Raw genomic sequence first — 58,773 nt, forward strand, 5'->3', positions numbered from 1 at the left:
AGGGGGGTCATACTGGAAGGCCGAAGAAAGAAAATGCTCATCAAGATAAAATCATCTGCAAACAACATTATGAAACAAACGTCAACTTTGAAATAGATGTTGCAACATCCCGCTATTACTTCCTCAAGTTTCAGAAGAAATTATCTTTCGCAATGAAGTGCTTAGCCTGAAGGGGAGTCTTGGAGCAACGTAAAAGTTGCCTCCTTGTGACCTATTAGGTCACGGTTTCGAGCCCTGGAATCAGTCAGTGATGCTTAGGTAGGCTGCCTAAATCACACCTTCTTGCCTTCTCGGCTCTTGGGGTGCGGCCTTCCCGGACCTTGCGAGTACATGGGATGCTTCGCACCAACCCTTTTTTCTTATAAATAAAATGCTTAGCCTGAGCTTGACTAACTTGAGTCAAACTTTCTAGTTGGCATATTTTTTTATTAAGTAATAATATTATTTGATTAGGGACAATTACAATATACAAGCAATATAATAAAAAGTAGAGAACCTACTTGTAGTTTATAATCAACTTAATCTTGGGGCAACTAATTTGAGCTTGACCTATATCATGATTGCTCAGTACCTTTTCAATACAATTTCTAAAATTATTGTACATCAGATTAAGATATCAAGCACATCCATTACAATTCTGGAAAATGTCAATGCACGTTAACAAAGACCAAAGACATTCAAAGATTAAGAATTTATGTAGCAACTCTACATGCTAAAATATTACTGTATTTTTTTTCTTCTTTTTTTAAGCTGGTGAAGAAGTTAGCATAGTTAGGGCTACGAGAAGAGAAATCAGTTGTCTCTGTCTGCTTTAGACAACAAAGCAGCACAACCACCTTACTCCCTAGACTTTGTGAAGACAAAATTTTCATTTCGCACAGCATATGTATGTCGAATTGAACCTGTTTAACACAAATTTTGTACTTTCTAGCCAACTTGAACAAGTAACAAGCAAAAGATAATAGTGATCAAGTCGAGCCTGAGTGCTGTTATAGTGTTATCATGAGTTGGTTAAGCTATGCTACATCCAAGTCAAGCTCGAGCAAGTAGGTTTATGAAACAACTCAAGTACACGCACACCTGAGGTATCTGTCTGATAAAGACCAGTACATTTAATATGACCATGACAGTAAGGTTAAGATCCATCAGAGAAAAACTTACCGCTAATTTTGAAGTGGCTTTGAGCTGATTAATCATTAATGGAAGGGTTATACATCGAATAAGAATAGTTGTAGCGATTATTGATGCCCACCTGAAATATATTTCCAAAATGAAGTCGTCAGTCATTTCGTGACAATATAAAGCACAAGTTGATTTTAACTTGTGAATGTTGCATTACAACAGCACAACCAAAAGAGAGAAACAAACTATGAACGTTAAGGTTTCCTAAGTATTTCAGATGAAACATTTCCTATATCTGTCAAAATTCCGAAATTAAAAATACATCAAAAGTTACAAAAAGAAAAGAAAAAACTTCAATATACGCAAGGGTCCTCAAGTGTTTAGAATTAAACAGTTCTACAGTAAGAGTTCCAGCAAACATCTGTCCATCTCCCGATTAATAAATGTCCAAAAACTAAATCAATCTACGTGACATACTATAAATTCAAAATATTGTCTCAAATTAAACCTCAACGTTTTATTACCCTGTCAAGTTCTGGAAACACACATGCACACATTTTTACATATGAAATACAAGTAAATAGATTCATAAACCATATTATCCCTCTCTTTCTCACCTAAAAATTCAGAGACATATCAAGGATTTGAACATTATGGTTTCGAGTTTGGGATTCAATACCAGAACTTATTTGATTTGCTGGGTTTGAAATCAATTATTTCTACTTCTTTAATAAATTTATACAAGATCGAGCCAAAGCTACCCATAACTTACACTCTACATCCGCCTCTGCCAAAATTTTATCAAAAGAGGAATAACTATACCACACTCTTTCCTTTTTACTACTACATCAATTGAAACAACAAGCTATCTACCATGCTATTCTTACCAATCAATAACAACAACAACTACTACTACTACGACGCCTTAAGCTCAAACAAGTTGTGGTCGGCTATATAAATGCTCACTGACCACGTTACTCCATTCAAACTCATCTCATGCCAATATTATGCAAAATAGAAATAAAAAATTAATCTTACCAATCAAATCCAGTAAAAAAATGAACATAATCAATCAAGTACTGCAACACCTGCACGGGCAAATATGACTCAGCAGCAGCAACTGCCACCTCATTCACTGCTGGAACTTGAGAAGTTACAACCTCGACAGCCTTATCTGCCAGCTCAGCAACTTCACTTATGTACTCTATCTTTTCTGCTCCACCACCACTAACACTACTAGACATATTCCTAGTGAACACTGAACCAAAATTCATACAAATCATGTGTTGGGAAGGGCGAAATGTTCGATCTTGAAATGAGCTTTGGGGCCCATTGAAACTGTTAATTCCACTTTTCACATAATGGGGTTGGAAAAAAGTGGAAAATCTTGGATTTTTACACGTGGGTTCTTGACTTATTTTATCATCATCATGTGGATAATGAAATGCTGGTGTAATAACTCTTTGTTGTTGATAAAGAAACTTAGCTCTTGTTGTTAAGTTCCTCCTATAAGCCATTTGAATTTGCTTCCTTCAAAAAAGAGAAATTTTTAGCTGCACAAATTAGTACATCAAACACCAAAGATTAAACCTTTATAATTCTTCATAAATGGGTGTTAAGAGTTACTCGATATATGTGCTGGCTCGGACACCACAGTCACAAAAAATAAGAAAGAAAAACTGAATCTTTATAATCATTCAACTATAAAGGGTAGCATGATACACTAAGCTCCCGCTATGTACGAGGTCGGGAAGGGCCGGACCACAAGGGTCTATTGTATGCAGTCTTACCCTGCATTTTTGCAAGAGCCTCTTTGCAAGGCTCGAACCCGTGACCTCCTGGTCACATGGCATCAACTTTAACCGTTACGGCAACGCTCCCCTTCAATCATTCAGCAACTATGATGCATAGAAAATATCTAATAAAGACATAGGCGGATCCAACATATATGTATATCTATATATTGTCTTCAAAAAGAAGAAGAAAAATCAGCTGAACAAGTTGGTAAATCAAACACCAAAAAAGATCAAAACTTTATTATCATTCAGTAACTATGATACAGAGAAAATACCTAAAATCGAAGAATAAGAAATCAATATTCAAAACTATAATTTCAGATCCCAATTATTTGTATTGACAATTCAAAACATAGAGAATAACAGCTTACAGTTAATTACACCGAACTGCTAAAATGGGCAGGGTTTTTCGGTTTTTTGGGGTTTTAGGAGCAAGATGGTGTCAGCCAGTAGAAGTGATAATACAAAAATAGCCCTGGCGCAAATTATCTCTTTATAAAAATTACACTAAACACCCCTGTAATATAACTCAATTATACTCACACCCCCTGCATTACAAAATCAAACACTTTAAATTATTTAGTGTAATTAACCTTATCTTCTCTAAATCAAAGTTAAGCTGTAACCAGTTACAATTTGAATATGTAAACAAAAATTGGCCAATTTGAATGTGTAACCTATTTTGTTACATATAACTGATTATTCGCCTATTAGTATTTGTTACATATAACCGGTTATAATTTGTTGCTTATAATTTTTAAAACGATTTGTCCAATTGAAGAAAAAAAAGAACTTCATTATTCGTTACATATTAATTTTTTCTCAAAATTTTAGCTCTTCATTTATAATTCTTGAATAGAGAATGACTTTTAACAGAAATTTTTCTCATACATAGTATTGAGTTATTCCTCAATATAGCATAACACATATTTATTAAAGGTGTAGAAAAATTGAATTGATAAAACATATTAAGCACACTTGAAGTTTTATATTTATCAAATAGCAACAATAATTTTTTACATTTATCTAGAAAATTGAGCAATTATTAGTTATATAAGGAGTTACAATCAAAAGAGATACTTTTCGTTAAGTTATTTTCGATCGGAGAATTATATGTAGCTAGTAAAGAGAAACACTAAATTTGTACATTTATTAAAGAAATTGATAATCATTGATTATATAAGGAGTTACCATCTCGAGGAAAACTTTTTTTAAAATTATTCTCTATCGAAGAACTTATATGTAGCTAATACGAAAGTCCAAAACGGTGGAAAGAAAATGTAGAAAACAAGTAAATCGCAGTTGGGACTTATAAATCGCGATTAAGGATATGTATGATAGAGCAAAATCCCGGGTTTAGGTCTTTGGGAGGTGACTCGGGATACTTTCCGGTCGTGATGGGGTTGCACCATCATTCAATTCTTACCCGTTCTTGTTCGTTTCAGCGATGGATGTATTGACGCGGCACATCCAGGAGGAGGTGCCATGGTGCATGTTATGTGCTAATAAGATAGTGCTGATTGACGAGAGGGAGGTGAAGTTAATACTAGGTTGGAGGTTTGGAGAGAAACCCTCAAGGGCGTATACACCTTGTCCTATGCGGTGTTACGGGACACCGCTTCGTCGATTTTTTTTACTAGTTATATATAAGAGAAATAAAAATTGAGTGTAAATATAGAAAATGACACATCTTACAACTATAATAAGTTATTTATTTGTTCATCTCTTCAAATTTTGACACCGTTTATGAAAAATTCTGCGTACACCACTGCAAACCCTAGAAGCTAAAGATTTCAGGTTGAGCATGACTAAAACTGAATACATGGAGTGCAAGTTCAATGGCATTACTCATGAGGATGTAGTGTAAGTAAGTCTTGATTCACAAGTTATCCCCTAGATGGGTAGATTCAAGTATCTTGGTCAGTAACCAAGGTAACCAGAAAATTGACGCACACCATATTGGAGCAGTTTGGATGAAATATAGGCTTGTTTCTGATGTCTTGTGTGATAAGAAGGTGCCACCAAGACTTAAAGGCAAGTTCTACAGAGTGGTGGTTAGACCGACCTTGTTAGATGGGGTGAAGAGGGTTAGTTAAGAACGCACATGTCCAAATGATGAAAGTAGTGGAAATGAGAATGCTGAGATGGATGTATGGGCATACTATGAGAGATAGGATCAGCAATGAAGATATTCAGGACAAGGTGGGGGTGGCCCCCCATGGAAGAGAAGATGCGGTAAGTGCGCTGAGATGGTACGAGCATGTGAAGAGGAGAAGCTCGGATGCCATAGTAAGGATGGGTAAGAGATTGGACATGTTGGGTTTCAAGAGGGGTAGAGGAAGGCTTAAGAAATATTAGGGAGAGGTGATTAGGCATGACATGACGCATCTTCAGCTTACTGAGGACATGATCCTAGATAGGAGATTGTGGAGGTCGATGATAGCTTAATTGTAGGAATTCTCTTAAGAACTCGAGGATCAACCAGCTGACTCAAGAACTTAAGCAGAAGTTCGAGAATTTCAACAATGGCGACGAGAAGAACTGTGGATTTGAGAGAATTATGAGAGAAGAGATTATTTAGGAAAATTGTAATTGAATTCTTATTCATTTCTGTGTCTTACACTGTACTTGTATGAAATGGAAAGAATACAACTTGTCTAACAGAATTTGTTCTCCTAACAACTCGCAACACTAACTCCAACTAACTTCTCCTGATCCTTGTGGTAAGTGTTAACCATGCCTATTTCACCAGTCCTTGTCCTACAGCTTTGTTTTCTTTCTTTACCATCCTTCTTTGTAATTGTTGCGGTCAAACGCACACGCAAGTATACGCGGTCGTCAAGTAATAAAGTGACTAAAAGTCGGATGTCGATCCCACGAGGACTTGTGATTAACTATTAACTAAATTAGACTATCCTGATTATCTAAACAAGAATTAAACCTAGAAATATTTGATTCTAAACTAATTAAAATAAATAAGAACAAATAATGAACTTTGAACAGAGAAAGAGCAGTTTTTTATGATATCAATGTAATGAAAACGATCTAGGGTTATGGGCTATTTAACATTCCTATTGTATTCTTCAATTGAATTGAATAACTAATTTATCTAGTTTATTGGTTGACAGGGTTAATATTGCTCATAAGAATCTGTCGAGTTCTTACTCGCCTATTCAAGCTAACCTAACGCCTATATGTCTATGGAGTTAGAATCAACAAGAACGCATTTATAATTCCTGTAAATCAACGAAGCAAGGCAATTAGGTATATGTCTATCCTAACCGCGAATCGGTTCTCCGATGCCCAGGTTCAAGAACTTGCTCTACTCAATCCTATATGCAATCTAGAATTCCTACTTTCGAGTTCAACTCTAGATTCGTAGATAGTATTCAATTGGTGATCAAGCAATCAAATAATTAAGTGCAGGATTGAATAAATAAACCAATATGATAAACTAAGAAATCAAAATCAATATCCGAATAACAATAGTCATGAAAGAACCACAACCCTAGAACGTGAAGTTTAACTCCACATAGACATGGTAGCAAAACAACAAATTATACAAAGAAACATAATAAGACTAAGTTGGTGGAAGAAAAGATGAAACCCGGCCTCCACGGCGGCTCTGTGCTTGTGTTTTCCTCTCAAAAACGTCCTCCTATGTATATATACCAAGTAGGGTTGGGCCCAAACAATTATACCTTCTCCAATGTGAAAAGGACACTTTTTCCGGGTGACTAGCGCGAGCTCGCGCATCCGTCGCGCATGACTTCTGACATTCTGCCTCCAGCTCCTTAACTCGCGCGACTTCGCGCTAGAGCTCGTTTTTCACCCTGTTCCGTTCCGAATTTGGAAAAACATAAGACATGAAAGTTGTAGCACTTTGAGTTAGTTTTCCAACCATATATTGTGGAGCCAAAATGCAGTTCTGAGCAAAAAAGTTATATCTATTTTACTAGACAGTGCACAATATGCCTACTGGAGTCTTCGTTCGCTCTAACTATCATCCGTTGACCCCCAAACACGATCCCGACTTAATTCCTTGAACTTTTACTCAAACTTTAAAGCCCCAAATCACTTGAATTCATTCCATAATATCTACATAGCTCGGAATCACTCCTACAAGGCATAAAACACACCATTAGTGCAAAACACTAGCGATTAAAGCTCAAACTCAATTTAAGTGCAGTAAATTAGAGTGTAATAAACGACTAAAATACGTAATTATAGCTTATCATCAGTAATATAGTCTCTAGGTTTGGACAATGTGGGCTGGCAATGTCAGTGGTGGGAGGGTATGCAATTTGAGTGAGTTGCTGGTGGCATTTCTTTAATAGTGATACATGAATAATTGGGTGTATTCTAACAGATAGTGGAAACAGTATGGTATATGCAATTGGTCATACTTTTTTGGAAATTTGAAAGGGTCCATAATACTTTGCAGCTAACTTATGTAATGGTTGTGCTCACACGTAGCTTGTTTATATGGTTAAATCTTTAAATAAACCCAAACTCCAACTGCAAATTATCAGTCACCTATGAGCATTAGCTTGTTGTTTCAAATGTTGTTTGAGCAGTTGCAACTTCAGCTCCATTGATCAGTGTATTGTCAACTTCAATTGAGGTTGATTCACCTGGCAAGTAAGGAAGGTGCAAGGGGGAGGTATGCCATATAGAACTAGGAGTGGTTTTAATAGTTGAATTGTGGGATGTATTGCACCAGTATTCAGTCATACGTCACCAAGAATACTATTTGGAGCAGTCCTTATTGCACAAACATCTGAGATATGTTTCCAAGAATTTGTTTAGAACTTCAGTTTTCCTATCAGACTGAGGATGATAGGATGAGGAAGTGTTCAATTGCACCCATTGTATTGAGAACAGCTCTTGCCAGAATGGACTCAAAAACACTACATCTCTCTCACCAACAATCGAGTTTGGAAGACCATGCAATTTAACTATGTTATCCAATAATACTTTGGCTACTGATTTGGCAGTGTAAGGATGCCTCAAGGGAATGAAATGACCATACTTACTTAGTCTGTCCACAACCACAAAAATGACTCCATAACCATGGGACTTGGGTAAACAATCTATAAAGTCCATACTAATTTATGACCACACCGCATCTGGAATAGGTAGTGGTTGTAGAAGGCCAGGGTAGGCTGCTAGATCAGATTTGCTTCTTTGATATGTGTCACATCCATACACAAATAACCGGACATTCTTCTTGATTTCGTTCCAGTAAAATAGTGTCATGAGCCTTTTTAATGTTGCTTCAATGCCTGAATGACCTCCTTGTGGTGTAGAATGCCATAGCCCAATGATGTGTGCTCTCAACTGCTGAATGTTTTGCCCACTACCAGTTTCTCTTTCCTACTCAACTGGTTGTGTTGCCAGGTGTACTGTGGGTGAGTTGAAGGATTAGCCATTAGTTGCTCAATCAATGCTTTGAGCTCAGAGTATGTCTCCCGGCTATCAGTTATAGCTTGCATCAGATCAGAACTGGTAGTAGATAGTACAAGGGAGAATAATTCAGTTCCAAGCATTCTGAAAAGGGCAGCTGCCACCTTATTTGTGACTCCACTTTTATACTCAATGACATAGTCAAAAGGCATAAGCTTGGTCAACCACATAAGCTGAGAGTTGGTAAGAAGCTTTTGTTCCATTAAGAACTTCAAAGCTCTTTGGTCAGTTCTAATGATAACCTTTGGCCAAGCAAATACTGAGACTATTTAGTGACTGCATGAACTGTGGCCAATAACTCCTTGTCATACACTAAGAGTTCCATTTGCCTGGTAGATAATGACTTACTAATAAAGGATATGGGATGTTATTGTTGCAAGAGGAAAACACATATCCCGTATCCACTGGCATCAGTTTGAACAACAAAAGTTTTGCTGATTCAGTCGATGCTAATACAGGGGGCTTTTGTCAAAGTTTCCTTCAATTCTTCAAAAGCAACATTAGCTTTGGGTGACCATTTGAAGTTATCTTTCTTTAAGAGCTATGTTAATGGTTTGCAAATGATCCAAAAAATTTGTATGAATCTTCTATAGTAGCAAGTTAAGCCAAGAAATCCTCTCAGTTGTTTAATATTGGTTGGTATGGGCTAATTTTTTACAGCTTATATTTTCTGATGATATGTTGATACTTCTTCTTCAATAATGAAATGGCCTAGATACTCAATCCTTTTAACTCCAAAGAAACACTTACTCTCCTTAGCAAACATATGGAGTTTCTGCATTTCAAGGAATACAGATCCGAGATGCCACAAGTGATCCTTCATGCTCCTACTATAGATGAGTATATCATCAAAGAAAACTAGTACATGCTTTCTTAGAAAAGCCTGAAAGACAGAGTTCATCAAACCTTGAAATGTTGCCGGTGTATTTAACAGACCAAATGGCATCACCAGGTTCTCATAATGCCCTAAATGAGTCCTAAATGCAGTCTTAAACACATCCTCATTTACCATTCTCAATTGGTGATATCCAGATCTTAGATCTAATTTTGAGAAGATCTTAGACCCTCCCTATTCATCTAACATATCTTCCACCATAAGTATTGGAAACTCATTCTTTATAGTATGTTTGTTTATGTCCCTATAGTCAACACACAATCTCGAGGACCTATCCTTTTTCCCGACTAAGACAACAGGTGCAACAAAAGGATTGTTGCTAGGTTGTATAATCCCCTGATCTAACATTTATTGTACTGGTGATTCTATCACACCATTTTTCACTAAGGGATCCTTGTAAGCTCTCTTGATTATTGGTTCAGTTCCTAATTGCAATACAATTATGTGGTCAAACACTCTCCTAGAGGGTGGTAATTGTGTACGTTCCATAAATAATTCCTTGAACTCTGTCAGTAAAAGTAGGTATTACTTGAATCATACAAAGCTCATAATGATTACCTGTAGCTCTAGTTAATCTCCCAACTCCAGTATTTATGATATGTTTCTCTGCTCCTCTCATAACATACTTTCTTCTTTGGTAGTAGAACTCCATAGTAAGAGTTCTGCAATTCATCTTGATATCCCCTAGAGTTAACAGCCACTGAACACCCAATACCATACCACATAACCCTAGAGGCAATAGCAAGATTTCAACAGAGAACTCATCCCCTTGAAACAACCAAGAAATTCTGCACATCTTATCAACCGTCAACATGTTATCATTAGCTGGAGCTACTAACTGGGGTGTGGTTGGTATGACAGGACACCCAAGTTTGGCCACTACTTCAGGATCAGTGAGATTATGGTAGCTTCTTGTATCCACCGTATTAGTTTATATGAGTCCACCACACTATAGAGTACCTAGTCCTCTATGAGTTTCCACTGAAAATACTAATGAACCAAGTTGTATAGAGATCTGGTCCTTTATCAGTTCCCTCAGTGCTAACTACTGAACCAGTATGTAAATGAGACACATGATTTTTACGTGGAAAACTCCCAACTCACGGGATTAAAAACCACGACCTACCCTTGTAGGATTTCAACTTCACTACTGAGAAATCTTTAGATTACAACCTATTGTAACCTAGGAATTAGCCTCTTAATCCCTCACTAACTTGTAACTACACTATTACAAGCTACTTTGTAATAACTCTATTACAAAGACTTCAATCACTGTAACTTGTAATACACTCATCACAAGCCACTTTGTCACTCACTAGTTACAAAGACTTCAATCACTCACTAACTTGTTACAACACTATTACAAGCCACTTTGTAATAACTCTATTACAAAGACTTCACCATTCAACTAACTCTAGCCAAGACACAAACACAAGGGTTTATGATTTACAAAGGATTTCCTACACAATGCTTCTAACTAAGCTAAGTAGGAGTTATAAATTAAGAACAAATAACAAAGACTCAACAAACCTAAGGACTTAAGATATCTTCAATCTTTGGATCTGGTCCTTGAGGTTGCAACAACTTTGTTCTTGAGAGAGGTGTTTCTAGCACTTGAAAGAATATCACTAAAAATGCTCAAGAGTTGTCTTGTGCCTTGCACCAGGTTGTTATACTACAAAAGACATCACCATGGTGATGTCAATTCACAATGGTGATGTCAATTCTTGGTTAGTACATGCCTCTTCCCAATGGGAAGTGACTGCTGCACTGTCACGTGTATAGTTGCAGGCAGTCACTTTTTGCAGTTGCTTTCCAGCTGTATAGTTGACTTATACTTCTGTCAGGGGAACACCAAGGGATCAGGTCCCTGATCTGGTTCTTGTGAATCTAAAGGCACACTGCCCAGATTATCTTGAGTTGATTAACTTGAATGATTGTACCAGGCATGCTTCAGGTCCTTTATCTGGTTCTATATAGAAAGTTTGTTAGATCATCAAAACATAGATTAAAAGACCTTAAGCCCATCATACCGATATTTGTAGGGGTTTCTTATAATGATAACCAGTCACTCTCAAGGTTCTAAACCCCCTGGAACCATTCAAAGCATGAATTATTTTCAGTTGGTCCAAAGATTGAGCCAACTCTAAACCTTGTTCCTCCACCTCTCCTCCTGTATCCTTTTCAAATAGCTGACCTTATTCTTGTTCTTCTAGTTCCAACAGATACAACTGCTTAAGGTTTTGGCACTTGTGACCCTATACATACTTCTCATTGCAGAAGTAGCATAAACCTTTAGCCCTCTTCTTATTCATCTCTTTTACACTCAAGGTTCTTCTATTGTACCCCTTATGAGCTGTCTAGTTACTTGAATTAGGGGTTGGTAGAAGAGGTCTATTGTGATTCGTTGGATTCCCGTACCTCTTAGCATTTGACTATTGGCCACCTTGATCAGTAGAAGGATACATGATAGTAGAAAGATTGGCTTCTTGTAGCCTAGCAATCTTGTAATCTTGAGACAAAGTAGTGGAATTTGTTAGCTTTACTACTATGTTTAACTCATGTTTCAGCCCACCTACAAAGTAGCTAATCGCATTTTCTTGTGACGGATTGATGAATATAAATTATTCATGTAATTTCATATGTAAAAAATAAGTTTTTAAAATAAAATATAAATAATAATATCCTATCCTTGAATATTTCCTAACAAATCTTGTAGGAAAAAGAAATTATGAAAAAGAAGGAAATAAGCTAAAAGACAAGAGAATGAAGCAAAGTCACAGCTGCACACATCATGTTCATATTCGCAAATGTGGAATATACATATGGGCTTATGGAAAGAGACAATTAGAGATGAAAAGGAGCATATTTGTATATGTGGAATCAATATACGCAAAGTCACATTCGCATACATGGAACCTGCATTTGCAAATCTAGCCCATAAAGTCATGAATGGAAGCAAAAGAGTTATAGATGCATATGTGGAATCTATATACACAAAGGTCACATTTGCATATATGGAACCTACATTTGCAAATCTAACCCATGAAGTCAAGAATGGAAACAAAAGAGTCATATATGCATGTGTGGAATCAATATTTGCAAAGGTCACATTCGCATACATGGAACCTACATTTGCAAGACTGACTCATGAAGTCAAGAGTGAAGCACAAGTGCTATAGTTGCATATATGGAATCTACATACACAAAGGTCACTTCACATGCATGGATTTCACATTCACAAAAATGGAACATGACAAAAGCTACTCATCTTTTCCTATAAATAGCAAGCTATCTTTGTATAAGCATATCCAATCTTTGTAAGACAAGAATTAGTCTTGGTCTTTTTTCTTTGTAGTAAAAATATTTTCTTAGTCTTTTAAATATTTCTAATCTTCTAAATATCTTTATTAGCTTTCCTTACTCCATAATGGAGTAATCTCTTTTCGTTGGGATAGTTGATGAAGCTTGATATATTTTATAATACTATCTCAGTTTTTATATTCTTGGCTTGAAACTTTTTATTTACATTTCATATTGTGCTGAAATGATGGTTTCTAATTACTCTATTATCACGTCTAGATATTTTATCTCTAAGTTATTCATATATTAATTTTGTAATTCTCGTGGAGAAAAATTAATATATAATAACTGATGAATAAAATAGTAGAGTGAAAGTAATTTTTCAGTAAACTATTATTTCAAGTTAGTAATCTTGCTTGCCTCGGTTTTAATTCTCACGAAGGAATTGTTGTAGGAAAGATTATTGATCCTTAGTAAAAATATTCTCACGAAGTTTTTACTTTCTTTTAGCACAATTCAAGCAAGAAAAATATTTCGGTTTAAGCGTCACTAGTCTTAAGTTGATTAATTAACATAATTCTCACGGAGTGTTATTAATTGGTTATTTCTTAGTGAGCAAAATATAATTGTATTAGAAATAAACAATTATTCTTGAGAGAAATAAATGTAGAAATTGAGATTTTATTACAGCAATATTATCAAGTGAATTCAATGATTCTCAACTCTTTTTTAAATTATAAATCTTCCAAAAATATTTGTTTTGTTTAAGTAATTAACAAGTTTTAAACCTCACTCTCTTTTCATCAATTTGATTCTCTCAAATAGTAGTTAAAATATTATAAGTCTGTAGCATAGATTATCAAGTCTCTGCGGGACGATATCTTAAATTATATTAGAATTTGACAGAGTACGAGCAGGAAATTCTAATACACATTGGCCTCGTCACGGATTCACTCTAGTGAGATCCTTTCAAATATGGCTTGATAATCCTTTACACTTTTAGTTAGCTTGATCTTTTTTATTTCTTCTAACGGATCATCAAAATCGGTTCCAAATCTTTCCACCATTGCCATAACATATTCATTCCATGTAGCAGGATGGTGATATTGTTTATACCTCATGAATGACAAGTGCCATTGGATGGCCTCACATTCTAACTGCATTGCCGCCACTTCCACCTTCTCTTCAGCAGCTACTTTCTCCATGGAAAAGAACTGTTCGATCTTGTATAGCCAAGATCACAAATCTTCCCCAGCAAATCTCAGATACTCCATCCTAGACCATCGTGAAAAATTGAAATTGTGACCATTATGATGACCAAAATTCCTTTCTCTATGAGGACTTTCATCAGATGACTACTCTTCATGTTTTACTGGAGTTTTATCCCTTCGTTGGCCAGTAGCAGCTGTGACTTACTCTTTCAATTCAAGTACAATTTGATATAACCTTTTGAGATTAGAAACCTCCCCTGCTAAAGTCCCGATCTCTGAAATAATCTTTTGCATCAATTCACGCAATTCACCTACTTCTGATAGTGAATTTTCAGTTACTCTTGTTATTCCTTTCGTCATTATTGCCAAGGAAAGGATCGCTCTGATACCACTGATAGCTTAATTGCAGGAATTCTCTGAAGAACTCGAGGATCAAGCAGTTGAATCAGGAACTTAACATCGAAGTTTCAGCAATGGCGACGAGAAGAGCTGTGGATTTGAGAGAATTATGAGAGAAGAGAGTATTTAGAAAAATTGTAATAGACTTCTTATTCATTTCTGTATCTTACAATGTACTTGTATGAAATAAAATGAATACAACTTGTCTAACAGAATTTGTACTCCTAACAACTCGCATAACTAACTCCAACTAATTTCCGCTGACGTGGCATCTAACTGAATAACTGATTTTTGGAACTTTGCCTCCTAACTATTATTTGCTAACTCCACTAACTTTGAGCTGGATGAGCTGAATTTGGATTAGGGTAGAAGGTTAGTAGGTAATATAGTGTCCGGCCTTTCCATACTGATAATTTTGGTATTACTCTTGTTCTAGCTATCCTACGATCCCTATTATTACATTTTGTTGCTTCTGTTCTAGTATGTTACTATCTTGTTGTTGCCTCCGTCTTTTTTTCATAATGTTTTCCTCATTTGTTATTCATTTATTTACTAATTGTGTTTATCTGAGCCGAGGGTCTATTGGAAACAGCCTTTACTTGCAGAAGGTCGGAATAAGGTTTCTGTACACCGTACTTTCTCAAACTCTACTTGTGGAAATTCACACGGTATGTTGTTGTTGACTTATAAATTGCATGCACTTATAAATGGAACTTGGTGAATAAAGCAGTTTGATAATGCGAATTGCGATAAATTGCATTCAACAATTGCAACTTATAAATTGCTTATCCAATTGCGATTTGCATATCCGTACAGAAATTCCGGCTTATAAATTGTTTTCACCAATTGCGACTATAAATCGCATGAGTCTATTACGTCGTGTGAGCGTAGCGACTTATACTTTTCTCAATTTCCGCTGCTAGAAAGTCTAATTTCAACAGCTTTTGTCTTTATACCTTTCGCTTATACCCTGGAAGGGATAGAAGAGACGAATCGAAGAAGAGAGCAAAATGAGCGGAGCGCAAGCAATGAAGAGAATCCCACGCATCAAATTTCCACAGAGGCACTCTAAGCCTTCTGGTATTTCATCATCCATATATCCTCTATTTCTACTCGTTCGCCCGTGTATTTTTTTCTCTGTATTTATGAATATTTTGATGGATTCTTCACCTCCGGTATATAGTTTTGGCTTGCGTATTAGAGCAGTATCGTATAGATTTTTCGTATCAGATCTCAACTAGTTTGGGATTGAAGCAAAGTTGATTAATTGATTTCTTTTGTTTACTCATGGTTGTATTGTGTTTCAATTAAATGATATAACTGTGAATGAAATTGTTGGCTAGGAAGGAGAGGGATTCGGGATGTTGGTTTAGGATCCCTAATTTAGTTTGCTTCGAAACTAGAATTTGTCTATAATTCTAGAAAAATACTAAAAATTGTATTTTTGTTATTCAAAAACTAGAACCTTGAGGTCTCAGGTTGAAATCAAAACGAGAACACACAATACTACGTTATTCTTTCCCCCTCCGCCTAAGCCTTGATGGACAAAGATGCTCAGTGACTGTGCTTGCAAGCTGGCATGAACACCATCGTTGTCCAAAATGAAAAAAATAAACTGGAAATTAAGACAAATTGCGAGTAGTTTTAAAAATAAGAAGCATCTTTCTTTCTCTTTCATTCACTTTCTTACGAGCACATGTGGAAGAAGATGAATTCGTTGCTCAAGTTATAACTTTCTATTATTGGGGTGAGCTTGCTAAATCACTCGGATCTTATTGCCTAGAAATTATGTGAGTTTTTTTTTTTACAAAAATCTGGACATAAACTCTAATTGCTCTACTGTTAGAGGAAGAAGAATTGACTACTTTACCTAAGCCATCAATAAGCTATGCCGTGTCTCACAACCAGCAGATGATAGTCAAACTTTGGCTTTCATTAACAAACCCGACTTGGATGAAATGGAACATAGGCTATGCTCATTTGGAGCAAATTGGGGTTACGAGACATCTGGAGACAAGGTATGCGTAAAAGGAAAGAATTTATGTACATGGGAATACCTTCCCTCAGTTTAAGAAGTAGCAGGCTGATTCCAAATACTAACATCTCAAAATCATACTTGGACAGAGTGGCTCTGTTATATGCCATCTGTTCAAGGATGCATCTAGATGTTTGTAACGTTATCAATGCTTATATCAGGATGTGTAGGTTTGAACCTAATGTGGGGAGTTTGTGGTTTCTGTCAACCATAAAATTCGGTTGGCCAGGGAAGTTGGGTGAATCCAAATCCAAAATCTATGACCCATTATAGCAAGATAATTAACAAACATTTCTGTTGCAAAACCTCATGGCCCAAAAATAAGAGAAGGAGAGGAGGACCTACGTTTGAGAAACAGGAGACAACAACCACCTGCTTATTCTGGAGGAATGAGACAACTTATGGAACTTTTGGCAGGAAAGTTTGATGCCACTAAAACAAAATTTAAAAACTGAAGGACGATGTGGTTGCCAAAATCTAGGGACTAGAGGAGAGGTTGATGAAGAAGCTAGATAGAATTGAAAATATTCAAATGCAATAAATGATCTACAACTTCACTTTGGTTTGGGGCCACATAAATTTCACTCAAAGAATGGTTTTGTCATCGAATTACACTGAGCAATCAGAAATGCCTAAAAATGTTTTCTTGAACTTGAGAGAAAAACTGTTTTCTTGAAAGCTGTGCAAAGGTACACTTTTTAGTGCTATGTTGTCGAGTACAAAGGCTGTCGTGTTGGAAACAATTAATAAGATTCATTATAGTGATGCTTTTATTATGTAAAGTCTCATTGATCTAGTCTTTGCTCATCAGTGTTCTGTATCACTTAGTTCTTTTGACTTCGTATTCATAGTTTCGTCTTAGCTGTAGGTATGGCCCTTGAATGCTGATGGAGATTAATGGCTGTTAGTAAGTTGGGGGAAACTTGTAGGGGTACTAGCTTACGCTGGCCTTTAACTCTCAGCATATCCTGCTACAAACCTGCCCTGTTGTGCTATATCTACCAGTGCCTTGGAGGCTCTTAATCAACTGCAGCTCTGGTGGTGCTTTACTTGCCACACCTTAGATAACATCATTCCCCAATTTAGGCAGGATTGTCAAAATCTACCAATTTGCGTGTAGTCCAAGAAGTTGTAGTAAACAATTTCACGTCCTATGGTGAATTTACAGGTTGCTGGTAGTTTTAGTTTGTGCACTTGCACCACAAATAATCACCATTGTTTCTTGTCCAGAATGGTGATCATTGGTCTAAGTCTAATAGCCTCCTTTGCACATTGAAGATCAAGTTTGCTATTTGCTCTCACCAAACTTTTACATGTATTATGTAATGGTATGTGTGGCTGAAGCTCAATATCCTCCTTTGGACATTGAGCTCCTCATGCACTAAACAAAGGATCAGGGTTGTATTTTGCCTCATCAAATATGCATTTGTGCTACAATTTGAAAATACAACTCCTAATATGTACCAAAAAAATGCTAGGTAATTTATTCCTATTTGTTTAAGCCTTAGCTGACAGAGTTACATGGTACCTGTGCTGGTGCCTTGTGAATTACTTGAGGTGTGCGCAAGATGTCTCGAACACCAACACTACCCCCAAAAAAAATTTCTGATATGTATTAGTTTTTTTCCTTTGAAAACCAAGAAATTCAGGAGTAGAGCATGGTTCGAAACTTGGTGGATAATGGGTCTGCCCCTCTACCCTTCTCCACATAAATGCAGTCTTTTGTCTGCGGTTGGGTTCGAACCCATGACATGCGCCTAATCCACGCGTCACAGGTTGCGTGCCTACCACTGTAGCAACGCTTTGGGGCCTCTGATATGTATTATTCTTTCTGTATGGGTTATCTTTCTCATGTATATCTTTCGCATTCTCTAGTGGCCCTCAATGATCCTGGTTTCAAAATCTAGATTGTTGCTGCTATTTTTGCCCTATCACTGCTGGTTGTGCATTATCTTGCTAAGAAGAACTGGGGTGAGGTGATTAGGCAGGACATGGCTCTGCTCCAACTTACCGAGGACATGACCCAAGATAGAAAGGTGTGAAGGTCGAAATTAGGGTGGTGGGTTGAGAGACAGTCTAGAGTTTGCCTTGTCTTACTAGTAGTAGTTGTACTAGTCTAAGTTGCTTGGACTCGGGTGCGGGTATCTGATACGGGGACGGATCTGAGTATCGGATTCGGCAAAATCTAAATTTTAAGATTCGGGGGTGCGGATCCGGATATAGATACGAATGCGGGGATTCGGCTATTAAAAAATAGAGCTATAAAAATATTGTTAATTTTGAGAGATATTCTGTAAAAAACTTACATGAATATTGTAGAATTCAATCTTTCATTCTCCAAGATGGACATTATTCTTTCATTCTCCTAAATCTGTTTTATTTTTTATTTTGAGAAATTAAAATCTCAATTTTTCTCCCAAATTTGTCAATGGACTCCGGTCAAAGTGTCCGAAGTCAGTTGAACGTAGCCGGGATGTATCCCGCTCCCGTCCCCGTCTCGTATCGGGACGGGAACGGCACCAAAATCGAAGAGTCCGCGCAACTTAGGTACTAGTTGGATACCTTCCTATTCCTAGTCCCTTGTTTATATACGATTTGTCAGTATTAGCAGTGAGAGTGGCACTATTCTTGTTGTTTCATTTCCTTGGATCTCTGTCATTATTCGTTGTATTATTTGCTTACATTGTCTTATTACATTGTTGTTGCTATTGTTTCTATATTGCTCCATTTGTTTTACGTTCTTGAGCCGAGGGTCTTTCGGAAACAACCTCTCTACCTTCATAGTTAGGGGTAAGGTCTGCGTACACACTACCCTCCCCAGACCCACTTGTGGGATTTCACTGGATTGTTATTGTTGTTGTGTTGTATTGTTGCTGCTATTTTTGCCCCATCACTGCTGGTTGTGCATTATCTATAATAGGCCGATAAGTATATTTCAAGGTCATACCAAGACAAAAATAGAGAATGAAAAAAGAAAGTGAAACGTTAAATGTAATCCTTGAAGTTACTAAGTCAATAACTAACCAATTATTATGCTGAAACCAACAAGTAGAACTCGTATATGTAAGGGCATCTGTTTGAAGGTAACGTTTGATGCTAACACAAATATTTTTACCATAGTGACAATTGGACTGGTGATGTCTGCACAATCCCATCTGGCTAAGGTCCATTGTGGGTTTAAAATTGATAGTATTTACCTAATCCTCCAGCATCTCATGAATATGTAGCCTGAAAAGTAGGTTGGTTGTGTCCCCACATGGGTTGGTAAGAGTGTTGATCAATCCGTGAATGTCTCTATTATTTTCTAAAGCAAATTAAATTGTTAGTCCAAGGCAGGAAAATGTTTGTCGTATAGGCTTGCAAGTTCAGAGAACTGCAATCTTTCGTTTTCTTCTGAAACAACAACTGAAGCTTATTGTAATTTATTTGATCCAAGAACATAGTCCAGCCCGTTCAATACAAATCAGACTCTGCTTTATCCTGTTGTAGCAAAATTCCAAATGCACCACTGCTAGCTGCCTGTCTAGAAGTCTAATGGTGTAACTGACTGCTACAACCCATTGTGGTAGTGTTCAATCATATCCCTTTGTTCCTCTTTCTGTTCGATTGTTTTAATCCTGGGGTAGCAACTGTTTTTATTCTTTTTCATGCTGCCTAAGTCCTTTGCTCTTCATTGCTCGTGCTTGCTTGTAACTAATATCTTATTTTAGCTTTTTCAATTAAATGATGCATAGTGAACTTGTTTTTTTTTTCCTCTTGGAATTATTTTCTGTCATCACAGGAACAGGAAAAGTAGGTGCCAGTTGTGGATCTTGTTTGTTAACTATAGAGAATGGGTTATATAATGCTTTTAGCTTTTATCTGGATAATATGCTTGATTGCTTGTACACTTTCTTTATCTAAACGTGAAGGTTCTTTTTGTTCTGCAGGTTCCACATCCCAGAATTCCCAACATCAGAAAACATCAGCTGCTGAAGAAGCTCCTCAAACATTTTTCTCAAGGTCCCCATCTAGCATGTCTGTTGCAGGGAAGGCTTCTGACCAACCCAAAAGAACACCCGTGTCTCAGGAGGAAATTGATTCCATTTTGGTACATATCAACTGTTAATAAATAGTTTTGAACTTTCTGACATTCATATATTGGCAATTTACGTTTAATACAAAGCTCTTTATTGAGTAATTTTAGGTGTTGAACAAAAAATAGTTGTATGTAAAAATCCCAAATTAAGAGTGAGAAACAAAATGCACTTTCAAACATGATCGGAAAAACAAGCATGATCGGAAGAACAAAATCACCTTTGTCTGAATTGTAGTATTTGCCATTTTTCTTTTGCCTTTCAATTCAGTAAATTCAACTGTCTAATTAATTTTCTTTGCAGTTGGGTGGCTGCATCTGATTTCAGGCAAATTACCTTCTATGAGACGACACAGTTCACTACTTCTGGCTTATGTTGAGTGACTTGGTGACTACCTTTTCGCATTTATGTTTTAACTGTTGTACTTCTTGGAACCAGTGACCCTTTTCAGCAACAAATGTTTTTGATTAATGATTGTTAATAATTTGTTATGAATGGAATGGGAAAACTTGGCTGCTCAACTACCTCGTTGCATCGATAGGTTTTTATTTTTCTGGTATAGAATCGTTGACATTGCATGATAAGATTTCTCTACCATCTGGTTAGAGAGTTTTCAGATAAGGTGGTCATATGATTCTACCGGGCACTTGCACTCGAGCAGGCTGTCTCGGCTTCAAATTTCACTTCCATATACGCTAATATTTGCATGTGCCTGGACGAAGAAGAGGAATCAAGCCCGCACATGAAGAAAACTTGAAACAAAAAAATAATCTATGATCGCAGAATTGAGAGCCGAGGGTCTATCGGAAACAACCTCTCTACCTTCACAAGGTAGGGGTAAGGTCTGCGTACACATTATCCTCCCCAAACTCCACTTGTGGGATTACACTGAGTTTGTTGCTGTTGTATGATCGCAAAATTAAACATATTAAACACCAGCATTTCTTTCTCGAATGTATCTTCTGGGAAAATCCCTCAGCAGCCATAGATGAATATGATTCATTTGAGACTGACTTCTGACATTCTTGTTGGAGGCCTTGTTCTCCATTACAGAGTCTTCTGCCTCTTAGTATCTCATATAGATTTGAATTTTGCAGTCGGGGTAGTTGAAGTTGAAGATGGAAATGTTGATGGTTTTGTTTGTAGATTAAAGTTTCAGCTTGCAAGTTGACGATCGTTTACGAAATTGAAATGAAATATTGAACTTGAATAAACTTTTCCATAACTTCAAATCTTTTCAAAACTTCAACTTCAAATATTAAGAAGAGGTGGTGGAATTGAAGGCTTGGGAGCTGAAAGGAAGAGGAAAGCAACCATAATTTCTCAAGAGATGCTTTAGAGCTTGCCCCGGAGGGGAAGTGCAGTAACGGAAGGAAGTGATTCTGTCCTTATGCTAACCACAAATCTAGTGTTTGATATTTTTGAACACCCGAGGTTCGGCATTTGATTAATCTGGATTCACATAAGGAAATCAGACTTTGGGGATAAATGCTTCCTAACGATTCTATTTTCAGGGCTTAATCACGAGACCTCGTACCACCCTCATCACGTGGTAGTTTACTATGTTGAGTATTTATCTATGAGCAATTTTGTTTACCGTGAAAATGGTAATAACAATTAAATTTGTTGATGGGACTCTAAAAATACGTGATCTATTTTTATGTTAGTTGTTAAGCAGATGATGCTATGTGTATGAAGTTTAGAGACGAAACAGGAGCTAAAGATAAGGCGATAATCAAACCGAGAGGCTGACAATCGGAGCCTCGAGCTTGTCGATACGGAGACCTCGAGGTCGGTTCTGTGGCCCGATAATGAGCTATCGGGGGTGATCGGGGTGTAGCTAACAGTTATATCGAAATTAATAAAGGCTCTCTATGGCCAATGATAAGCAATAAATGATAAACAAGTATGAAGATAATAAATGAAAGCAATTATAACAAGAAAGTATGTTAGAAAGCAGAGAGAATGTTCTTCGTATATTCATGTGGAGTAACTGAATCAACAGACCTTACAAAATGACAAAGACTCCCTTTATGTAGGAGGGAAATCCCCGCATAGTATAAAATACATTAATTACATAGATTTGGGGATGGGACGGCTGACTGACGCCCTGATTTGGGTTCTGAGTAGCCCGCTAGGTTGTGTCAGTCCTAGCTGCGTGTCTTGGGGACTCCCCGTATCTCTCATTACCGTGACCATTACTACCCTGGGGTCGAGCATTGTCAACCCTCGAGGAGAGATACTCGACCGCGGCCTCGAGCCTTCGAGGTGATCTTCCGAGTGCCTTAGTGACAAGAAATTGGACTCTCTGATTTCACCATATACAAATTTGAACTAGATGTCCTTATTTTCATTTTTTTGAGTTAAAGAAAAAACTTTTACTCACAACGCATCAACTAGATAAATATATGATGTGTATCAAATTTTTTTAATTTATAAACTTCTTCACTTAATCATAATAAATGTACATTTTGCGCATAACTATTGATGATTGACTAATATCTTATTCTAAACGATTCTTTTTCGCTGAGAAATTATTTTTATGTTCTAGAATTATTACACTAATGTATACTTCTACTATTAGATAGAAGTAACAACAAAGGAGTCTAGAAGACTACAACCAACATAAAGTATAATTCAACTTGAAGAATCAAAGTAATGCGGAAAAAAAAAACTTTTTACCTCTAGGCATGTGCTATACCAGCTTGGCCAAACGTCCTAAGCTAACGGATGTCTGGTCAAGTTTAACTGGGTGTAGCGCATGCCTACCATGCGTTGAGTGATTTTATCTTATGTCTTACACTAGTTGTGTGAGGCCTCTTTTTATCTCACATATTTGTGGACCCATATCTTACACATTTGGGTCCACAAAATTCTGGGACTCACACAGTTGTGAGACAAAAAAGAGGCTTCACACAACTAGTGTCAGTTGTGTGAGACACAAAATAAAAATTTTCCCATGCGTTGGACTCATTGCCTAGGGTGAGTCCTCAACTTACAATAATCTCCACAGTAACAAATATAGCATTTTATGGAATGCATTGAATTGAATTGAATTTTGTGACGCATGCGACATAACAAATCTAAAATATAAAGTTAAAGAAGAGGGAAAATGGAGAGAAGTTGAAGATGATAGGCATTGGATCCATTGGGGTGTTGTAAGGAAAAAATTTATTTTGTGTCTCACGCAACTGACACTGGTTGTATGAGTATCTTTTTTGTCTCACAACTATGTGGTCCCAGAATTTTATGGACCCAAATGTGTAAGATATGGATCTACAAATATGTGAGATAAAAAGAGGCCTGAGATACAAAATAAAATCACTCGTAAGTAAGGATGGACAAGTATGTGCTATATCCCGTCAAACTTGACTAGACGCCCGTTAGCCTGAGATGTTTAGCCAAGTCAGGCATGCGCTAGAGGTAAAAAGGTTCATTTTTCTTTCCGCGTAAAGCCCCCGTTTGTCATAGCTTTTGCCAAGTTTTTTTCCAAAATTATTTTGGCAAAACATGTTTGTTTGTAGATTTTATCCATGTTTGACGAATTTTAAAAACAAAATTTTTAAATCCCAAAACTAGCTCTAGACCTGTTTTTGGCCCAAAATATTACTGTTGAATTTTTTAACAATTTCAAAAAGGAATTTTTATATTCCTATGCCATATAGGAAACTATATTACCCTCAATGTTTAAGGTTTGATATAATTACATTTAATATACCTAATTACCAATTATATACCATTAGTGGTTTTAAAGGATATTAATTACACTCTTAATTTAATGGTACCGTATATTCCTTCTAATACCACTCCCCCCACGTTTCTCTCTCTAATTCCCACACCTTCACCCATGTTTTCCTCCCACACCCACGATTTCTGTATCAAAATCCCATTATTTCTTTCATAGCCAAGGCTTTGAATTCGAATTTGGGTTTTCAAAAGACGTTGTTTGTTTGGATTGGATGTTGTTGCAAGGAATTGTGAATTCTCTCTACGTCTCTCTATCTCGCAATCCCAAATTTCAGTAATATAAGAGGAAAGGAAAAGAGAGCAGCAATTCCACCATTGACAGCCATTAAAAAGCTTTGAAGCTTTGAATTCTAATTTGGGTTTTCAAAAATCATTATTTGTTTGGATAGGGTGTTGTTGTAAATAATTGGGAATATGGTTTGAAGATTTGTAGAAGTTTAGTCGTTTTTGATTTGTGAAAACAGAAAACAAAGCATCTACAATCAGAATACAAATAATCTACAATTCATCTACAAAATATCTACAAACTGGGTACATTAAATTTTAATATCCCAATTCCCATTCAATTGTAGCATAATTGGGATTTTTGCCATAATTGCATTTTTTCAGAAGATTTGTAGAAGTTTTAGTCGTTTTTTATTTGTGAAAACAGAAAATAAAGCATTTACAATCAGAATACAAATAATCTACAATTTATCTACAAAATATCTACAAACTGGGTACATATTTGGACTCGACATGCTTCCCCTGAAATGTATGTTTCACATTTTTGATACATATTTTTGTGCAAAACAGTACTAAATCATCCACTTAAATATAATTTTTATACAATGTTGTTCAACTTTCATACAATAGGTAAATGAATAAAAGAAAAATAAATAAACAACAATCTACAATTTTTCTACAATTTTTCTATAATTTCTGCAATATAATGTATGTCATGTCTTCTTCTTCTTCTTCTTCGAGTTTCAATATGAAATTCAGTCAAAACCAAGTCTAATATTCACCAAAACCCCTCAAAATTGAGATATAAACTCCAAACCATATTCCCGATTATTTTCAACAACACCCAATCCAAACAAGTAATGATTTTTGAAAATTTAAATTTGAATTCAAAGCTTCAAAGCTTTTTAATGGCTGTCAATGGTGGAATTGCTGCTCTCTTCTGCAAAAAACGCAATTATGAATGTGCTTGATTATGTCGAAATGCGCAAATCTTCTGCGAATTCGCATAAAACAGATTGTATACAAATCTTCTGCGTTATTCGACAAATTCGCATAAAACAGAGTGTATCACGCAGATTCGCATACAGAGTGTATCGTAAAAACTGAGTATGGAAAATTTGAAACGAAGCCGATGATAATTATGAATGTGCGTGATTTGCGTTGTGGAAGATCTGGAAGAATATTTAATTCCCCAATTTTAGCGCGCCTAAATAAGGAATCCTAAAGCTAAAATGATTCCTTATTTAATGCATTGGCTATATTTTGTAAAAATACTATTAGCATGAAGGGTATATGCAAACTATGAACATATTTGGTAATATAGTTTCCTATATAGTATAGGAACGAAAATTTCCCTTTCAAAAATTCTCTCAAACTTTTTTTTTTTTTTAACAATAAAGCCCACCATCTATTATGACCCAACTAACCCACCAACTAATTATTACTATTATTTTCTTTTGGACTGATGGATCTTGTAATATTATTGCAATTTGATGCATTATAGTGGGTAATAATTGTGTTATTAGCAATTAATATTAAAATAACCGGTTATGATTTTAGGATAGTGTATTCTGTAGTTCATTATACAAATAATAATTTTGTGCCAAACTTATCTATGTTCAGGACTATGATTTGTGATAATGATAACGAATGACATCGACGAAGGTTATGCATATACAAGATTAGCAAGTTTGTTTGTTTTGATATTGTTGAGTATTTTTGATAGTTTTTAAAGCTTATGGTATAAGTCACATTTCATGTTTTTTTTTGAAAAAATGAAATATATTTTAAAAAATTATGTCCAAACAGCATCTTCAAAATCAAATTTCACCCAAATCAGATTTTTTCAAAAAAATTTGTGAATCTATGGCGTTATTTTGGTTTGGAACCTTAAAAAAGCAGTAATTCCAATTTGTTGACTAAATAGAGAAAGCAAAACTATAAAGAAATTACCAACAATTCCTGCAAAACAAAATCAAATACAGATTCTGCTGTAGATATAAACAGGTCATCATCACGTGTCAATAGAAGTAGATATAAACTTCCTTTCGGGTATTTCCGTCATTACACACTCCAATGAAAATCACATTTTACTTCCCCAGCAAACAAACCGTCGCCTCCAATCTCTCTCGCTCACATTTTCTCTGCATAAACTTTCTCTACTGTATACGTATCCTATACGGTTTTCTATACGTCGTATACGGTTATCGGACGATTTGAGTGAAGGTCAAATTTCTGCAAGTTCGTCGGATTTCCGGCGAGTCAACCGGCACCGTCGGTGTTTGTTGAATTGGTATTGGTTCTCTATTAACGGCTCGTGATTCTAGTGGAATCGATATAAGTGTGTGTTGGCGGTACTTTTAGGATTTTGGTTAAAAAAAAGCTTAATTTTTGGAATTTTACAGTTGCGGCTGGAAATTTATACGTATGCGATAAAGAGGTCAAAAGTTTCTCCAAATTGGTGAAATTTCCGGCGATTTAACTGTCACCGGCAGCGGTAGTCTGCTGCGAATTGGATGTCTAACGGCGGCGCGTTATAATGAATTTTATGTGTGTAGTGGTGCTGTAATACCTCTTCGGTTTTGAAGAAAAGAAGAAGGCTTAAGGAATTTGACACCTACGCTTCGAATATGAGTATTGTAGTGGTGCTGTAATACTTTTAGGGTTTTGAATTAAGCAAAAGGCTATATTTGGGGAATTTTAGAGTTATGCCTCAAAGTTCGAAGCAGAAATCGCACAAGCAGAGTAAACACAGTGCTAAGGAGAGTAGAGACTGTTCGGATTCTGACGAGGATATGAAGATGAAGGAGAGGAGTAGTAAGGAGGAGAGTTCAGCAACTTCCGTTGAGAAGCGTAAAACTTCTGGTAAAGATCTGATTAGCTGTGGAAATGGTGAAAGCAAAGAAATGAAGGGAGAAAGTTTGAAAATTGATGCTGAGAAGGGATTAAAAGAAAAAGAAATGAAGAATCTGGCTGATTCTAAGAGTAAAAGTAGTAAAAGGCAGGAGAGTAGTAGAGAGAAGAATGTTTTTGCCTCATTTGTGGAGAAACAGGACAGTAAGAGTGGAAGGGTAGCAAAGAGGAAATCTGAGAAGGATTCGGCCCGGAAAGATGGTAAGGATTCGAGGGAAGTAAAGGAAAAGGAGGTAGGATTATCAGAAAAAGAGAAGAAGAGTCAAAACAGTTTGAAGAGGCAATCAGGGGATTCTGTGGATGAGAAGCAGGGCAAAAGAGGTAAAGAAAATGCTGGTAAGGTGACTTATCTGTGTGTTTTTTGTGATTGGTATTTTTGTTTAGGTAGCATTATGTGGTGCTTGGCAAGGTTTTGGTACCCCAAAGCCCCCTTTGCCTTTTGAGTAAAAGTTCTCCTAGGTTTCAGTTAGCAGTAATATTTTGGTAGTATGAACAACAATTCGATTGAAATCCTATGATACTTAAGTGGTAAGCATTGCATTTCTTGTTGAATTCTGCATACCTAATTATGAAAGGTTGAAACTTTAATGCTTTTCCTAGACTAGAGGATGGCTTGTTTTAGTCATATTTTTTTTTGATGACCGAGAAATCCGTCTGGGGCTGATCCTTTGGACCAACCGCAGCCTTCGAAACTCGGTGGATAATGGGCCCGCCCCTCTACCCTTCTCCACTTAAATACTAGGCTTTGCTTTGCATGGTGTGGGGGCTTGAACCTGTGAACTAAGACACGAATCCACCACCCTTTGCCACTTGACTAGGCCCTGGGGGCAAGCTTGTTTTAGTCATATTTGAATTAGAAGGAGCTAGTATGTAGTTACCAGCAGTGGTGGGAAAACCGAACCTAGAAACCTCCTGGCTTTGAGCATATAGTCACTGGTGCTTAGGAAATACTATGTGGAAAATGCCAGAATTATTGTTTTTTTTTGATGGATTGCTACGTTTATTATTATACTTTGTAGAAAGTTCACAAAGGAAAATAATGAAAGATAACAAACACAAGAGTTTCATATAGATGAAAAATCAACTTTTAGATCCTATGTAACAAAAGAGAACAAAAGATACATGCAAAGAAACAAAGATAAATAAATAATGATCTGAACTTTACGAACATGACCACGAATGCATAATTTCCAATGATCTGGTATGAAGCTAAAGGCCACCGACTTTAGCTTCTGTTACAACTGCATGTAGCAGTTTTGATGTTACTTTGACTTGGACTCAATAATAACTCTATCAGTATATGTGCATTATGTAATGCATGTTTTCGATATCATCTTGCATGTATGTAAAGTGTCTACTGTGCATTGTTATTCTACATCATTGGTCAAATTGTTATGTGTTGGTTAGTCTTTTTTTTTTTTTCCTTTAATGAGAAATTACTGAGTGTTACCTTTAAAATCTTTTCAGTTTTGTTGGATTTTGTAGAGTGGTCTACACAAAATGAGTTATATAATCCTGAGTTGGAGAAGGAAAGTGAGAGAAGGTCACGGAAGAGAACAGAAGGCTCTGGTGATCGAGACAAATATGTAGATGTTTTAAACGAAAGTGATAGTAGACGGTTGTCATCCAGGTGGGACCATAGTAAAGATGAAAGACAGAGAGATGGAAAACATAAAGATGGATATGGAGATAAGCATCAGCATGGTGGTAAAGATGACAAGGATAGGGATGCTATGTATTTAGAGGATGTGGACAAGTATAGAAGACAGCATGATGAAAAAAGTCGGGAATATAGTGATAGAGATGGTCGACATAGAGAGGGTAAGTACCAGGAGGATGGTGAAATAGATAACAGGCACGTGCATGAGAAGTATCTCAATGATGGTGACAGAGATAGTAGGCGCAAGAATGATAAGCATCACGAAGATGGTGAAAGAGAGAGGAGAGATAGGGATGACAAGTATCGTGAAGATAGCGATAAAGATGATAGGCATAGGGATGATAAGTATCGAGAAGATGGAGATAAAGATGGCTGTCACAATGAAGATATATATCATGAAGATGTTGAAAGAGATGATAGGCAGAGGAATAGCAAGTACAGAGAAGCCAGTGAAAGGGATAGTAGACGCAGGGATGAAAAGCAAGCAGATGAAAATGACAAAGACAAGAGACTCAGGTATGCCAAGTACAAGGATGAACGTGCTCCAAGAGACCGTTTAGGTGACAGGTCTGGTGCTAAGCATCCGAGGGATGAGAGTTATGCTGCTGATTTGCAGCCTAGAAAGTCAAGTAAGCATGAAGGCAGCCCTGGTTATGATGATCTAACAAGGTTTAAAGATGACAGAGGAAGAAGAAGAACCGGTGCTAAAGAGGACATTGGTGATATTAGATCTCCAAGTATTAAAGAACTACGATCTGATGCAGAGAAGAGATCCAAGAGCAGTGCTACGGTAGACTTGGTCACTGAGAACGGAAGATCTATCTCCAGGAATGCTAAAATAGAACTTGTTCCGAGCAACAACAGACGCTGGACTTCACCTAGTTCTGGGTCTCATGCTACAAGGGATTATTACAGGCAAGTTTACCAGTTTCCTCACATGATACTGTGAAAATGAAAAGAATGATAGGTGTGCATGGGCATAGTTGTGTTCTTTATTAGAGCGGATACTGAAATCCTTGGTTGTGGTACATGGAATGATCATTCTAGATATTTTTGGACCCTTCTATTATTTTTCTCTGTTTTTTAGGGGAAACTTGTATTCTGTACCACATTAATCAAACTTCTCTCATTTTTTTTTGGTAACAAAATGGCTATTTCGAACGATAGCGACAGTCCCTGGAGTAAACGGAATATGTAGTGGCACTAAAGTTGGTATTTCCTGGAATTTCTGCCTGATCAGTGGGATAATTGAGATGTTGGATGGACCTCTTTGCGATGTAGGAATGCCAGAAAAGTCATTAGCCCTTTATATAGCAAGAAATTTGTTCTGGGAGGTTTTTGGCTGATCAGTGGGATAATTGAGACATTGCCTTTATAGTTTCTCTCATTAGTTTTGGCTGCAAGTCATAATTAGCTTCTTGGTCTTTTTCCCCGAAAAGGTAAATAACTTATTGGCAGTTTTATGCCACGTTTAGTTAGAAGTTCCGGGCAGGTGATTCTTTGTGCTTATGGTTCCCTAGCTCGAATGACCGTCTGATTGGCACACTGCTGTGTATTATATCGGAGAATCAAACTTCCTTTGATAATCTCTTTTGATCATAAGCCAGTCACTTAAGTATTGTCTAATGAGCATTTTCTGCTTTTCTGCCAAATTGCTTATTCTCTGGTCATTAATTTCTTGTGTATAACTATGTGTTTCCTTGCTTTATCATTTTTGTGCAAAAATTCTGACATTTTCGGCCGTTCTTTCAACTACCAGGTTCTCAAAGCAAGATGGATCTAAGCACAAGGATTATCCTTATGAAGAAAGGGTTCGACATGGCGTCACTAGAGATTATGCTGGTTCTGCTGGAGCAGTGGAGAAAAATTTTTCTTCTCGGAAAACGGAGAAACTGATGCAAAGGGAAGACAATATTCTCGGAGAGTCTTCAGCTGAAAGGCGTTTCAAATCAGATCTTAGCAGTTCTCCTTTACAGCAGGTGGATAAATCCCCTTCATCGGCAAGCTATGATAGGAGACACTCAAGTAGATCAGAAGTATGGAGGACCCTTGAAGCTGAGGAATCAACACAGAGGAGTGGTGGCTCCCGGGATGTAAAGGAAGGCAGAGGAAGCCGTGACTTGGCTGGGAAAGCACTCGCAGGTGATGACTTGTCCTTTATAGACGGAGATAATGTGTCTGTTTCTTCACCTTATACTAGAAGGAGTCACTTCTCTGTCAATTCAAAGTCTGTGTTGCCTGTTCCTCCCCCCTTTAGGTCAGGGGGTGACAGCCCTTTGATTTTTGGCTTTTCAGAGGATGATGGTAGAGGGAAGTCAAACAACCACCACAGAAGAATTAATGATCCTAATATTGGAAGAATGCAAGGTCATGGTTGGAAGAGGGTTCCAAACTGGCCGTTGCCTGTTGCAAATGGGTTCATGCCTTTCCAACATGGTCCCCCTCCTGTTGGTTTTCATCCAATGATACCGCAGTTCCCTACACCACCAGTATTTGGTGTGGGACCTTCAATGGACTTGAGTCACCCTGGAATTACTTACCATATACCAGATGCTGACCATTTTCCTGGCCATGTTCGACCGATGGGTTGGCGAACTCCAGTTGATGGTTCATGCGGTCCTCCAATGCATGGGTGGAATGCTAACAATGCTGTTTCTGGTGAAGAAGCTCACCTTAATGGCAGACCAGACTGGGACCAGCCTAGGCCACTGTCAAATAGTGGTATGAGTTGGGAGACAAGTGATGCGTGGAAGAAGGGGCCACTAACAGGAAGCAGTGTGGAGCTGCCATCTGGTTCACAGAAGGAGGACTATTCAGTTCAGGAAGAGGAGTCAGCTCAACCAGTTCAGAGTGAGCAAAAGCAGACTGATGCAGATGATCAAAGCAATGACATCTGTCAGTCCAGGGGTGCTCTTGGAGAGAGTACATCTGAAAATTTGAAGACTACTCCTGAAGAGCAATCAATTGAGGTGAAGCCATCGGAGAAAGATGATTCTCTTCTTTGTCATGTTTACCTCTCGAAGCTTGATATATCTGCAGAGCTTACAGAGCCTGAGTTGTTTGATCAATGCATAAGTTTAATCGATGTCGATAAGAAAATGACATCTTATGTTGATGATTCCAGAATTTTGTTCTTGGAGGTAAGGAGAGGCAAAATTATTTCTCTGCTTATTCATTGTTCTCATTTTTGAAATCATAATAAGCTTTCTTTTTCCTGTGGCAGGGGCATGTAGCAGCCTCCACAACGATACCAAGTAAATTTTCAAGTGGTCCACCTTTTGCTGTTATGACTGATTCTGTTTTTCAGGTACTTTTTCCTATGGTACATATGCACATGTCCTTTGAAAAAGAAGTATTTCGATCAACTATATCTTTCACATACTATCTCAGTCATGTCTTCTTAGTTGTGTATTGGCAAAGTTGTCCGGCTCTTCTTAGCTGTGAAACGGAATAAATAAATTTATTTCTCTTTTTTTGCTGAGGTAAATATGAATCAAATTTCTCTTATAAGCATAAAGTTGCACCATTAAATTTGTCTATTGCATGATGTCCAATTGCAGAAAGCCCTGTCCCTTTACCAGGAGAGAAGAGAAGTTAAAGTCATGAATTGCAAGAAGTGGTCATTTCCTGGTCAGGACGGAGAGGCTTATCCAGGACATAAGTTCGAGAATTTCAGTTCGGAATGCAGTGAAACTACGGAGCCTGCCATGGCTGGGAACATGCTAGAAGAAGATGGTGATCTGGGGGTTGTAGGTTCTTCAAAATCAAGCTGTCCTGAGACATCAGAGCCAATGACCGTTGACGGAGAGGAGAAATCTGAATTTCCTCTTTCCACGGCGGAAAGAGTTGGGATGGAAGGGGAAACAGTTCTGGGTGTAGCCGAGGAGGGAAATCCCCTGTCTGCTGAAGAGGTGGAAGGATCTTCTGAGTCTCCAACTGAGATGTCTAAAGATTTGATTAGGAGCAATGATTCCGTAGGGAATTTTTCTGATGATTTTAAGAAGGAAAAGGAGATAGTTGATGTTAAATGTGATCCTTTGCTATTGCCCTATGTGTCTTCTGAGGCGTTTGAGGCAGTGATGCCAGAGTCAATTGAGTTTGGGTCAGTAAATTTAAGTCGGATACATCATTCTCCTGAAAGTACACATTGAGACAATTTATTTTGCCATAAGTTTTTGGAATGCCGCTCTTTTTATTATTTGTCTGCCTGCTGCAATTAGCTAATAAATGAAATTTTTCTTGAAAATGCTTTTTCCCCATTTATTGAGCCTGTTTCATCCAAGGAACTATGGTTCCTAAGGCCTTTCTCCGGCAGAAAGGTTTCTTTAACTTGGAATGGTAGTTGATGCACTCACGCTCTTTGGAAAATCAGGTACACATGCAAATAGCTTTTACTTGTCTGTTCATCACATCATGTTTCATGTGAAATAATATTGCATTGTTTGAGGCAGTTGATGTGAGTTTTGATTGGTCTTTTTTCTTGGAGGATTAGGTTCCTCTTATCCATGCTGGCGTGTGCTGCATTTTGGGGTGTGTTATTTTCCAGCTTATATGATACCTAAACACCAAGTTTGTGCTATTGTACTGTGATTTACTTGTGATCATTTTCTGGTTATTTGGTTTTGTTCTGTCATTTGTCCTTTCCTGCTTTTGGTTCATTTGTCCTTTTACTTTAGGTTCAATGTTTATCAGAAGTCCTTTCATCCTTCTGCTTAGAAAGTAGTATGTTCGCGTAAGGGTAAGTGTGAGATTAGAACCTATAATTTGTCTAGAGAACCTATAATTTGTCTTAGAACACTATTATTCAGTACTGGAATGACAAAACCTAAACGGCACATATAAGCGATTCATATAGTCGACTTTAACTAATTGGCGCAGAGGCATCATTGATAGACTGATTTATTTTGGTTTGCTGTTCCCTCCTATTTCATGTTATGTTTGATTTGGGATTTTTTAGCTGAACTCAGAGGCTTTATATGACTTTTTTGTTTGGTTTGCGTTTGTTCTTGTTCTCTAGTTGGCTGCCTATACTCTGTTTACGCACTGCATTCTTTAATAATGGTTATGGTGCTAATAACGTCGACTTAAGTTATACTTATTCCGTTCTTTTCATACCCTCTTAACATAGAGAGGAATAAATTGAATCGACTTCTTGCAGTTAGGGAAAAAGGAAAAAACTCAGTTTGATTTCTGGTATCAATTCTGCATTATCAATTCATAGTTTATGCGAAATTTTAAATATTATTTAATATGGGATACTATGTAGAATAAAAATATGATACCAACTGGGACTTTATAGAATATCAAGTGGTAAAGGTATAGTGAATAAAGAATCCGGTCGGACACAATCAACGAATAAGAATGATTAGTCGTTACTCTTTGATTACTTTATATATATATATATTTCAATCACATTTTAACCAACATTCAGGTACATTGTTTTTCAAGAGAATTGCAGCTATGGGATTAACTCAATCTAGATAAATATTTCACACCTCCTCTTTTTTGAAAAAAAAAAACCATAATTTGACTGATTTTAATAAGTTATTTTCTTCCTTTTTCAGATTACCAACTCGTATTTTATGTAGACACTTGTTTGCGTGTAACTTCCAAGTAATTTTAATATGTATTACATCGTTAGAGAGTAAAATTTACTGTACTCTAGTAGTGAAAATGTGATTTACCTTCTCCTCCAAATGTATCAAATCAAGATTAATAAAGGCCAAATCAAGATCATCTCTAGACCAGACAAATCCAGATTTTAAGAACTGGATTGTTATTTTAAAAATTTTCCTATCACAACTCGAATTATCCATTACTCGTGTTGGTTGAAAATAAACAAATATTCAGAAAAATAATCGAGATATTCAAAAGTTGATTAAAAACAATGGTTTTTAAGGATCCTTTTTAAACATGATATATACTTACCCTTAGAGGTGGAACCATGATATGAAGTTTATGGGTTCTAAATTTGTCACAAAACCTACAGCTCGTCTTACTTAGTGAATTCGCAATTAAATATTTACATATATTTAATGAATTTTCTAATATAAATATAATATTTAAGCAAAAGTGATTAGATTCGACCGAACCCGCACCTAATAAAGCTAGCTCCGCCACTGCACTTGACGTGTACACCAAACGATATCAACTTATCGTGGTTAAGTAATTTAATGAAAGTAAGAATATAGATTAATTAACCAATAAAACAAATGCACGTGTTTCAGATCTAATGAGAAAGCAACAAAGATACGAAGTCGTAACTACAAAACAACGAATCTGATTCATTCAATCAAAGCCCAACAAACTTCGGTTAAGATTTGACCCAATCAAAGCCCAAACTCTCTCCTCCCACGCTCCCCTTTAGCGCGTGGACCACGTGTGCATTAACGATACCAAATCAGTTACCTCAAAATAAAAGCTCACTCAGTCACTGATCACTACTCCATTCTTTCCTTCTCTTCCTTCTCTACATTTCACTCTTCACAAAAGAGTGCATTAGATTTGTTTTTATTTTAGCGTTTAGATTTGAATTTTGTTTGAAGATGAATTCTCAGATTTGCAGATCTGCTTCACGAGCTACTAAATCTCTGTTCTCTGCTTATTCTAAGCAGAGTTCTCGTGCCTTTTCTGGTAAATTTTTGCTCCATTTCTATTTAATTTCAATTTATTCACTCATGAAAGAGGTCGTTTTTGTAAATGTATATAAAAATTTGGATGTATCTAATATGCACTGTCCATGTAATTTTTTTTTTGCACTATGAGTCTGTGAGGGAAACCTTGTAGCAACGGTAAAGTTATTTTCGTATGAGTTATAGGTCACGGGTTTGAGTCGAGTAATCAGCCAGTTATGCTTGCATCATGAGTGAATTATCTTTTAAAATGTCAGTGCACGGAACTTAAGCTTTAAAAATTTGTCAATGTGTGTGTGGTGCACATATCGATATCAAATCCTCGTGGATATTCGAGCTCTATCCGTATACACGTGTGCGTATATGTGTGTGTGTGTGAAGTTGTGTATTGATTTGAAATCCTAGATGTTCCTATGGCTACCTTTAGCATCATGATGAGTTTGATCTGCGGGCGGGGAAGCATTGAGCTTTCCAATCATGATATTTAAGTTTTTGAGCTTTTACGTTAATACTCATCTTTATATCTGTCTTTTATTTCATTTATTTCCAATTTGGCATGTCTATCTCGCCGGTGTTCCACTTCCTTCAGTGGATTGGTGTTTATGTTTGAAAGGAAACGAGGATTAGTGGATATTTGAGAATTTTAAGTCATATGGAACAATGAAGGAGATAGATCTGACAGATTCTGATTACTAGTGGTCTTTACCTTTATATTTGTTGAGCCATAAGTTACCTATCAAAGCAGAAAAACAAGTAATTGTGTGGTGAGGCGGAGCCAGAATTTGAACCTTATGATCGGAATTGTAATCCTTCTAAGTTACCGGGTTCTAAATTAATAAGTTGTACATTTCAATGGATTTCTTAAGACAAATACATGGTTTGAAAAAAGGTTCTGGATTCGGCCGGACCCGCACTCTAGCTCCGCCCCTGATTGTGTGAATATGACTTGTCCTATTTTCAGGGGGACGAACAGCGGCTGCAGCAGCCACAGTTTCTTTGAGAGGAGTTGTGCCTTCTCTAGCTTCATATGGCAGGACTGACTCTGGAAATTCATCTAGAGCTTGGATTTCGGGAATCCTCGCCCTTCCTGCTGCAGGTTCATATCTTATTACGTATCTATGTTAAATTAATGTTGCTGTTCAAGTTTGTGTCATTTTGAAAATGCAACTTCGGTAAAGTTTGAATTTTCTGTATGCAATAGCTTACCAGAGAAATAGGAACCTCTAGTCTAATTTCATTTGTTTTGTTTCTCTCTTTATTATATAGCTTACATGATCCAGGAGCAAGAAGCACATGCTGCTGAGGTACACTATCTTAACTATCCCTTTGATTGAGATGTTACATCTTGCATTTGTCGTCATTTTCATTTTTTTTCACTACTAACATGATGCAATATTTTTCGTACAAGATGGAGCGTACCTTCATAGCCATCAAGCCAGATGGAGTACAAAGGGGCTTGGTATGTTAAGTAGTGTTAAAATGCTACTTCCTTTTTTCTTATAAATTCCTGTATTATGTGTTTTCCTTCATTCTCGATTAAGTGGTTGGAACAGTATTTTGCACTTTTCATGTTCTATATGGAGTCGAATTGGATTAGTAAGTTCTTGGAATCCTATACTGATGTGAGGTCTATTTCCAATCGTCTTAGAAAGTTTTGTTCTGTTGCAGATTTCAGAAATCATATCGCGCTTTGAGCGCAAAGGTTTCAAGCTTGTTGCGATCAAAATTGTGGTTCCATCTAAGGATTTTGCCGGAAAGCACTATCATGACCTTAAGGAGAGACCATTCTTTAACGGCCTATGTGATTTTCTCAGCTCTGGCCCTGTTGTTGCAATGGTTAGAGACATTTAGCTAAGTCTAAATTTACTTGTTGGACAAAATGATTCACTTTAAGTAATTCCATAATGAATCTCTAGGTGTGGGAAGGTGAGGGAGTAATTAGATATGGACGAAAGCTTATTGGAGCGACAGATCCACAGAAATCAGAACCTGGAACAATCAGAGGTGACTTAGCTGTAGTAGTCGGAAGGTACAAAAACTTCTTGCCTTAATTCTATAGTTAGTCTTCTTGACCCTTGGAGCAACGGTAAAGTTGTCTCCGTGTGACCTATTGGTCACGGGTTCGAGCCGTGGAATCAGCCATTGATGTTTGCATCAGGGTAGACTACCTACAGCACACCTCCTTGTAGTGCGGCCCTTCCCCGGACCCTTCATAAACGCGGGATGTTTCGTGCATCAGGCTGCCCTTTTTTTGGTCTTCTTGTGCTGTTGCATATTGCCGTTAACACGAGTTGTTGTACAGGAATATCATCCATGGAAGCGACGGCCCCGAGACTGCCAAGGATGAGATCAAACTATGGTTCAAACTAGAAGAGTTGGTTAAATATACAAGCAATGATGAGAAGTGGATATATGGTGTAAACTGAGCAAATGTTTTTTCTCTTAATTTAATCTGCGATTAACTTCACATAAGACTCAGAAACTACTGATTATCTGAATAAATCTGATGCCAATTGTCTTAGGCTAGTAGTAACATAACCTTTAGCATATTGTTATTTTAATTGTTCAATAATCAGATGTACTGAAATGCTGCTGAGGCTTTGTCGATTGCATTTTTCTTTGTTGTGCTCCGAGCATAGTGTTTTCTGTAAGGGAAGATTAGGTGCAACGCTTCAACCCCCCCCCCCCCCCCCCCTCTTTCTTAAACAGTGAACACTTAAAATAATCACACTCGGCGTTTACACCAAACTAATAAATGGAATAGATTTATCTTTCTAACCAAGGTCAAGCGATGTGTATTCTTAAAGTAATTTTTAAATGGTAAGGTTAAAAATTACTTCGTTTGGTGTAAATACGGGTAAGTATTTATCAATTTCTATGGTATGAGTGAACGGCTTTTGACTTGCCTCTACGCTCACTGCTTTAGAAGTGTTAAGGGCTAAAATGGACATCTCAAATTGGTCTATATTAGCTGCAATTCTCGACTTTAATGATCTGAAGCAGGTTTTTGATTGAACTCAAGAAATTACAAAAATAATTGTAGTTATGTTGTACAAGTTTGTTAGAAATTGGTATTTGTAAAAATTTTACAAAAAGAAACAATATATTAGAAATTAGTTTGTCGAGGAATATTTATATATTTTTGGTGGAGTCAAGATTTGAACGTTATGAGTTCATGATTATATTCAACCGAACCTTAAAAAAAAATTGAATTTTACATATTAACCTTTCAGCCAATATTGGATATAAATTCTCTCAAGAAGTCAATATGGCCAGTAAACTTCACCAAGGTCCTTGGTTCATCAATGGCCACTACTTGTCTGTTAAGAAATGGGTCCCAAGTTTCGTGGCTTCTAAGGAGAAATTACAAATCTCAGCTGTTTGGTTAAGACTACCTCAGCTCCCTACGGAGTTCTATGATAGCACCATTCTCGCAAGGATTGGCAACAAAATTGGCAAGCTCTTAAAAATAGATGCTTGTACATCCGCTACTTTAAGGGGTAGATACGCTAGGTTATGCTTTGAGCTCCCTCTAGATTACCCAGTTCCTCCATTCATCCTTATAGGTTCTCACAAACAACCCATACTTTATGAAGGAGAAAATTTTCTTTGCAGGGGTTGTGGTAGATTAGGCCATACTAAGTCTAAGTGTAACTATGTCCGCATGACTCCCTCCTCTACCAACAATATCTCTCCCAAATCCACTGATCCACTCCCAATCATTATCGAGGAGGACCAATAGAAGGTAGTTTCCTTCTCCAAACAAAGATATCATCCCAGTAAAGGCAACCCTCATCCCAAAGGCCCCACTAAGAAATCTGATTATAAGGAAAGCGTGATTATCAAGGCAAAAACCTTCAATGCTAATACTTGAAAGTTTACTAACACTCAAAACTTCATATACAAAGAAAAACCTTCTACTACTACAAACCTTTTTTCATCCTCTAAAAATCCGAAATTAAACACTGTTAATAAATTCGACCTTTTAGACACGTTGGATGACAACCAACTGACACAATCCCTTTCCAAGAACGAAATTGAAATAAGCCAAAAGAGACAAAACAGCTCTTCGACATTCTCTATGCAAAATCCGGTTTGCATGGAAGACAGCTCGAGCCACGTGGCAACAAATAATATAGAAAATTGCCCTCCCAGCCACTTGGCTTCCCCTAATGCCTCCAAATCATCTACCACCCATGGTTTTAAGGACAAACCTCTGGTGAGAAATACCATGCAATCCAAACTCTCCACTCCTCAACAAATGGCAATCGACCTTCCTTCTCTCCAAAACGATAAAAACCTTACGCAAACCCAATCAGACTCCATGCAAGTGGATACCATATCTTCCATATCTATCTCCCACGATTCTATTACTCAAGTGCCCCACAAATCTTCAGATCTCCAACACTCCTCTCATCCTTATAATGCCTCGACTACCACTCCTCCTTCAACGCAGGACGAACCTCTTCAGAATACCACACACAAATCACCCTCAAATGGACAATATTCCTCCACTCCCACCCCACAACATTCCTCTCATCTACTCTACAATACCCGCTCCCAATGAATCATCAACCCTAATCTTGGTTGGAAAGGGGGATTCTGGGCCATGCAGCATCTTTCAGTCTGGACATAGAGGGACAAAAGGTTGTCATAATCCTCCAAAACTCCAACTTCTTAGCCCAGCTTATCATGGAGGGAATGCAACTAGCGATGAACAACTATGTCAACCAAACTTGGTTAACCAACATCCTGATTCCATTAACTCCAAATGCCCCTCCAGCATTAATCCAAGCCATGCAGGCCCACTGGGTCTTCCAATTCACTTCAACCCAGCATATGGGATCCAACCTCTTCAAAATCTACCATTCTTCCCTCCACAAAATCAGATGAACCCAATCTTCCTAGCTTGGCAAGCAGCGGACCAGGCTCAACAGGGGATAAACCCTGTGATACCACAGAACCAAGACAATCATGCTCCAATGGATGTCCAACCACCTCTCAACGCACAAAACCTGGGCAATTCACTGCTAGAGCAAGGGGAGGCAGCAGCAAGACCTTTAAGGGAATCTCGAATAGAGTTCAAAAGCCTAAGAGAAATAGCAATATTACTCTACAAGGAGAGGCAAGACAATAAGTTTATCATCAGCTGCTCGGCAGCATTGTTCAAATGCTCGATGGACATCAGGCCCCCACTAAACCCTGCAGCAGGAAAATACGCAGTGGTGCTCAATCCCTCTCTGAGGGAAGGCCCACCTTTACGTTTGGAGGAGAATCAGGGGAGCCACAACAGACAAACTCTCCAAATGACACGCCCAATTAACTTCATAGTCTGGAACGTGAGAGGGGCCAACAATGCTAATTTTCGTAGGAATTTCAGAGATATCATCGATACTCATAGACCTTGCCTAGTAGCTCTCTTAGAAACTCGCATGCAGGATCATGTTTCTATCCAGCATGACTTCAACTTTTCTGAGATGGTGGAAATTCCATCAGATGGTCGATCAGGTGGGATTGCCATCAAATGGATGCACAATATGATAACAGTAGAAGAAGTGGTTAGGGATGATCAGGAGCTGCATGCAATGATCAAGATACTTCCTAACCAAAACCCTTGGCTTTTGAGTACTGTTTACGCTAGTACAGATAGTTATAAATGTAAGAAAATATGGCATAACCTTACCACTATTTATAATAATTATAAAGTCCCTTGGCTAGTAACAGGCGACTTTAATGATATTTTTTCTTCTGAGGAAAAATAGGGAGGTCGTCCTATTAATTTTAAGAAAACTACCAAGCTTTGGAATCTGGTTAATTGTTGTGAACTTTTTGACCTTGGCTTTAAGGGTCCAAAATATGCTTGGACGAACTATAGGAAAAAGAATAAAGGGCTCATTATGGAGCGACTCGATAGATGCTTTGTAAATGAGGGTTGGTTTAACCAATACCCTAATGCTATAGTAGATCACTTGCCAAGGACATACAGTGACCATAATTCGCTCTTAATAAAGTTTAACCCTAATTTCAGTTATCCAGAATCTAGGACTTTCCGACTAGAAAGTATGTGGTGCTATCATCCCTAATTTCCTCAACTTGTTAAAGACTGTTGGAGCGATAGGTCTTTTGAGGAGGCTCTCCCTTTTTTTAAGCATGAAGCCATTAAGTGGAATAAGGAGACTTTTGATAATATTTTTAAAAGGAAGAGAACTCTGCTGGCTAGAACTAAAGGTATTCAAAATTCCACTAATTACCCTAATAGCTCTTTTCTCCTCAACCTGGAAAATCAGCTTGTAAACGAGTATAATGATGTTCTTAGGTTAGAAGAGGATTTTTGGAAACTTAGATCCAGAATTAACTCGCTTAATAATGGTGAGGCTAACACGAAATTTTTTCACATCTCCACCCTTATCCGTAGGAAAACCAATAAAATTTCTCACTTCAAAAATGATGAGGGTAACTGGATTGATGACCCCTCCGATATTAAAAATCACACGTTAGAGTATTTTAGCAACATCTTCACCACTTCTCTCTCCACCTCAGATAGGACTGATATTATCAATTCCCCTAAATGCTTTGATAATTTGAGCCTAGATTTTCTAGATACTCCTGTCACTAACCAAGAGATATCAAATGCCATTTTCTCGTTTAAACCAATGAAAGCTCCTGGTCCGGATGGTATACACCCTTTTTTTTTATCAAAAATTTTGGTCAGTGGTTGGTGATTCTGTTATTACTTATGTTAAGAATATTTTTCACACGCAAAAAATTCCGGAGAACCTTAACTATACCTACCTTTGCCTAATTCCCAAAGTGCCTAATGCTAACCTTCTCCAAAATTTTCGACCAATAGGCCTTTGCAATACTATTTACAAAGTAGTCACTAAGATTGTTGCTAATAGAATAAAATCCCTCCTTCCCAAAATCATTAGCCCTTTTCAATCTAGTTTTATTAAAAACAGAAGGGCTTGTGATAATAGTATCATCATCCAAGAAGTCATCAACAAGTTCAACAAAATTAAGGGTTCTAAGCCTAACATGATTATCAAGTTAGACTTAGAAAAAGCCTTCGATTACTTTAAATGGTCTTTAATTTATAGAACTCTTGTTTACTTCAAATTTTCTCCAAATATGACTAATCTCATAATGAATTGTATTACCACTAGTAGCATTGCCATACTCGTCAATGGCACTCGAACTAATTACTTTAAGCCTACTAGGGGTATATGCCAAGGTGACCCCCTTTCACCCTATATCTTTGTTCTTTGTATTGAGATGCTTTCACGTTTTATAAATCACCAAGTTGATTGTGCAATTTGGGACCCCATCAAGCTAACTCCTAAAGGGCCAGACCTATCTCATGTCTTTTTCGCGGACGACCTTACGTTAATGGCCAAAGCCAATAATAAATCTTGTGAAGCCATTGCTAATACCCTCTCCTTTTTTGTAAACTTTCAGGACAAAAAATCAATTACAAAAAGTCAAAAATCATCTTTTCCACTAATTGCCCGCAATCCCTTCAGGAAAATATTTTCAAATCTCTTAATATTTCTATAAGCAAACATTTTGGTAGGTACCTAGGTTTCCCTATTATTACTAATTCTCCTAAGCACACTGATTTCCTATACATCTTGGACAACATGAGATCCAAACTTGCTAACTGGAAATTAAATTGCCTAAATCTAGCTGGAAGAGCAACACTGATTCAATCTACTCTTAGTAACATCCCTAATCACGCGATGCAATACTTCCTGCTTCCTAAAAAAACCCTTAAACTTATTGATCGTCTGCAACGCAACTTCCTTTGGTGCTCTACATTAGAGAAAAAACGTCTCCACTTAATTAGTTGGGATATAGTTATTACTCCTAAGGATCTAGGGGGTATTGGACTAGTCAAAGCTAATGTTAAAAACCATGCCATTCTTGCAAATCTCACTTGGCGCCTTTATATAATACTACTGCCCCTTGGGCTAAGACTCTCACTAATCAATATTTGAATAAGTCTTCACCAAAATACACCTCTTTCATATGGAAAAATATATTGAATGGTTGGAACCTTTGTAACAAAGGCTTGGCATGGAACATAGGTAATGGCATTAGAGTCAAGTTGTGGGACAATAGTTGGATTCCAAATTTCCTACCTCTCAGTACCCTAATCCAAGGCCCCCTTACTTTGAGCGAGGAAAACATGTTAGTTAGGAACATCCTAATTGATCGAAAATGGAACTTTGACAACCTTTCTTTGTCTATCCCTGACGATATTAAAAATGCCATCAAACGTATCCATATAGATTACTCAACCACCCCCAAAGACAAGTCTTACTGGAAACCCACCACTAATGGCATCTTTAGTATTAAATAGGCCATAAGATTGCTAGATTCTCCTAAGGACCCCCCCAATACCTCTTGGATTTGGAGATTAAAAGTACCTAGGAAACTATATTTTTTCCTTTGGCTATGCTACCATAGGAAGCTTCCAACTAGAACATATCTCCTTCACATTGGGCTTAATATAGATGATATTTGTCCTGCTTGTAGAAGATATTTACCACATCTTCCTAACATGCCCTATAGTGCTCAAATTCTGGTCTAATTTGGGCATCTCCCCTCCATCCTCTACCAAATTACACTGGTTAGACTCGATTAGGCTCATGCAACCCTCCATATCTTTTCAAGCCCTAGAATGGGAGAAGTCTACCCCTTCTGCCTTTGGAATATATGGCTCAACCGCAATAATAACAATATAAACAATGTGTCGAATGAAGTGCCAATCAAAAATCCCCTTACTAAAGCTGCTGAATTCAAATACCTCACCAACATCCAACTAGCCTCACAAAATACCAAGTTTATCTCTTTCAGATGGCAAAAGCCCTCTAGGGGGAGTTTTAAACTCAACTGTGATAGTGCTTTCATCAACAACACAAACATGGGTGGATTGGGAGGAGTCATTCGAAACAGCAACGGCAGTTGGATAATAGGATTCCAAAAATTAACTAATGTTATCAGCAACACTCATGCAGAACTACTAGCTTTGGAAACAGGCCTTAAAGTTGCACTCCAATTTCAGCTCCAGCCTCTCGAGATAGAGACGGACTCAACAGAGGTAATCTCACTTTTGGACAAAGAACACCAAATTTATAATCATCTTATCTCCTCATGCAGGTGGTTAATGGCACAGCTGGGGATTCCGTTGCTCAGACATAACTTCAGAGAAGCAAACTCAGTAGCTCATCTTTTGGCTAGGGATAGTATCAAGTTACAACTTATGAATAAAATAATCATCCATCACGCATATACTCAGTTGGTGGAGGCAGCCTTGAAGGATGATGCCGATAGAAGATTGTATGGTAGACTAATATCGGAGCAAGCTTGTAATAAAATTAGCTAGTATGGGGAATGTTAATGCAGTTCATAGCGCTAGTACTTTTGTAAATCCTCTCAGTTTCGATCCCAATGGGATGGCTGAGAAACTTCCTTGTAATGTTACTTAGTTTTTAATAATATATTATCTCTTACAACCAAAAAAAAAAACTCTAGCGAAGAGCACGTGATTGGCTCGTGCCCGATCCAATAATTAACGGTGCACCTGCACCGTCTCTACATATATATATATTTGTCAATATCCTTACTTCATACTCAGTTCACCATAAATTTTTCGCCGTCTCGAACTTTCTCTTTTTCTCAAGCTCGAAACCCTAACTTCAATATCAGCGATATTAACGAATCTCTTCTTCTAATTCGATTTCGAAAACATAATCAGGTAACAATCTTACTTCCAGAAATTTTCAATTTTAAAGATAGTTCCGTTTTACGAGCTCTATTTTTGTTTTTGTTATTTATGTTCATGTTATTAAGCCGCAAAATGTTTTGATAGAGTAAAAATTGTGATTTAATTAGTTCAAGTTTATTTTTTTGTAGTTATCGAAGCCTTAATTTTATAATTATAGCCTCTTGTTGTGTGGACTTGCGTTACTCACGAGCTTTTTTTGTTTGTTTGTTTTTGTTTTTGTCATTCATGTTCATGTTATTATGCCGCAAAATGTTTCGAAAGAGTAAAAATTGTCTTTTAATTAGTTCAAGTTTAGTTTTTTTATTTATTCTATAGATATTGGAGCCTTAATTTTATAATTATAGCTTTTGTTATGTGAGGATTCTAGCCTTTTGTTATGCCTGACTTGTGAAAAGTTTCATACTTTTGTAGAAGTTATAACTAATGATGCCAAAAGCTGAGAGTACGAGCTCCTTTTTGTTTTTATGTTATACACTGCGAAATGTTTTGAAGGAGTAAAAAATTGTGATTTAATTCACTCAAGTTTAATTTTTCTCTCTAATTTTATAGCTATCGGAGCCTTAATTTTATGATTATAGCCTTTTGTTATTTGGAGACTCTAGCCTTTTGTTATGTGGGCTTGTGAAAATTTTCCTGATGTTCTGGAAGTTATAATTAATGTGCCAAATAGTTGAGAGTAAGGCTTAGTTTCTGTTGTTACACTCATATTATCAGACGCAGAGCTGGGATTTCAAGCTTATGGGTATGGAATTCTAATCCTTTTACGTTAGTGGGTTCTAACAGTAATTTGTACATATTAATTAATTTGTATAGACAAATACTAAGTTTAGATCGGATCTACCGGGTTCGGCCCGTAGCCGAAGGGCTAGCTCTTGCCCTTGTATATTATGGTCTAGTTTGATGAGAGTCTTTTTGGTTTGGTAAGAGTTATGTATGTCATTGTGTGGTACGTAGAACCTCTAGTGTTTTTAATGAATGCCTAATAAGATAGTATGTTTGAAGGATTCATGTAGCTAATTGCACCTATGGGTGTGGCCTAGTGGTCAACAAAGTGAGAGAGAAACATGAGGTTTCAGGTTAAATCCCAACAGAGGTAAAAACACTATGTAATTTCTTCCCATCTGTCTCAGGCTTGGTGGGTAGAGTTATCCTGTATCGGTATTTGTGCTTTTGGGGGGGGGGGGGGGGAGGTAGTCGGTGTGATAGTCGAGGTGCGCAAGCTAGCTCGGACAGTTGTATATAAGAATGGGATTCATGTAGCTAATTCTATCTAGATTGAGGCGTTGTTGTTGTTGCTGCTGCTAGAACTTATTCCCCTTCACCGTGCTTTTCTTTTGGGCTTTGTTTCCTTTTGAGGTCTTTGGGTTATTCTCCGAGGAGAAGCTATAAATTTAACGTAATTTTGCCTTTTCTAAGAACAACTACTGCTGCTCTCTGTTTCTAGTTCCTCTAGTTTATTTTAGACGGGAAGCCTGGGAAGTTGGAGAAACTGGTAGGGAACTCGAGCTTGGAGTTAGTTTCATCGTATGGTGTGATGAAAAAGTATAATAGCTGGGGAAGGGCAGGAATTTAGTTTCTAGATATTCATGTGAGAGGGGAGAGCTGATTTATGAGCAGAAGGCCTGATTATTTCTGTTCTTTCTTAATGGGGATCCTTAAAAGGTTGAGTGCTGTAGAGATGTGTTACCACTTGAAAAGGTGTGGGAAAAAGCAACTAAAGCTTCCATTTTTATCTGGATCTCATGTGTGTGTGCAGTTACTTTAACACATGTCTATTTGAACAATTGCTTTGGTCTTTTACTTAATACCTATAAGTTTCTCTGTCGTTTGAATAATGTGCTTCAAGCTTCTGGGTTCTAGTGTGTGCTAGCATTGAGATTCTTCTTCTCTTGATCTTCCATCTACTGATATTCAAGTTTAGTTGGATAGTCTCCATGTTGTCAATCCTGTGTTCAGTTGACTGACTCTTTCCTCCTCTCTCAGATGGCAGCTAAACCACTAACAAGTGAGGCTATTGCTCTTACAGAGAAGAAAATGGACATGACTTTAGGTATTATTGTCAGCTACACATGCTTTACGCGTCTCTTTTGGTTTTCTTCCTTTTTTGCTGATAACCAGTTTGTGCTTGCAGATGATATCATCAAGATGTCCAGAACAAACACAACCAAGCCTAAGAAGCAAAGAGTTTCAGTAAGCACATCGCTCTCTGACCATTTAGTGTTCATTTCAGCTTTTGTCAGTTTGATATAAAACAGATTTTAATATTTATCATTTGCTTTCTGCAGAATAGAAGCCAAAAATATTCTAATAATGTAGCTCAGGATAAATCTGCTAAGATACAAAAGTTTATGGACACAAGATCATCTATGAGACAGGTACTCATCACAATTCTCTCAACCTATGAAGAATTTGATGGTTTCTTTTTCGTATTGGTGGATGCTGAATTATACTCCTTTGCTGATATTCTTATGCTTAGGGGGCTCTTGCTCGAAGAAGATCAAAATTTCAGGGAGACCAGTTCCCTTTGGCAACTGAGGCAGCCAAAAAGGCCGCAGTTGCTCCTATTCGCAATAGGCCTTTCAATCGGAGCCGAGCAGTGACTGTAAATAAACAGAGGTGTGTTTAAACTGTGAACTGTGAAGTTAATATATGATTAAGCTAGTCGGTCATTAGTATCCTGGTTTGCTGCGCATGTCAAATTCTGAGTAATTTAACTCTCATTTGATGCAGGTAAATTGTGGTCCTATTTATTGTTGATGAATTTGCCAGGTGTCTCTCCTTTATGCACTTTAAAAGCTTGCTGATAGTTTGGTCGGGTGATGTTCAAGCTACAATCCTTGGAAGTTATATACTCTAAACCATGCTGTTAGTTTGGTTGGGGTGTCGTTCACGCTACAATATTTGGATGTTTGTTCAAGTGTCAAATGATGATTATTTTCCATCAGAACATTGCATCTAAAATAAAATGTGTCAGTGGACTTAAGTTTGTTCTGCATGTTTTGAGTTTGAGTCCTACTCTTTTAAGTTGGTATTGGACACCCGAGACTTGGGAAATTTTAAGGTGGATTAAAGTGCATCTGTGAGAGCTGGCATAGAGAAAAGAATGTGTTACAATATATTGTTTTACCTAGCTGCAATATTGCCCTTGGAGTATGAGATGGATGAGATCTTCCCCGTAATGGCAATAAGTGTATATTTTCTGGAGGTTTGTTTGGTAGCACTAGCATCATGGGGTATACTATGTCTCGTAAGTTTGTGGTTTTGGAATGGTTGCTTTCATATGAACAGACACCCTTAGAGAAGCTTGTCCCAAAATAACTCATTAGTTCTTTGAAAGTTGATCATCATTGATTCCCTTTTGAGTCACATTGAAGTATGTCCTGGTGAAAGCTTCTGTTCGAAGTAACTCAACTATTTGACATGTAATTGTCTTTGAATTTCCTCTGGGATATGGATGATCAATTCTTTCTGATTTTATTTCCTCTGCCCAACTTCCAAAATTGTTGTTGATAAGAAGTTCGGAAAGGCATGGAGCATGACACATGGCATTCATCTGCTTCCTTTCAGCAATGAACTTGCGAGGCTGCTGTGCATTTTTAGTTTTGCCGTCTACCACCTTAAACAATGTTACTTATATTGTTCTATGGTTGGCATGGTACCATTCATTTTGAAATGGTTGTTCCGGGACATGCAAGTGGTGATACTTCTCTTTCCAGGGGTTTGTATCCAACTGTGTGCCATAATCTAGACTTACCGGGGTTAACACTCCGGAAATTAAAAATGCCAAAATAGGTACAAGGACGGATATTGTTAGAAATGCCTTATGTAATAGAGTTGATCCATTTAAGTCTTGAGCAGCGGTGTAGGGTCAGATCCCAAAGATAGTAAGTATTTTCTTTCTTATGAAAGAAAGTCTTCTTCAGCAACCAGAAGAAGGAAAAGAATTGAATAGAGGAACTCCCGAGCATTTTGCACTGTTTTGGAGGATAGATATTGCATGTTCTGCATATTAGGTTGTTTTACCAAAAGTTTTTAGGTTTGTGGGTTGTGCGAGGGGCTCCAAGTTTCGCAGTTGGGCTTTGCGAAGTTCGAAACTTTTACTTGCAATTCTATTGAAGCAATTCTGGAATCTTGGTGAAGCTTTACTTTTTGCTGAAGTTAGAAGTACTCTTGGATATTTGACTGATGATGAGATCCCAAGGATGTTATTTCTCCCATATCAATGTTCTGATAGTTCTACTTTGGACTTTGTTTCCTTCTGGTGGAAGATGAGCTTATGAAGTTCTGTTTCTGGGTGCCGCTTTTGTTTCTAAGGTTTGGCTAGTTGAGAACTTTTAATTAGCAGACTGATGGTAAGTTGGAAATATACACGAACTTGCTTATAGTGCTCTGCCATCGCACATAGATCCTGCAACTTGGGGCTGCTCACTCTTTTAATAAGAGATCTTTGGATAAGCACTTCTCCTTACAGTTGCTCCAATTCTTTTTTTCCTTTTGCAGGTTCGGGGCTCCTTCGGTTCAGAGGGGTGCTGCAAATGGTGGCCGGTTTATTATTAAGGTAATTGAGGGTCAAACTAGAATTGATATAGCTGTTCTAAAACTTATAAAGGTCCTCGCTTTTCTGTTATTCCCACATTGAAATTTGAAAGCTTGGATTTGAGTCCAACTCCGCAAGGACCATATCACTGGAGGTGTCTCCATTTTTTGATAGTCTGATTTGTCACTTTTTAGAAGCATTGCCTTCTTGCTGCTGTCGGTTCTGTAGATCAGCTTGTATGCATCTTCTAAGGTTTGAAGAAATGTAACAGTTTGTGTTGTGTGTGTAGCAACAAAGGCAGGAGGTCAAGCCAGTGTCAAAGCAGAGGCCTCAGACATTGGATTCTCTATTTGCAAATATGAAGGAACAAAGGATGAAGATGCAATCCCAGCAGAATAACGCTCCAAGGAGAAATGGAGGCGGGCAGCAAATTGTGCCATGGGCTAGAGGTTGTTTTGGGAAGTGATGACAGATCATGTGCAGCTGATTCCATGTGCTATGGGCTAGATGTTGTTTTGGGAAGTGATACAGGTTACTGTGCAGCTAATGCTGTGTGCTGTTGCAGATTAGTCCTTTAGGTCCGTGTTGTGAAGTGATAGCAGAGCTCTCTGCACCTGATCATTGTGGTTCTTTTTGTGTCCTTAGCAGCCTTAGAATGTTATCTTTTCTTGAGGAACGGCGAAAACTGTTTGCAGATGCGCTTTATAACTATCCATATAAAAAACTTTGTATAGCATTTCTGGGTTTTCGTTCGATTCTTAAGTTTCTTTATGTTTGATTCGTAAGTCTTATAGCTTTGTATTGTTTGGTAGGAAGCATATATGATAACAGTTGTCCCGAACCACGGACAAGGCATTGCTTGTTTCTTTTTGGCACTATGCCTTTGTCTTTAAATAGGTTGAATCCAACAGATGTTTGAATCTGAATCATTGAGATCTCAACTTAATTAAATGGACTTCTTTCTTTCATAAGTATTTATCTTTAAATAGGAATGAATCAAAAATCAAATCTTGTATAGACTTCTACTTTCAGAGAATGTATTTTCGCCACCATTCTATTTATTATCATTGCCTGCTACCATTACTGTTACTCCAGCCGTTTACTGTTACTCCAGCCGCCACTACTACATCCAACTATTTTCACCACTAGCCATCTCCACAACTTTGTCACATTTACCAACTGCTTCCACCAGTAGTCACTATCACCATCATTGCCAACTGCTACAATTCGAGTCCGGAACCAAAATGTGGATCCTTTTGACTCAAACTACACAAATAGGTGGTAAAAAAAAATGTGACTTTTTTTATATATAACGCCACAGTTCCTGGCGCTATATATTAACGGTAACATCACCATTAAGTATAGCGCCAGGTATTGTGGCGTTATACTGTAAAAGCTGACACAGCTCAGGTATAGCGCCATAATACCTGGCGCTATACCCCTTATTAAAATTCATCCGTCTCCTTCACCGTGCCCAGTCGGTGCCCCTCCTCCATTATTTTACTCTCCCCTCTTCTTGGTCCCCCCATTACCCGCTGCTGCCCTCGTTTTTAAAAAAAAAAACAAAAAAATTTTGGGTCCCCCCGGCACATAAAAGTTGAAGCACGTAGGTCCCACATCTGTATAGAGCTTCGTGGTATTGTTGATTCATACTTTCGAAGTCAAAATTTCGATCTATTTACTTTCTGAAAATCTAAATCGAGGCATTTCGATTTATTTTAAGTTGAAACTTTTATAATAATGCATATTACTTGATTTGTATGTGTTCTATTTCGGTTTGTATTTTTTTTCCGAAACTAGCATGTTAAATTTATCCGGATTTAATTTTATTGTTTTATAAAAAAAATATAAATTTGTCAAATAAATTTGTCTGTTAATATCCTCATTTATATATATGTGTTTTCATGCCATTTTGTGTTTTATTTGCAATTAAATTTATTTATTTTTTTATATTTAGTTAGATTATTTTTTAGCGTAGTAAAATCTAGACCTTTTTAGCGTAGTAAAACGTATACCCTTTTAGCGTAGTAAAATTTAGAGCCTTGTAGCGTAGAAATGTGTAGTATTTTAGCTGAGAATTCCGTTTGTTTAAGTATCTTATATTGGTAGTTGAAAATGCAAACTTTGTACAATTAAGTTAATAATTGTATCCACACACATAATTAGTAATTTGTACAATTAAATTATTAAAAAATATGAATTTAAATTATAAAAAAGCACATAATTATTAATGATAGTTTGGTGCCACATGGTCTCAAAATATCGAGCCCGAAACCCATAGGTATATATATATAATTTATACAGTTAAGTTATTAAAAAATATGAATTTAAATTTATAAAAAAAATACATAATTATTAATGATAGTTTGGTGCCACTGGGCCTCAAAAAAAAAAAAAATATATATATGTATATAATTTTTACAATTAAGTTATTAAAAAAATATGAATTTATAGTTGACAACATGGATGCGCCTATACATCCCGGCCCTCGGACGTTGGATCTATTAGCCCTACAGCCCCAGCATAGATCCGAGTATATATGGGACGGACAGTTGCTTACGCAGACTTTCCGGGCCAGGAGAGTGGATCTATTGTGGGAGTTTTTGAGTCCTCCTCACGTTCTACATCCCCATGTGGTCCATTACCTGGAGGAGATAGGCCTATATTGGATTATTAGCATTGGCTGGATACAGCTCGACTATGCTTTGATGACGGCCCTGATTGAGCGGTGGCGACCAGAGACGCACACTTTCCATTTGCCCATCGGCGAGGCCACCATCACACTCCAGGACGCTGAGATTTTATATGGCCTATCCGCTGATGGCTTGCCAGTTTTACTGTCTGCGGCGATGAGATATTATTCGCGGCAGGCATATTGGGATATGTTGCACATGCTCATGGGTTTCATGCCGGCGGGCGAGGAGGTAGCGTTTGGGGCTAGTCGTATACAGTTAGTCCCCATTAGAGACCACCTGGTGCAGATCCACGATACTATCACCGATGAGTCAGCGGACGTGGATGTGCAGCAATATACGAGGCTGCTGTTGCTCCTTCTATTTGGGGGGGTCTTGTTCCCGAACACTTCGGGGAACCTACTGAGCCTCCATTTTCTGCATCATATTACCCGGTTCGAGGATACAGCTGGGGTGGTGCTGTCATATCATATTTGTACAGGCAGATGTGTCGGGTTTGCATCGGCACACAGAGAGACGTTTGTGGCTTTCTGCCGCTTCTACAGGTGACAACTTATTCAAATATGTCCATTAGTTACAATTCCACCTAGTTATAGTTAATCTTATACTTACGTCAACTTTATCTGTTAGATTTGGGTCTGGGAGCGAATTCTACAGTTTCGGCCACCTCTACCACAGCTACCGACTAACGTAGAAATTCCGCATCTCCCTCTAGCACATAGGTGGGTTATGCGTCGTAGACTTGCACGAGAGTATGATGCCCATCATAATCTCCCCCTCTGCAGGGATGTGTTGGATTTGCTGGAGGACGCACAGGTGAATATCTAACTAAACTACCAGTTATTGTTTAACTTAGTGTCGCGCGTACTAACGGTTTGTGTTCTTATTTGATAGTTCATCTGAACGCCGTACAGCGATGAGGTGATAGGTACCCTGCCAGCGTATTGCACGTTTGGCCGACATATTTGGAGGGCTTCTGTCCCGCTCACATGCCTCGATATTGTCGAGCATCATGCCTCAGAGCGGGTATTTCGTCAGTTTGGCCTGCCGCAGCCTATACCGACTCCGCCTGCATGGCATGCTTTACATTATGAGAGGGATGATCGGTCCAGGGCGGACGACACATTTATGGCATGGCTTAACGCGCAGTTGGGTATTTGGGACAGGCGAGGGGAATTGACCCCACCTCCGCAGCACTTTCCTATTGAACGTTATATGGCATGGTACCGCACTGTTTCCCGACTTTTTATCGGGAACCCAGTTCATCGGGCACACGGTCGGTGCGTCCCATACGCCGGGAGACACGAGGCCCTGGTATGTTTTCTGTTATTATTAATTATATACCTATAATTTAGTGCCAAATACGTAGTTTATATTTATTACTTTATGCAGGCGATTGGATTGCATACCGTCTATCGTATGGGGCAGCAGATGCAGAGTTATGTCCACGATCCTGTGGTCATGGAGGAGTATAGTCGTCGATTCATGGATGTGGCTGCCCAGACACTGCAGCGAGCACGATCGGATCAGCGTTTGGCACACGAGGCTGATTATATTGACCCAACCACGTACCAGCGAGGTCGTGGTATTCCACGAGCTGGTGGTGCCCGACGAGCTGGTGGTGCCCGACGAGCTGGTCGTGGGCGAAGAGGAGGTGGTCCCCAGCAAGGGGGCTTTGAGGCTCCTGCTGATGATGTTGCTGCTGATATGGCAGGTGGTCCCCAGCAAGGGGGCTTTGAGGCTCCTGCTGATGATGTTGCTGCTGATATGGCAGGTGGCATGCATGAGACGGACATGCCGTCTTACAGCCTTGGAATTTATCGCACTCCAGTGCCATCGCAGGTGACCCCATCGGGTCAATTATTGATTACAGGCTCGGATATTCAAGGAGTGGATTGGGGTAGATACTTCCCAGGCCCGTCTACCACTAATGGCGATCGACTGACCCGAGATTTTTATAGTGGGCGCCGACTGAGTTACGACTCCACATCACATGCGCAGGTATGATTTTATTAGTATTGAATTTGAATTTCCAGAACTGTAACTTATTTATTTTCTTTAACTTTATTAATTTCCTTTGTAAGGCTTCATGTGATGCTGCGACATATGACTACATTCAGGATCCAGACACGATGATGGTAAGACAACATAAATTGTTGTGAATTGTTATGTAGTTTTCTATACTAAGTTTCATATTATTAGGTAGGCCTCTACTGGACCTGACAGCACCACCGATACATGTCATCCTGCGCCGCATCCGGTTATAAAGAGACGACTTGATGATGATGATCCTGATAGCGTACCCGGGCGGGAGGGGATGCGCCTCAGGCCAGCGGCTGCATTGAGACACACCGGATGCGGGACACATTGATTCGGCCTTCCTTTCTATTTTTATTTGGTGTAAATAATATTTTTGTATACACTAACAACAATATTTAATCGAATATGCCCATTACTTTTTTTGGTTCTCCATTCGTTTGATAGTGTCATATAACAACACAAGCACTTAAACTTAACTTCCACTTCAACTAAAATAAAATTTACTACACCAAACAAGGAAAACATTACAACAACACAAACACAAACATAGCAGGCCAACATAATGAAAATACATGAAATATGAAAAATACACTAAACACATACATGCCAATGCTTAGCCCCGGTTGCCATTTATTCTCCGCTCCAACCACTTAAATCGTTCTGCCAGTTGTTCTTTTTCTTCTTCTACCTCTTTCAGTTTCGCCTTCACCTCCGCAAGTTCCCGTTTATATTTTTTTTTTACGATCCTTTTGTTCTTGACAATTCCATTGTGCTTTTCATTTTTCTTCTCCCACCTCCTTCAGTTTCGCCGTCATGTCTGCAATAATTCTATCGCTTTCTCTTTGTGTTACCAGTTGGCGTGAACACATATTATGAAGAAATTGCAGTTGTTCTCTGTAGCATTCCTGATAACATGGTTCATCAACCCATTCCTCAAATTCACATATAGGTTCGCCGGGAACCTTGTAAAACTGGTTCATACAGTGCCAGTAGCGGCGTCCAACTTCACCACCGTCCCAACAATTTTGCATCATGCATGCTTTTCCACAGTAGCACTTTGGTGGACGAAGAGGTTGAGCCATTTAATGAAATATTTGCTTTTGAAAAAAAAAACTTACTTTTAATGAAATATTTGCTTTAAGTAATTTTTGAGTACACAAAATAACTACAATGAGCCCGTTATTTATAGGCGAGACAACACACACATAACGCCATGTATAAGAGTCCGGAACCAAAATGTGGTTCCTTTTGACTCAAACAACACAAATAGGTGTTAAAAAAAGTTACTTTTTTTATGTATAACGCCACAATAACTGGCGCTATATATTAACAGTAACTGGACCATTAAGTATAGCGCCAGGTATTGTGGCGTTATACTGCAAAAGCTGGCACAGCTCAGGTATAGCGCCATAATACCTGGCGCTATACTCTTTTTTCCTAGCCCCACCAATAATTTATGAGTTAAATAATTGAAAAGCGTATAGTGCCACCTAGTTTGGCGCTATATATATAAAAAAAAAGAACTTCCCGGCTAGCCATTTCCTATATATAGAGGTTAGAATCATATAGAAATTCATTCAAATTTTTTTTAACTCTTGTTGAAACGTCTATTGTTTTTAAATTCTCCAGCAATTTTTCATTATGTCTGAAGAGCGTAGGATAAGAGTTTCATTATATTGGGGGGGTGAGGTTGTGATGGAGAATAACTCTGTGGGCTACAGTTTACCTGCTAAGTGTCATGTTAAATTGCCACTTACAATGGAGTACGATACATTGATATCGTTGTTATGCAAAAAAATGAGTGTGAGGAAACGTTCAGTGATACTTAAAGTAACCGGTGGATATCCGTATTCCGTCACTCCGCAAGGGGTTGCTTTTTACTTGGAGTTTAACATCGACGATGATGAAACTTTGAGTGATTTTCTGAGGACTTCAGACGAATGTCGGGAATTTCTTGTAATCACAATGTTGGAGATGTACGTGAAGGCCGAAGACGTTCCAAAAAACGAGGTTGTGCATAGTAGAGATAACCCCCAGTCATCGGGTGGTTATTCTGGAACAGTTTTTTCCGGACAGGTTCTGGATGAAAGAGTTTTCTTTGATTTAAACTTATCACCGCCGGTGAATGAGCAACGAGAAAATAATTTATACATTGCTTTCCATAACTTACAAGACGAGCGGTAAACTTCAATTTTCATTTGTGTTAATTATGTATTTTTTTTGTATTGAATTTGTATTAATGCTCATATATTTAATAGGGGGTACCGGCCGGATATGAATTTTACAAGTGGCCCATCCGGTAGTCATCACCTAATTGAAAACGTCCATCATGGAATTTCATCACATTACGACTTGTAAGTGAAGTGATATAGCCATATGAAAATCATTTATTAATTTAGTAGCTTATATTTTTGTTGGTTGTGCAGTGAAAACGAGCAAGTTGAACTCACTCAATTGCCCGAAAATGATGTATTACATCGGGATCTGGCAGATGCACAGAGTGAGGAACAAAACAATGATTACGATAACAATGCGGATGAATCCGGAGACGAGACACCCTTTCCTCGTGAGGATGGTGATGCAGAGGATGAGGAGGAAGGACCTGATTTGAAGAGAGACCCCCTTAGACGAAGAGTGTTTGAGTCCGAAGTGCCGTTTCATTCAAGAGAGATTCCTTACATTGATAACTTGCCAACCGTGCAGGATGTGGAAGCTCTCACAAGGGATTTTGATGAAATCCGGACAGCAATATGGGATGAGTCTAGACCAACGGTGCTTGCAAGGGGGATGCTTTTTCCTGATAAAGCGCGCCTAAGCAGGGCTTGTAAAATGCACAACGTAAAAGATTGTCATGAGATGCAGGTATGGGAGTCAAGTCCGACGGTATACAAGGTTGTTTGTCGCAGGTGGTTTTGGCCATGTAATTGGATGTTGCGTGCGACCGAGAAGAAGACAGGTATGTGGAAAGTGGGTAAATACATTCCCACCACACATGCGAAATGGACACATTCAACGGTAATCACTTCAACTTGGATATTGACTTGATTTCTCTTGTTCTTATTCCACACATCGAACAGTCCATAAGGTATAAAATCAAAGAGTGCATTACAGCAATCCACCAGGAACATGGACATACCATTACTAAAAGAAAGGCATTTCTCGGGCGCAAACGAGCGTTTGAAATAGTCTATGGTAACTGGGATAAGTCATTTGCAGATCTGCCTAGGTACATGGCTACACTGCAGCATTTTAACCCCGGGACGGTTGTTGAGTGGAAGCTTGAGCGGAGTGCAGGTAAACCAGAATATATATTCAACTACGTGTTCTGGGCGTTTAAACCAGCTATTGATGGTTTTTCGCATTGTCGCCCCGTAGTATCTATAGACGGCACTAATGTCTATGGAAAGTACGATATCAAGCTGTTAATAGCCGTGGCAGTAGATGCTAATGGACAGATATTTCCTCTAGCTTTTGCTATTTGTGCCAATGAAAGCCAAGAGACGTGGACGCTGTTTTTGAACCATATGAAAGAGCACGTTGTCAAACAGCGTTCCGGTATTGGTCTAATATCTGATCGGCACGGTGGTATCTTAAGTTCTGTGGAGAACTTGCCTGCATGGCAAGAACCTTATGCCTACCATCGTTACTGTGTTAGGCACCTTAAAGCCAATTTCCAGAAGGCATATCCCAATAAGGATCTGCATGATTTGATGTGGATGGCAGCAACAGACCACCAACAACATAAATTTCGGAGGCACATGGAATATATCAGGCAAGAAGACGAGGCAGCCTATCGTTGGTTAATGCGACATGACCCTGAAAAGTGGACTTTGCATGCGGATGGTGGCAGACGATGGGGAACTCTGACTACAAATGTGTCAGAGTCTTTCAACGGGTTATTGAAGTCGGCAAGAGGATTGCCTGTCACAGCCATGGTGCGGATGTCGTTTAAGCAGATGGCGGAGAGGTTTGTTGAAAGGTCTGCAACTGCAACGTCATTGATGGAAAGGGGTGTTGAATTTATGCCAGTGCCGATGAAGAGATTTGAGAAATACAGACGGCGAGCACATTGGCATTCATTTTTGTAGTATGATAACGAAAGAAATATTTTTGAAGTTCGCACCGCTATCCATTAAAATCGGGGTAATAATGTGCATACTGTAAATGAATCTGCAAGGTTATGCTCTTGTGGAAAATGGTCCATCTACCACATGTCTTGCTCACATGCCATCAAGT

The 58,773-nt window shown here is 38.0% G+C and overlaps 6 protein-coding genes across 11 annotated transcripts in view; 5 read left to right on the plus strand and 1 right to left on the minus strand.

Annotated features, from left to right (window-relative positions):
• LOC109214534 (mitochondrial inner membrane protein OXA1-like) overlaps positions 1–3,366 on the minus strand; it is a 7,317-nt gene extending 3,951 nt beyond the window's left edge. The window contains exons 1-3 of one of the 2 annotated variants that reach the window (XM_019378463.1): positions 3,290–3,366; positions 2,161–2,652; positions 1,162–1,252 (exon numbers count right to left, since the gene is read on the minus strand). In XM_019378463.1, the coding sequence (XP_019234008.1) occupies positions 1,162–1,252; positions 2,161–2,639 (570 nt within the window). In that variant the 5' untranslated portion in view covers positions 2,640–2,652; positions 3,290–3,366. The other variant, XM_019378464.1, reaches the window with a different exon arrangement.
• Positions 3,367–15,039: 11,673 nt separating this feature from the next.
• LOC109214535 lies at positions 15,040–20,824 on the plus strand. Its single transcript, XM_019378465.1, has 3 exons — positions 15,040–15,272; positions 20,157–20,317; positions 20,607–20,824. The coding sequence occupies exons 1-3, from the start codon at positions 15,203–15,205 to the stop codon at positions 20,622–20,624; spliced, it is 249 nt and encodes an 82-aa protein (XP_019234010.1). The 5' UTR covers positions 15,040–15,202; the 3' UTR covers positions 20,625–20,824.
• A 5,511-nt stretch (positions 20,825–26,335) lies between these two features.
• On the plus strand, positions 26,336–33,094 carry LOC109214529 (zinc finger CCCH domain-containing protein 13-like). Of its 5 annotated transcripts, XM_019378458.1 has the most exons (6): positions 26,336–27,524; positions 28,656–29,763; positions 30,608–30,990; positions 31,144–31,988; positions 32,072–32,155; positions 32,409–33,094. In XM_019378458.1, the coding sequence occupies exons 1-6, from the start codon at positions 26,984–26,986 to the stop codon at positions 32,997–32,999; spliced, it is 3,552 nt and encodes a 1,183-aa protein (XP_019234003.1). In that variant the 5' UTR covers positions 26,336–26,983; the 3' UTR covers positions 33,000–33,094. The 5 variants fall into 5 exon arrangements, with proteins under 5 accessions (XP_019234003.1, XP_019233999.1, XP_019234001.1 ...); XM_019378454.1 differs by having other exon boundaries at positions 30,608–31,988; XM_019378456.1 differs by having other exon boundaries at positions 28,674–29,763; positions 30,608–31,988.
• A 2,179-nt stretch (positions 33,095–35,273) lies between these two features.
• Positions 35,274–38,113, plus strand: LOC109214531 (nucleoside diphosphate kinase 3-like). Its single transcript, XM_019378459.1, has 7 exons — positions 35,274–35,481; positions 36,442–36,576; positions 36,747–36,784; positions 36,889–36,939; positions 37,149–37,316; positions 37,397–37,509; positions 37,783–38,113. Exons 1-7 carry the CDS (start codon positions 35,394–35,396, stop codon positions 37,904–37,906), a joined length of 717 nt encoding a protein of 238 aa, XP_019234004.1. The 5' UTR covers positions 35,274–35,393; the 3' UTR covers positions 37,907–38,113.
• Positions 38,114–45,105: 6,992 nt separating this feature from the next.
• LOC109214532 lies at positions 45,106–50,727 on the plus strand. Its single transcript, XM_019378461.1, has 7 exons — positions 45,106–45,237; positions 47,251–47,317; positions 47,399–47,457; positions 47,553–47,642; positions 47,744–47,883; positions 49,768–49,825; positions 50,094–50,727. The coding sequence occupies exons 2-7, from the start codon at positions 47,251–47,253 to the stop codon at positions 50,268–50,270; spliced, it is 591 nt and encodes a 196-aa protein (XP_019234006.1). The 5' UTR covers positions 45,106–45,237; the 3' UTR covers positions 50,271–50,727.
• A 1,539-nt stretch (positions 50,728–52,266) lies between these two features.
• LOC109214528 (serine/threonine-protein phosphatase 7 long form homolog) lies at positions 52,267–53,417 on the plus strand. Its single transcript, XM_019378453.1, has 4 exons — positions 52,267–52,747; positions 52,831–53,042; positions 53,128–53,313; positions 53,412–53,417. Exons 1-4 carry the CDS (start codon positions 52,267–52,269, stop codon positions 53,415–53,417), a joined length of 885 nt encoding a protein of 294 aa, XP_019233998.1.
• The last annotated feature ends 5,356 nt before the right edge of the window (positions 53,418–58,773 follow it).

This window comes from Nicotiana attenuata, unplaced genomic scaffold (genome assembly GCF_001879085.1).
Source record: "Nicotiana attenuata strain UT unplaced genomic scaffold, NIATTr2, whole genome shotgun sequence".
NCBI classification, from domain to species: Eukaryota; Viridiplantae; Streptophyta; class Magnoliopsida; order Solanales; family Solanaceae; genus Nicotiana; species Nicotiana attenuata.

Bases quoted from the DNA above. Each gene is read 5' to 3' on its own strand.
- LOC109214535 (XM_019378465.1), top strand. From the start codon at position 15,203: ATGAGCGGAGCGCAAGCAATGAAGAGAATCCCACGCATCAAATTTCCA. The intron at 15,273-20,156 runs GTATTTCATCAT...TTTGTTCTGCAG, and splicing joins GAGGCACTCTAAGCCTTCTG to GTTCCACATCCCAGAATTCC.
- LOC109214529 (XM_019378454.1), top strand. From the start codon at position 26,984: ATGCCTCAAAGTTCGAAGCAGAAATCGCACAAGCAGAGTAAACACAGT. The intron at 27,525-28,655 runs GTAAGGTGACTT...AAATCTTTTCAG, and splicing joins AAGAGGTAAAGAAAATGCTG to TTTTGTTGGATTTTGTAGAG. The intron at 29,764-30,607 runs GCAAGTTTACCA...TTCAACTACCAG, and splicing joins GCTACAAGGGATTATTACAG to GTTCTCAAAGCAAGATGGAT.
- LOC109214531 (XM_019378459.1), top strand. From the start codon at position 35,394: ATGAATTCTCAGATTTGCAGATCTGCTTCACGAGCTACTAAATCTCTG. The intron at 35,482-36,441 runs GTAAATTTTTGC...TCCTATTTTCAG, and splicing joins GAGTTCTCGTGCCTTTTCTG to GGGGACGAACAGCGGCTGCA. The intron at 36,577-36,746 runs GTTCATATCTTA...TTTATTATATAG, and splicing joins CCTCGCCCTTCCTGCTGCAG to CTTACATGATCCAGGAGCAA.
- LOC109214532 (XM_019378461.1), top strand. From the start codon at position 47,251: ATGGCAGCTAAACCACTAACAAGTGAGGCTATTGCTCTTACAGAGAAG. The intron at 47,318-47,398 runs GTATTATTGTCA...TTGTGCTTGCAG, and splicing joins GAAAATGGACATGACTTTAG to ATGATATCATCAAGATGTCC. The intron at 49,826-50,093 runs GTAATTGAGGGT...TTGTGTGTGTAG, and splicing joins GTGGCCGGTTTATTATTAAG to CAACAAAGGCAGGAGGTCAA.
- LOC109214528 (XM_019378453.1), top strand. From the start codon at position 52,267: ATGGATGCGCCTATACATCCCGGCCCTCGGACGTTGGATCTATTAGCC. The intron at 52,748-52,830 runs GTATACAGTTAG...GTGGATGTGCAG, and splicing joins GGTAGCGTTTGGGGCTAGTC to CAATATACGAGGCTGCTGTT. The intron at 53,043-53,127 runs GTGACAACTTAT...TTTATCTGTTAG, and splicing joins GCTTTCTGCCGCTTCTACAG to ATTTGGGTCTGGGAGCGAAT.